Here is a 72,089-nt window from a genome sequence, read left to right on the forward strand (position 1 = left end):
CAACAAGCTGGAGGGTCAAAAGAGGTTAAACAGCCTGATGCATTACAATTGTTCTGATATGACTTGCTGTTTGACTCAGCTTTTAATTGAAGTGGGGGCCTGGCTCAGTTCTTACAAAAGAAAAAAGGCATATTTAATTCTCAGAGCTTTGAGAGAGCTAGGCTTCCACTGCACAGCCAAACAGTGAGGGAGGAAGAGGAGGAGGGGTGAAGAAGACTACCAAAAGGTTAAGATGAAGATTTTTTTTAAAATGGGAATGGAGTGATATTTGCAGCGTACGAAAGTCTTGTTGATTCACCTACCCCGCCAACGTCCTAACACAGGGTTTTTCATTCCATTTATACGACACCACAGTGCTGTTCTTGACACGGCCACTAGAGGTCACTTAATTTTAAAACGTCACTACAGCTCGTAATAACCTGCCGCACAAACAAAATAATGGGCTGTTTTTCACTGCAGTCTCAGACAGAGTCCCCAGGAAAACTAGTCCCCACAGATAGTGGAAACAATGGTACAGAGATGTGACTCTGAATGGGCAATTTATTGAATACTTGTCAAAAAAGGCAACTTATTCTTTAAAGCCTAATAGACAATCCTTCAAAAGGGGTCAAAATGTTAATGCCAACTTGCCATGGACACCAGAGGGAAAGAAAAAAGAAAAAACACTAAGTCATAAAACACATCAAAATCCATTTGAGCCAGACATTTAGAGGGTTACCCTGGACACTGACACACACACACACACACACACACACACACACGTTTCCATCAATCAATCAGCACCAAGTAAACCCCAAGCGCCACCTGGGAGTTTTTCGGGGCCGCTCAGAGTCCCTACCCCGAGGCAGGGCCTTTTTTTAGCCCCTGTAAAAGTTCAGGAACTCTCTCCTTCGGGGTGGTTCCTGTGGTGGAGACACGCAACAACGGCCCCGGCCCCGTAAAACTACCCTGAAGTTCCTGCGGTGGAAACGGGCCTAATCAGATTTTCACCCTAAAATTAATGATTTTTGCAAAGGGGACTTCCCTTTTGTCCCCATACAGTCCCACATGTCTGCTTAGGTTACTTTGTGGTACCTTACATTGACTTTTATTCATTTCCTGGAGACCTACCTTAACCCCAACCATAACGACCACATTCGTAACCCTAACCTTAACCGCTGACTCCAAAGAGCAGCGTTTTCCAAATGGGGACACGGCTTTTGTCCCCAATTACGGGGTCTTAAGTCTGGACTGTGTCCCTGAGAGTAGTCAAAAACAAAACACACACACACACCTTGCACACAGAGCAAGCAATAAAAAAACAAAATGCAAAAACACAAGCAAACCCTACTGTAGCAGTCGGCACCAGCATTTCCATGGCCCATCTATGAAACTATTTTCCAAATTCAAGGACCAGACAGCATTACAACAGCATGCAGGCGAAATGGGCAGTATCTGGCAGAGGACAGCACAGCAGTGATAGCCTCCAGGTGTGTGTCTGCAGGTGAGAGGCAGAGGGCGGGGCTTCTGTGGAGAGGCAAAACTAGCCTCACACTTTCTTTTCAAATATGCAAGTTTTTTTTTTCTCTTTCATAATTTATTTAAATCATTTTATTCCTGGAAATGGTGGAAAAAAACTAATTTGATGTCAGAGTTTATGATTTTACATGTTAAGCTGCCAGAGGATTGAGTAGTCGTTGAATTACTTTTATCAATCTTGAGCCAAAATAGTTGAGGATACATCATAGCCTGCTTTATCATTTTTACTATTTCTATTTTTTTCTATGATTATATTTTTTCTTATACAGTTTTTTCGTAATTCATGCCACTAAAAATCATCTAACAGGCCTTGTAAGACCATGTAAGTGTTAAAATCCATTAGGAGGCTTGTACTTACAATTAGCCTCATGAGGTACAGCCTCTCTCATAGCTCCACCTCAGATCTGAGAATTTTTGTTTGTTTGTTTGTTTGTTTGTTTTTGTTGGCCTCCTTAGCCCCTTAAGGTGCTGGATGAGTGGAATTTTCCACAACACATAAAGTGCATGCATCAGCGTTGCACTGTATTACATTATCTGTCCTGTATGCTGTATTTTATCACATCATCCCACTGCATCGCATTACGTCATCTTTTTATACAATTTCAGCATCACAACAACTATACATCATTTTCCATCACATCACATTATCACTATTATAATAACTCAAAAAAAAATCATACGTCACATACATATATGAAAGTATATAATATAATCATTTGACCTCATCTGACAAAACACACGTCACACTGCATCAGTACACACAGTATAAAAAGTATCACACAGACAAAGGCAGAAGTCAAGGGAGATAGGGAGGTATGCATGCATGTGTGTGTGTGTGTGTGTGTGTTGCTTGTTTGTCAGCTCTCATGAGATTTTAATCCATTGATCTAGTAAATCAAAGGATTGTTCTAAGGCGATTCAGCTGTTGATTCTCTCTCTCCCTCCCTCTCTCTCTCTCTCTCTCTCTCTAAATGTGACCACAGGTGGCAAATTAAACGTCTCTGAATGAGTTTTCTGGCCCCTGTGAGGTCGAAAACCTGACAAGCCTCTATGAAGTGAGGTGGAAATAAAAAATGGGAAACTTGTTTCATTTAAGAAACGAAATAACATCCGCTGTTTTTAAAAGTGACTTGTCAAAATTACCAGAGAAGGAAACTAAAAGTCAACACGGAATACCTTTAACAGCTTGAAGTATCCTCAGACAAGACACTCTGTGACACCTTAAAGAGGCAGTTTTCAGTATATTTGTGTATTTGTGCCATGATCAGATTCATATAAGACACACACGATATACACTTCTTTACAATGAACGCCCTTCCGTTTATCCAAGGGGGCGGGTCCTGATTTCTCTCTCTCTTTTTTTTTTAAGACAGGTTGTGGACAGACAGTCACCAGAACCAATTGGCTGAGATTAACATGGGGAGATATTACACAGACAAAGGTTGCCATGGAAACCGCCCAGCACCACACCACACGTCATGTGACTCGCTTGGTGGATGCTCTCAAGGATTTTTTTCCTGCGTTTCAGTTGTGCATGTGTGTATGTGTATGTGTATGTGTGTGTGTGTGTGTGTAATATGCACTCATGCATGCATATACAGTATTATCCATCATGCCTGTACCTCATGAATTATCCATGTTTGTTTTTAAGGGAAAATACCAATGCCAAAATTGACATTTAGGCTGTTGAGGACAAGCTGTTTCTCCTCTGTCATTCCATTACGTTTAAGCGTGTCATCTCTGATAATCGGACACCCTCGGGTCCTGTGCGGTAAAGATTATGAATCATTCGTCACCGTGAAGTATGGAGCGTCAATGGAGGCTGAGGCCTGGGGCGACCATATGGCTCTGTAGCCAATCACAGCTGGTCATCGGCCCGTCTGGCAGACAGCGGCCACTGTGACGAATATGAGAGAGAGGGGCTGAAGCGGGGGAAAAGACTGCGTTTCACGTCTTAGTTCCACATGGGAGCCACAAATTCAGATGCAGGGAATAGTAACGAAAGCGAAGGGGGTGGGATTAATGTCTTCACTGGGTGGGCACATCCCATCATATTCTTTGCAGGAAATCACTCTGACATGCTATGGCAACAGCAGTAGGCCATAAGTAGATCCCTAAATTATACAAGTGTCAGTGAGCGAGGCAACAGAATGAGGATCATTTGTGACTTTTATGAACTGAAATCTTTTATCTGAGGGGGACACATGAATCACAGCAGGAAGCATGGCAGTCTAAAGTCCAGGACGCACCAAGAAAACCTCTAAGAACTGGTGCTGAGCGATGACAGGATTTCAGTACAGGACCCACATGAAGGGAAAAGGCGAGCGGCAGATGAACAGTGTTAACAAAATTTATTATACACATTAAGCAAACTTAAACAGGTGAGAGCAAAACTCCATCTAAAGTTACCTATCACTAAGATGAGATAACATAAAATTTTATTGATCTCTAAAAGGGTAAATTCAATTTGATGCAGCGGCAGAAGGGAATGCCCAGTTCCATAAATACCTGTACATCAAAAAAGTAAGTAAAAATAAAACACAATAAAATAGGAATAACAGATACAATAAAAATAGATCTGTCTATATGTGCATGTGCAATTTCTGTGTGTATATACTGTATGTGTAAGCCCAACACGTTCTGGTTATGTTAACAAGTTTGTGAGTCCCGGTTCTGCAGAACAGCACGCGAGTTAATGTGAGTCCATGTGGCGATCCCTGATGCCCGGTTCTGGGTGTTTGGGACGTTCATGAGGGGTTTCCATGAGATCCGGTGTCATGGAAACAACCCCTCACCTTGGTCCTTTATGTGATGCAGCAGTGCTGTTTCTAAAATATACATCCAGTACCTACTCATATGCAGTATTTGTTTGTATACGTGCAGTGTCTGTGGCGGTGACAGCTTAACTGGGAGTGGCGTATGATTGTGATTGTCAGTCAGTGGAGGGGGGGAGGAACTGGCTGTGGTGGTGTCTGAGGGATGACGGCACAAAAGAGCCCCCAGGCGCTTTGAGCCTTCATGGAGAGAGGATGAAAGGGGTTGTCCATGGTAACCCTCTCATCCTCCTCTCTGTCCCTGCCTCCACACGGAGCTGGCGAAAATATAAAGCAAAATATCACCAAAATAGGGAACTGTAGCCTACGAATTTGGCCTAGAAAAACTCAGATGTGAAAAGGTGAACTGAGTAGATTGTCTATGTAACCAAGGCAGGTGGGACTGAAGCGACAGAAAGGAGAACAGTGGAACAGGTGTCCAGCAACAACACAGTGTCCTTCACATGTGCAATGGGCTCGATAAGAATAAAGTCTCAGCTTGCCTTGTCTACCAGAGATAGCCGCTGTGGGACCACGGATGGTGGCAGATGTAACAGCGAGGCCAACACTCATGTCACCTGCTGAAACTACAGCTGACAGTCGACGTGCAGCGCGTCCTGCACCTGCTGGGAGGAATAACTCTCCATGCCAGGAAGACACAGCGGTCTTAAAAAAGTGAGCCAAAACCCCTAGAATCACATATTAAACGAGACTAACTCATGTTAGCCCTTCATTTTCATGACACTCATGTTCCTACGGTTACACGGAGTCTGCTGAGAGGTTGGCGTTGTCAATCCGAAGGTCTTTTGCTTGTGAAAGGTTCGGTTACCTTAGCCAGCTTGGAAGCTATTCTCACATCACATCTAATTTTCCATTTCTCTCCTTGTGCCCTGATTTGCTCAGGCCGAGCAGCCAATTAGAAATCTCTCCCGCCAACATCAGAGGATTCAGGGGCAGGGAAGAGGTGAGCACGGGATGACAGCCCGAGTTAAACACGCTGTAACATCGCTGAGATCAGACAGATTTCAAATGAGTTGCTCAAACAAATAAGCCTCAAGTACTTTTATTGGTGGACGAAAAAAAATACCTCTAATATTTCAGCACTGGTCTGCTTATTACCTCTGCCAACACAGTGGAACAGGGGTTATGTTTTTGCCCCGATCCATTTGTCTTTTTGTCTGGACTCGTTAGCAGGATATCTCCAAAAGTTACGACCAGATTTGCATGAAACTTGGTGAAAAAGGAGGTTGGTCATGGGGCAAAGTAGAAGTAATTAACTTAACTTGCCAAAGTTGGTCATAGCTGTGGGCATGGCTTCACATAAAAATGCATCTAACGTCTGAACAGATCCACGCAACACCGTAACATTTTGTAGAGAGGTTGAAGAAGGAAAGAACTGATCGATTTTTCAAAGGGGAGGCCAAAGGGGAGTGAGACAGTGGATGCGATTAGTTTTGATGAATATCCAACATGTGGAATTGGTATATCTTGACAATTGCATGTTGTTGGTGGACGTATCCACCATGCAGTTCTGAGTGTTTTCTGTTTTGTTTTTTGTTTTTCCAGAAATGACAATGAAACCAGTGACTGCACCAACATGGTCTCTGCTGTCAGCCTCCATCACCAGTTTTCTGGATTAAATTAGCCCATCGATTGCTAACCAACAAGTGTCACTGGTGCAGGACGCAGCATGCAAACCACAGCTGGTCATGAGTCAGACGCTAAAATCGGTCCAACAAGGGCCGTCTGTTGACTTGCGGCTTGATTTGTGTTTTTAAAAAGCAGGCATTTAAAGGCATTTAACGGGGAAAAGGTGTTTATGCTCGCCACCTAAAAAACAGCCATAAAAGACTCTGGTAAAACTCAACTGTGCTTCTAAAAATACAAGTAAAATCACATGTCTGTGCATTTAAGACATAATTTCAGAGGCACAACTCAGTTCTTGTCATGGTTCTGTGTCCGTAGACTTGTGTTTTTGGACTTAATGTTTAGATGGTTTATTTTCTGTTTCTTCCTGTGCAGTTCCTTGTGTTTTGGTGTGTTTCCTTGTGCCCTCTGTGTGTCAGGCTTGTTTGCCCTGCCCAGCTTTCCACATCTGTCCTGAGTTTGTCTAATTAGCCCTGATCGCCCTGATAGTCTTGTGTTCCAGCCTCTTCCCCTGGTGTTTCTCCTTTCCTTGTTAGTTCTTTGTGTATTTAAGTCCCGTTCAGTTCAGTTCTTTATCAATTTATTGTGTGGTCTTGTCTTGTGTTATTAAATAGTTGTATTTCCCCATGCAACCTGCCTCAGCTCCTGCATTAGAGTCCACTTACCCGCCTACACATGGCATCTCTCTTCTAATATTAAAGAGGACATTTCCACCTGCCACTCCACAAAACTTGAGAATAATAGGCCATAAACGTCAAATTGATGCTGCGATAACATCTCCTTCATGCATAGTCAATATTGGCTTCACTACATTTCGTCATGTAGTTTTGGACTTCCTTTGGCATCCTTTTGGCAGTGCCTCTTCTCATAGGTGGGAGGTTCACAGGGAAATCCTCACTGAACAGTAACACCAGCTGACCCGTCAGGAAGGTGAAACATGTCTTGAAGGGAATGACTGAGATTTATTATCACAGCTGAACTATTTTCTTTTTTTATTTTAAAGCTGAACTCATGCAGCAAAACTGAGAAATACACCAGTCCTGACAGCCTGAAAAACAAAGTGGTGTTACAGCAGAGCACAGAGCGCCATGTTATGTAAAATGTTGCTATTTTAGGTTTCAGCACACTAACAAATATGTTGAAATGTCAGCGTTTCTGAAGCAAAAATATGTTGCATTTCAACATTTAAATGTATTGTTAATGTGGTGCAGCGTCGACGTCACGGGACTGTTAACGTTCAGGCAAGCACTAGCTAACATTAGTTCGTTAGCTCCTTTAGCCACCTTGGTTTGCGTTGTTAGCTTCGTCAGCCACCAAAAGGTTAGGGGAGACTGGGGTAAGATGAGCCATTTTTCATATTTAGGATCACTACATGAAGGCGATCATAGTTTTGTTGCTAACTAATATATCTGCATATATTTCAGGATGTTGTGCATCTCTTCAAACAAACAGAATTAGTGTAAACATAACGGTTTCCATAATATAGCATGTCCAAAAAAAGTGGTCTCGTGGCACAACTTACCCCGTGTATGGGGTAAGTTGAGCATAGGAGCGGGGTAAGTTGAGCCGTATCCCTACTCACCCCCTACCTTCCTCCCCACCTCCATCCCACCCCTCCCTCACCTTCTCCCTCCCTAAATAACAGTCACTTCTTCACATTCATGTGTATTTTTATTTATTAAACACAATCCAACAGGTACAATAAACAGCTGTTTTAACATGCCTTAAAGTGCGCTTGGGAAGAGAACATTAACAGCTGTGTTTTTGGAAAGAAAACACTAGAACACTAGCTTCTTGGTGTCCTTGCTGACAGTAAGGTCAGTTATGAACATATGAACGTAACACATTTGGTGGCCGTGGCCACCATTGGCCACCACATAGCTCCGCCCCTGGCTTTCACTCAATATTGCACCTGTCGAGGTTGCAGGGGAACACAAATTGCTCAGACCTCCTTGCTGTACCACCAACTCTGTGAGGTTTGGGGAGTTTTAGAGATTTAATATTTAACCCTCGTAAAGGCTTAAGTGGTCAAAACGGGCTGAGCGTCCGCGAGTCTTTTTTCCGGGGTCCTGTGGTGCGCCCATGCCTCGCCCTCGGCTCCGCGGCAGCAGTTGTGGCCTCCAGCACTCCCCCATGCCCCTGGACCCCCTGGCCTCGGCCCCAAACGCACTGCAGGACGCAGGAGCCAGTTGTTCAACTTACCCCTACTGGCTCAACTTACCCCTGGCCAAATGGCTCAACTTACCCCAGAGCTACCATTTTGACTTTTTTAGTCCCCACAGCTAAAATGGTGCACCTTTATGCTAGGTTTTTGACCTCATGTTGTAGCTCATAGATACCACAACTGATGTATAAAACAAATTTAAAATGATCTGTTTTGGTCTTAACACAATTCTCATGAAACTTATGATAGACTAAATTCACTTTCAAGAGTAAAAAATGTTTTTTCGGAAATAAATGTCTAACCACTTTACCCATGTGGTTCTTACCTTCACAGACTCCATGAAATGACGCCTTCCTCCTAAATATTTGGTCACATGATCAATATTTTTTATCGTTTCCTAGCAACAGGGGGTGGCTCAACTTACCCTTTGGCTCAACTTACCCCAGTCTCCCCTATGGTTAATGTTACAAAATGTTAGCTAATGTTTGCTAATAATAACTAGCTAATGCTAGCTAAAAACAAACCCCAGTCTGCAGAAGCAATGCAGTGTTTATTTGCTTGCTTATGTCACAAAACTTGAAAAAAAAAATCAAATTGATCCTTGGTTAGTAGAAGTGTAAAATGCATTATTAAACATTATTTCCTGCAGACTGGGCTGGAATAACTAAGTGTGTAAATAACGATAAAGAAAAATGATCAAAAAGGCCCTGGCCGGTGGTTCTATGAGTTGATTTTTGTGTTGTATTGTCATGAATTAAAACGAATGCCCACCTGGATGGAAACACATTCAGACATCTAAAATAAAAAAAGGTCATGGTACAGTAACATATAGTAGATATGAATTGTGCTAAACTCTAAAGTGCAGTCGTGAAGTGTCCTTCAAGCCCCGAACGTGAAATGAATTCTGAACTCAGAATACATTTGCACCCTGAGATTAATGTGATGCATGCCCAGGAAAACACTCCTCTGTTTTTTTTTTTTCTTTTTTTCTTTTTTTTTTTTTTTTCCACACCTCTCAGGCTGTTAATTATGAGGCACACTAGATAACTTTGCAGGCATGTGTCAAGCTGTCAGCTGAGATCGCAATTTGCCAACTTCGCCGCCCCGGTGTGTCCCCAAAAGTTTCAACCTGTGAAACTCCAGTCAGACTGAAAAACAAACACTTTTCCTCAGCATCACCCGCTGTGCTCCACTATTTAATCTCAAATGAAGCGCCTGTTATGCAGATTTTGATGTTTTGATTTCATTAATTTCATGAGTTACAATTATAATTCACATTTGGCAGACGCTTTTGTCCAAAATGACCTAGATGTGAGGGTTTTATACCCCAACAAGCAAAGATCAATTCAGGAGAATACAGTGAGACTGGAGTGATTTATTTGTTCTGTTTTTCATCATTGATTCTTTTTTTTTTTCTTTTAAAAGCACTTTAAAACATTCTGACCTAGCAAGAACAAATGTACCTTAATTCTATTCATTCAATTTTAATGACGGCAGCGGACGCCCGTGTCCTGGCAGGCTGCAGCGTCTGGGAGCTTCTGGAGGCTCAGTAACAACAAAAGCCACTGCCAAAACAGATACTGGAGCCGTGTTTGTTTTTGCACAGCCGTGTGTTGACTGCACTGTTAACGCCCAGAAAACACGGCTCCCGGCCTCTGCAGTTAACTTGTGGATCGGCATCCATAGGCGTCCACATTGGAGTTCATAACTAAGACCGAATGTGTTTTCCATCTTTGCTCTTATTAAGTGATTTTTGAAGCAAGTGAGCATCTTCGTGCCCCACATCACACTCCATGTGATCCGCTGAATACGTTTTCCTTGACAAAAAAAGTTTCACAAACTAAATTTCGTGGTAATTTAAATAATCTTAAATCTTAAAAATACGGGAAACATAATGTAAATAAAAGGGTATCCCGTCAACAAAATTACAATAGAGCTTTGACAATTTAATGCCCAAAATCAAAAGCCACATATTCAGTTTTGGGCATGAATTTAAGTGTTGGTCTTTTATTGTATGAGACAGCAACAGAAATAGCACAGTCACCTTGAATTACATGATGCCAGATTTATCGAGTAGGCCTATATAAAGTTGGAAAAGTCCAACAACGACGTTATCAAGCTGATGAAAGTCTAGTTGGTAATCTATTCCTGTAAAAAAAACAGGGAACTGAATGCAAAAGTGCTACAGTTATGCAGGAATATCCCTGTGTTTTTAAATTTGTGCTTGTTTGTGGTTCACTATGGGCTTTATTCTGTATGAAATTGAAATCTCTGTGCTCTCCTGGGCCGTGTTGGAAAGAAGGATGAACTCACACGTCAAGCGCTTTGTGCTGCAACTCCAATCCTCATTTCTCCAACTCACACAGCTGCAGGATTATTCTAGCTTTGCATTAGTCATTAATTTGCATTTTTGTTTCGTTTTGACTTTTTCCCTCACAATTTCCGTTTAGTTTTAATTAGTTTTTTGGGCTCTCTAGTTTTAGTTTTTATTTTGTGAAAGTGCTTAGTTTTTATTAGTTTCATGTTTTTGTAATATGGGATATTTATCAGGGTAAGATTCAAAAAGGTCATAAAGAACATTGTGTAATTAAAAACCCAGCAAAACATCATGGCATTTTAAAAAGAAAGCATGCATTTAGCGCCAATGAACAACCAAACAAATTAACTAGATGAAAATTAAAGATATTTTTTTCTATAATTTTAGCTTATTTTTCTATCATTTTTGTTTATTTTTTTTATTTTTTGCAAACACATTACTATTTCAGTTATCTTTTTTTTTTTTTTTTTTTTTTGTAAAGGCTTGTTTTTATTATTTCAGTTTGCAAAGTAAAAGTGGAAGCCATGCCCCTTACTCAATTGCTGAAATAAAGTGTCATGGAAAGTTTTGGCCTTGGTGGATAAATTAGTATTTCTGCCTCTTATTTTTTTTCTATATTTTCACCTGTGTGACTTGAATTTTGGTGCAAACTGGTGAGTCTCTTGCTCTTTGATGCTGCAGGGCTGACACCCAAACTTTCACTGTTTTTCTCTTTTTTTTAAGAGATTTTTTCAAAGTTTATAATGAGTTCTGATGCAACACTGCCTCATTTCAGCTCATTACAGGAACAATTACACCGCGGCCGTGTGAGCGGAGGTGTTGAGCCGTTTGAACCGGGGAGCTTTCTTGGATATCAAGTCAGGAAGAGCGTCTGAAGGTGATACTGCTCTGTCAAAGTTCTCCCAGGAGTTTTCAGAGGCAGACACAGGAAGGCGAGGCCAGAAACGAGCGGATTATTTCAGCGTGAGAGAGGTCACAGGCAAAGACACTGAAAGTGATACGTCCTCTCTCCGTCTTGATGAAAGCCTCTGATAAATTCGTCGCTGGGAGGGATATGGGGACACAGAATCACCCGAGGAAATCAACATGCACCGCCACACAACTGACGAGCGACTCACAAAGTGCACTTCATTCAGTGATGTTTATTTCCAAAAGGCAATCACTACATTTAATGTAATGGTTGCACAATACTGAGAACAACGTCCAAATACTGAGCACGTGCTGCCTATGTCACCTCAACACAGGCAGGTAAGAAAACAAAATGCCATGGAAAGCATCGCCCTCTGAAGCATGTGGTGGTATACAATCAATACCATATACATCATAATATATTTTTGCAATATAGCATGCTTTTTTTGTTCCATGTCTTAATTTTTCTTATTTTTTCTTTTTTTAAGCGTAGACTTTTTCTAACTCTTTGAAGCATTTTTCAAAACACACATTGATAGTCTTTTTTTTGCTGCATTCACACTAGGCTAACGCTGCACCCATAGTAATGTGGACGAGTAGGATCGGACGGACAGGGTGTGCATACATGAGGTTGCAGTGTGACTACGTCTACATGAGGTCGGGGAGTCTATATGTGGAAAAGAGAAAGCTATTTATGTGGTGTTACTGTAGTACAATCGGTGACAAAGCTCACATATTTTATGCAATTTTTTTTTTTTTTTAGTGTCATTCCTTTTTAAGGGTACAAGACAAGTGTGAAAAAGTGTTGTACTCGGTGGGCATAAAATGGTACACTCAAGTCAAGTATCGCAAAAAAATGCCAGCGCGACACACTGCATTCGAGCTCACCTCTCTACTGAAGAGCCATCGTTTCCCCCACGGTGCGGAAAAAGTCCCTTTTTATAATACCGGAAATGTCCATACCTTCACATGAGATGGTGCCTCCCTCTTGCATTATGGCTTATCTTCCCTTCTATTTTCATACAAGGTCATTTTCAAAGAGCACAAGTGCAGCCAAAGTCCCTCGTCTTTCTGAAAGTGTGAATGCAGCACTCCTCAGACATACATGTCAGTGACAAACATTAGGACAACAAGCCCTGAGATAGTGTTAGAAGAGGTCATGATCTAGGTAGCGTATTGGTACATCATACTCAGACAACAGCTTAGCTCTGGGACCATGCACAGACAACATGTGGCATGTTTGTTTTTTTTTTTTTTTCTCAATCATTTCCGTTCATTTTTCAAATGCGTTTTTTTTTTTTTCATCAGAATTTAGTCTCGAGTCAAAATGAGGAAAAACGTGAGAACAAACACATGATGGTAGTGTTACATTTAACAAGAACTTCTCTGTTTCGACATACTGCTCTTCTGCAGTGTCTTTTTTTCATTTTTTGTTTTTTTTTTTTATTATCTCGTCTGACTTCAATCGTACTCATATTGAAGCACAGCACCAAGTTGGAGGTCCACGTGCAAAAAGTCAGACCCATTTTTAAAACACTTCCATTAGCCTGCCACTGCCTGGTATTTGCCTCATCTCCCTGGCAGCCGTTTATCCTTACACTTCTTACAGGGAGCAGAAGTAAACGTCAAATCCAGTTGAGTTATCATTGACTCTCATTCTAATTTATGCTGCTAGCGCCTCTCCGGAAATTTCCGGAGCGACCTGCATGACATGAATTTCGAAGATCATTTATTGCATTGTCCACTTTCATCAACCCCTGCGTCTTACATCAGTGGTAATCACCAGCATGACTCACAGCTAATACAGATCTTACTAACAAACTAGATTTCCACATAAACTTTCAATTCAAACAATACGACCGTCATTTTGGTATTGCAGAAATGCACACAACCTTACCAAGTCTTACCATAATATAGCGTATATGGATGAGGCCAACACAATGTCCTTCCATCAGATCAAAAGGGCACAGTGAATACTTGAACATTACAGTATATAGCACAAAGGGACAGGTGTTGTCCCTGCTTAAGCACACACAGGAATAAGAGAGACGTAAGGCACTTAACGGTGGTTTTTAAAATCTCCTTTTTTTTTCTCTGGGAGTAAGAGATGGTCTATGGGCCCATCTGAATGTGTAGCTCTTTTTCTTCAAGTGTTGTTTCGCTCTCATTCTCTTTGGTTTGCGCCGGTATAAAGCCGTTCTGGGGCTTGCACACTTCCACAAACAGCGGGAAATCAGACAGGCTGGTGTTGCACTCCTTCTCTTCGTTGTCGTCCTCCCCTTCATCCTTCCTTTTGCCTTCTTCCATGGTGGGAGTGCCGCAGCCAAAAGTGGGCGTGCTGCAGCCGTACGCCTCGCTGTGAGGCCGCCGGTTCTCATCGGGGATGTTCTTCTTCAGGTCTCGGTTCCTGTTGCGCTTGGTGAGCTTGGTGACGGAGCCCAGGCGGTTGAAAATGTTGTCCTCGGACGTGGTCTCGTGGTTTGAGCGCCGGTCGCACTGCTCGGCCCCGCGCAGGCGCAGGTTGTTCAGCTTGGTGTCGATGCTCTCCTGGGAGGGGGTCTTGTAGCGGTTGGTGTCCAGGGTGTTGAAGACGGCGCGGCGCTCGGGAGAAAGCATGTCCAGGGACACGGCGCGCTGGTCCAGACCCAGCTGGCGCCGCTCCATGCTGCGGATGGTGGCGGCTCGCTGCAGCTTATCGTGGACCTCGACGCTCATGCGGCGGCGCGTCTCCCGGAACTCGGCTCGCACGTTAGCTTTCCATTCTGCTGCATGAGCCTTGATTTCTCCAACCTGGGACACAGAATAATTACTTTAGGATAAGATGCACCTTATCGCACAGGTAATAATTACTTTAGTGATAACAGAACAGCTGTGTTTAAATTGCATGTCAGTTCAACTCTGAAAATTGAATAGATCTGATTTCACAGTAAAAATCTGTAACTTTGAAGCTTGCTTATATTTAATTACCTCAAAGTATATGCATATGGGTATGGTATTCAGTGGTTATCTCATCACATCTTCATCTCAAACTTTTTCAAAATGCATTTTCTTGTAGGCTTTCGATCTCATTTCTGTATTGAAATACATGGAAGATCTCAGACTATGACATAGAGCTTCATGGGAATGGAGGCAGTAGTAATACCGCAAATTACAGCAGCTGTGGTAATGGAGATACATTAAAAAATATATATATTACCATGGCTACAACAGGGATTGTGGCTGGTTCTGTTGCGTACTAGTGGGGATAGTTTGTGGATTAACACGTGGGTTAGTTATTACATAGATTTTGAGCCCAGTGATTACAGAAGCAAGTTTGGAAACAATACATACTGATAAAATGATGTGATGATGATAATGGTGATCACATAGGTGAGAGTTGGGTAGGAGGTGTCATTAGAAAAAGTCGGGGATGGGGACAGATTTTTGTCTGTGCACTCAAAGGTAGGGCTTATGCACGTGTTCAGTGTTTGTTCTTTCATTATCTCTGCCAGACTGCAGCCTGGGGGAGATCGTGCATTTAGTCTGGTGTGTCTGTCTGTCTGTCTGTCTGCAGCTGATCTCGCACTGCTGGGTTTTTTGTGCACAGTTATGACTGTGTGATGAGGAACCTGAGGAGCCTGCGTGGCTGCGGTGATTCAAAACCTTTGAAAAACATTTGTTCTTGTTACTGCCACTCTCTCTCTTCATTCACCGTCTAGCTCGGTTGACCACCGCCGCTCTCTCCCTCTCTCTTTGCACCGCCTACATGCTGCTATGCCACTTGTTCACTGAGTGGCTTGTTGGTTTTTTATCCCACTGTGACCTTGTTCGCTCCAATTGCAGGTGAAAAAATCCAGGATGTGGGTTTTGGGGTTTTTTTTTAGACAAATTTATAAAACACACTGCTGACGAAGAAACTCAACAGACACACAGGAGAAAATCACTGAAAAATGTCAGAGGATGATGTAATCAGTCAACAAGTGGGTGGGGTGGGGGTGGGTGGTAAAGTAGGTTAAATAGCCTGATGCTGCACAACTGTAAAAACATGACTTTTAAAACAGCCGCCCCTCTTTCATACGTCAGCGGACAAATTTGCCTAATTTTCGCAGGTCTTTAGTGTATGTGTGTGTGTTTGTGTGTGTGTGTGTGTGTGTGTTTGTGAGAGAGAGAGAGAGAGAGAGAGAGAGTAGTAGTAATTTTGAATTTTGCTATTTTAATTTGTGCTCTTTTTGAAACTGGCAGAAATGGCTCTCAAGCCACAGCTTCCTGTCATACGTTTAGTAAAGTGAAACAGGCTTTGGGAGTTTTACAGTATCTTTTCTAAACTGTACTGCATTATATTTGACTCATACAGTCATTTAATTTGTAGTTTGAAAAGCATTTGGCAAGACATTTGGCTGTCGAGTCTCTCCTGAGTGTTGCTCAGCACATAGGGTAGCCTGTAATCCGGAGAAGGCGGGATTATACCTGGCTGAGATCTGCACTCTACTGTGTGCACCCCTCTAGCTGTTTTTGCAAGGTGTGTATCTTAAGCGGCAAGGACGGGTCACCTGGCAGGTATTTTAGCCCTTGGCAGGATACAGGATGGGGAGGCAGACCTTGTACACTACTCACAAAAAGTTAGGGATATTTGGCTTTTGGGTGAAATTTATGGAAAATATAAAAAGTTCACGCTACAGTGATATTATATCATGAAAGTAGGGCATTTAAGTAGAAGCATACACTGGTGATTTCCTCATCTCAAACAATTTCTTGAAACAAAAGCCAACAACAGTGGTGGATATACCACAACAAAAAATGTCAGTGTCAATAACTTGTCATGTGCCCTTGAGCATCAATTACAGCTTGACAGCGACGTCTCATGCTGTTCACAAGTCGACTTATTGTCTGCTGAGGCATGGCATCCCACTCTTCTTGAAGGGCGGCCCTCAGGACATTGAGGTTCTGGGGTACAGAGCTCCGAGCCTCTACACGGCGACTCAGCTGATCCCATAGGTTTTCTATGGGATTCAGGTCTGGAGAAAGTGCAGGCCACTCCATCTGAGGTACCCCAGTCTCCAGCAGCCGTTCCCTAATGATACGACCTCGATGAGCTGGAGCATCAAACACCTGATGTGAATTTTGCCGTTAAACTCCTTGTTAGAGAACAGCAACTTGTGCAAAAAGTACTGAAACATTGAACAGTTGGACATGTGCATTCAAAAGTTTACAGAAGGTCACATTAAGTTCACCTGGAAAGGTTATAATGCATTTTAGGTTCATCCTGAAATTTCACCCGAAAGCCGAATATCCCTAACTTTTTGTGAGTAGTGTATTTCCACAGCCCTTTAGATCAGCCTCTATAAAAGCCTGATTATGACTGGTACTATATTGCAGGCTGAGTTTCCACTGACTGAACAACAGCTTGGCATGCCCCACAAACACGACTGACTTGCACTCAAAGTGCTTCTCACTGAAAGTGCTTTTCTCAGCTGCATTGCTGTGTAATGGTGGCGACTGCTGGCATTTAGCGGGGCAGCGGCAGACGAAATTGGAATACATAGCTCTAAAGCGGCAGAGGTCTCGCTCGTATTGCTATGCGAGCTTCTTGGACAGCTGAGCACGCCTGGTCTTGAATATTTCATGATTATCTTCTCGATGTGAGGCGGGCTGCTTTGTCATGACATCTGCCCTTGGAAAAGCCACTGCCGTCCCTCTGCGTGCATGCATGGTGAGGTCTGTCAGTCTCCAGGCTTACTGAGGCTTGTTTTGACGCTGCATGAACCTCGTGCCGCTCCTCCTGACTTCCTGACACAGAGGCTAAAGTTGAACTCTGTATTGAAGATGTAGTGATAATATGACACTTCAGTCTAGTGTCTCCGTTCTCCTCGCCTTTTTACCTCACACAGGTCAAACATCTCAGCCTCTTTAACGCGTGGGCTCCAGGTAGGCTATTTCTTTTTATGTGGTGGCTCAATAGTGATGTGAGTCAGCTGCTGGAAATGAGTGCATATGAGCACGACTTTCATTGTGCCTTTTTTTAATATGCCTCCCTCACACATCCTTTGTTGGTATACCAGGAGTGCGTACATTATTCACTGGTTGTGAACTAGTTCCAAGTGCACCTAAATAAAACGACTTTCAACCTTTTTACCCCTCACTTTTGGTTAGCTTTGTGTATTTGGAATGAATGTGAACACTGTAAGGCAGTGGCTGTGCCTCTTTGAATAATACTCAGTGGCCATCACAATATCAATATTTGTATTTACTGTTCAAGTGTGGGCAGTGGCACTCCATAAAGCATTTCACTGTTTCTGCATATTTTTTTTTTCTTATTGTTGTGCTCAACTAAATTTTTAAGACAGAAAGCAGCTCTTAATATTTTAAATACATCTGAGTTTTAACTGAACTTTGTACTCCTTCCCCTTCTCATATAGCTTTTTGTGCAATTTTGTGCCAAAGGATGTGACATTTCGATTGTTGTGTGTTTGTTGTTTGCTTCATGTGTGAAGGGCAGTGCCCTGTGTGGCTTTGGCATCTCGTAGGATCATGCCTGATCTTTTTGGGCAGATGGTGTTTTTTTTTGTTTTTTGTTTTTTGTTTTATTTAAGCGAGACAGACTTTGAAGCGTTAGGAGACATGACAGGGTTGACATGGACAAACATTGTGGATGCAGACAACAGGACAAGTAAAATATTTCAAGTATTTGGAAAGGGGCGGGTCAGTCTGTTATGGAATATGTGTGTGTGTGTGTGTGTGTGTGTGTGTGTGAGGGAGCAGGTGCAGTAAAATAAAGAAATAACCTTAGGATAAAGCGGATAGGGAGAAGAGGAAGCAAGGAGGAAAACGAGGCAAAGGAGGAGGTTGAGGGGTGTGCCACTGTTTTTTTCTTTCCTCTTTTCCTTTCTTTTTCCCCTTTTATCCACTTTTTTCTTCTTTTCTCTTCCTCTCCTCTTTGCTTCCTCCCTCCCTTTTCCCCCCAGACCTTGCCTGTCTTTTGCTCATACGTCTGGCGGGGTATACTCGATGGGGGTTGTGCTTCCTCAGCCACCCTCAGCTGGTGGTTGGTGTTTGTCTTGTTCAGCACCAGGTGCCTCCTCTCCCTCGACTGTCTCTGCTTCACCTCTAAATGTCTCAGCCTCTTCCCTGCTTGTCCATCCTTCACTCAGAGATAAGAAGACATACCTCTTCTTTTGTCTTCTTGGACAGGACCCTCAGCCAGTCGCCGATCATGCTCAGCACTGCAGCAAAGTAGGCCAGACCAACCAGGATCCAGAACCATACTAATGGTCTGTACCACTTACGGTACTCGATTCTCCGGTCTCCTCCTGTTTGGAAAAACAAAAAATTATAAAATATTTATCATTTTGCAGCAGCCAGCATACATTGCCTTTTCGTCTACCTTCTGCCTCAACAGTTCAAGGAATGAAGCCCAGACACAGAAACGGAGATATATATTTCTCTGACAGTCGATTTAATTTGGTTGTGCAGTCAAAGTCAGGTCAGAAATCATCTTTAAAGGTGTAGACGCTGTCAGCAAGCGCAGGATGTGTAAGTCTATTAATGGATTCCGGTTCAATAAGGCAATAAACAACAACCGCTTTTCACATTTAGTGAACATCACACGACCACAGAGGGGCTCTTTCATCCATCACACATAAAACCTCCATGTGTGGAAATCTCATCTCACGAGATTGAAAAAGAGCCCCGACTGGTCCTGAGCCCAGTTATGGTATGCAGTAAAAGCACTCCCACGTGAACATTATGAGCTGAAATAAATAATGAAAGGTTCAAGGTTTTTCTTTGATTCTTGCAGAGCCGGTGCTTCAAACAGGCCTGTGGCAGTGGAGCTCCCTCCGTCAACACTCCCCCCATTATCTAACATTGATTCCAGATCTTTAAATATGTATACGTTTCTATAGTAAAACATAAACGTGATCTGAAATGGAACATTAATGCAGGAGATATTTTAGTCCAATGGCGATATTTAACTGTCTATGAAATAAGACGCTAAAATGTTTAGAGACCATAAAGTGTTCAAATTGTGTGAAAAAGAGTCAGCAGTCTTCAGTGTTTGAGCTAGGGTTAAAGGACAATTTCAGTGCTTTTCAGCTTTAATTTTCCACCTTTTGGAGTCCTGATAGGGACACATTTTTGAGCTTGGTCCAGTATTGAGCGAGAACACTGCCGCTGTGAAACAGGCTGCAAAATAATCGAATCTGGCATTTGCGCACGTCAAAGTACATCCACTAAAAGTGCCTGTTTTTACCACTGACAGGCTCCAATTTTTATTGTAAGTCCCTACAGAGCTAGACACTTTTCTTCACCTCTAATGGCATTGCCTCCAGTGACATTTTCCTTTAGGTAAAAGTGCTTTGGTGTAGGATTTCTTCACCTCACACAAGATTTCAAAATGAGACTTCTCTTTGAGCTAGACTTCTTCTGTTAAGGTGGCAGACAAACATCTGTCTCTGCATGGATCCTTTCCATCATGATGTCAGTCTCTCATGATAACAACCTGAACCTGTCAGTGTCAAGAACAAGCACTTTTAATGGATGTGATTTGACAGGTGAACTTGCCCTGTGTGAGCACATTGCAGCCCTTTTTCGCTCAATACTGAACCAGGTTTAAAATTATTTTTTCCTATCAGTCACTCAGACCCCAAAACATGGACAAATAGAACCCTGATTGGAAAAAAAAACTGGAATTATCCTTTAATCTTAGAATTTGGGTTAATGTTAGACTCAGGGTCAGGTCTGCAACCCTAATCCCAAATCAGGATTAGGGTTGCAGTTGGGTTTTGGCTGACATCAGGGTTTTTTTTGGTTTTTTTTAAATAAGCATGATGCTCATTTTAATATTATCTGCAATATAGAAGCATAATTAGTTGGTGTTTTTCTGTAAAACATGGAATCATTGCTTATAAATAATAAACCAAGCGAAAGCAAATTAATAACCATTTTCACCTTAGCTGCACTTTTCACACCGTGTTGTAGAAAATGGCACTACATAACATTTTCAGCAGGTTTTCATAATTAATAAGGTCTTGACTCAGCCCAGCAGTGGCCACGTGGCAGCAGACGTCACAGTTCTTGTCCCTCAAATGGCCACCTAATGATTTTTCACCTGTATTGAAAACTCAGTGCTGCATGAATCACCAGCAAACACAGTCATTTGGTGGAGTGTGGAGCTCTTATATCATTACTGCTGTTCACCAGTTTGAGGGCGGAGGACAGTCTGTCGGCATATGCGGTGTGGACAAGAGGGCGAGCGCGACCGCTGAGGGATATATGGCACACTGCAAGCAAATCCAAAGTTAACATGCTGTAATTTCAGTGTGAGGGCAGGAGTCGCTTTAATGTACTGATTATGAAATATAATACAATTTTTCTCTCAGCGTCACGTCTGGGCTCTTGACCCTCTCTGTGTGGGCGTCCCACTCCAACAACAAATCTGATTCAGCCTTGCCCGCAGAATACCTTGGCAGTGGTCCACCTCTCCTTTAATTAGCATCAGCCTCCAAGAATGAGTCTTGGGGGGGGGGTTACCAGAAATTCCCCGGTGTTTTCCTTTCGTATCATCAGTTCTGCGGCATGTATGGTCAGATATTTTTACATTTCAATCAGGTGCTTTCAGCTATCCAAGCTAACTGGAAACGGAAACTGAAGAAGAGCAGCTACCGACAGCAATTCTGCACCCTTGTCGCAAGGTGTCAGAAATAGCTATCCAAAACAAAGATAAATAAAAAATAAAATAAATTGTAACTATTATAGGGGAGAGTGGGGCAATTTGTGCCAAGGGTCAAGTAGTGCCACCCCTGTTATCTATAAAACCATAGAAGAAGTTGGTCATGTGACCACATATTTTTGAAGAGGCATCCATTTCACTCATCCTGCAAAGAAGGGAGACACATGGCTTGAGAGGTAAGCACATTTAAGTTAAAAAAAAACCCTCCAAAGTAAAATTTCTATGATCAAGGTTTTTTGATTGCTGTGTTTGAACAATTATAGAAAACTTTGAAAACAGTTCACACAGGTTTCAGTACTTTAGTAAGCTACACCATGAGTCTATACAGTTAGCATGATGTTAGCTCAAAACAGCTGGGGGATGCATTTTTTTCAAAATGGTGGGCTTGGGGTAATTTGCGCCAAAGGGCCTTGGGGTAATTTGTGCCAGTGGCACAACTTGTGTTTATATACTATATATTACTTTATTGTATTTTGTTGTTATTGTACATTGTCTTCTTACCTTTGATCACTAAAACTATTCAGATTCAGATGAAGATGATTTGCAGGTGCTCATTTTGGAATTTTTATTTTGTTCTGGGTATGTGTTCATGTGGCGCTCGGCCTTGTTATAGAAAAGTGGCCTGTGATCTTGTTAAAATAATAAATAAATGTTAAATAAATAATTTTGTATTGAATTTGTTTTGCTTTTATATAGCATTATCATTTGTGAGATTAAAATGATCTGTTTTACTTCAGTTATCAATGGCACAATTTACCCCAGTGTATTCTCTCTAATGGCACAATTTACCCCAGTGTATTCTCTCTAATGGCACAATTTACCCCGCACCGGGGGCAAGTTGTGCCACAAAACCACTTTTTTTTTTCGAAAGCTATATTTCTCAAATAGTTTATATAAGATCCAAAGTGATTGTTCCCAGGGATGCACAACATCCTAAACTATATGTGCATATTTTAGTTGGAGGCATTACTGTAATCCCCTCGCTTTAAAGGCACTTTAAGTAAAAATTGGCACTACTTACCCCACTCTCCCCTACATAACATGGCTTCAACCAAATCAAATTTTGACTTACCTTATATATGTCGGGTTACATTTGTGCTAATCACTAGCCAGCATTTTTGACTTGCAGCAAATCAGAGCTGAAAGGAGAAAACGTTTCCTCTGGCTTGCTGCAAACAGTTACAGCGCCCTCTACTGGTTGTAACCCCATTTGACAAAAACTCGTATTTGTCTGCATGCAGCGGACATCATATCAGAGTAATATTTTTTTGTGCACAGTTATGATTGTATAATCAAGGACCTCTTGTGGCTGTGATGATTCAAAATCTTTGAAAAACCTGTTTTATGCCACAATTGAGTGCTGAGAACTCCTCACTCCTCTTAACCTGCTGGTAGAGGACGCAAGTGATCAACAACTGCAACTTCAGTTTGAAATCTTGTTTGTTAGTAAGGCCTACCAATCATATCTTTTTACCTGAGATTCAAAAGTTGATGTATGGTATATTTGTTGGCATTTTTTTTTTTTGCCATTTTCCCTTTGAAATTGACATTTTACATCGCTGGTCTCTTGGAGTTGTTCCTGTCCAGATTTGCACACCACAGAGTAAGTCAGCTGTGGTTTGTAATTCACTCAGACAAACATTACTGCAGTGTGGTCAACCTTCAGTAATGTCAGCCAGCTGCTGAAATGCCCTTGTTGGTTAACTTATCACTTATGGTGGCGATGCACCAAGCGACTTTTTGACCAACAGCTCCTGCTCAGAACCCACACGCATGTAATTTAATGCCTCGTGCTTGATTAATTATGTGGTTGTTCCATATTTTTACCAGTGCCAGCCTGAACGGTCCAAACTTTAATCATCCCTTGGCAGTTTTGATATCCGTGGCTGTCTTTTTTTTTTTTTTTTTTTTTCCTCATCAGCTGCCAGAAAATCTGATCAGCAGCTGCTAGAAAATTCTGTATGCAGGAAAAACCCTGCTGTGTGCCGAAGCTGTTATCCACGGTATTACTAACAAGGAAAAAGAGAGAGAATGATGCTATAGGGGAACACATATATAGAGCATCAATCGATAATTCTTGATTTCCCTGCATAACACTTAGAAATGTCATTACTGTATTACTATTTATTTATGCATTCCTCTGTCCATGCAGGTCGTCTTCATCTTCTTCCATATGTGTTTTTATATCTATTGGTTATTGTCTCAGTTCACTTCTGCCTCTCGTTTATTTTTTTCATATTAATTTTTCCTTTTATTGGTGTGTGTACACATATGCTTCGTAGTGAGGTTATCATTTGGTCAGTAAAACAAGAGGCTTAAATCTCCTTGTTATTCTTATATTGTTTGTGACTTTTATAATCCGTGTATTTGCTGCTGAGTCACAATAAGCCTCTTATCATTAATTAAAAACATAAGCTCTCACCTGCCACGTAGTCGCCTATTCCAACAGTAGTCAGGGTGATGACGACAAAGTAGATGGCCTCCAGCCCCGTCCAGCCCTCGATGTGTTTGAAAATCACGGCCGGGATGGTGACGAAGAGGATGCAGCCGGCCAGGATGAAGAGGAGGGTGGAGGCCACGCGGATTTTCGTCTGACTGATCTGGTTGTGTTTGCGCTGTGAGCACAAGTGACACACACACACAAACACACACACACAAACACACACAGCGTGAGCCATGGAACCTATAATACCAATGTTCAGCGGGGTGCTAATTGTGTTTTCTCTCCTCGGTGGCGACCTCACCGGGTTTGAGAGAAGACTTTTACAACTCCGATAAGGTGGAATTATTAATCCATCAGCATGACTACAAATTTGGGTTTCAGGAGTGAGCTGAAGCTGAACTAGAAATTCATCAGGTCACGTCAGCTGCCTACATTTGTGTTCCCGTTTGTCTTGATAGGGCATAAACCAAGGCATATTGAAAGAAATCACACCTACATTTATTCGCTGTGGTCTGAAAAATGTATTTTAGCGTATTTGTGTGTTTGGTTGGTTCAGATTCACCGTGTGCGCTTACATAAACCAGCACTTGAACTCAAAAGTAGGTTATTCATATTGAAGAGTATTGAGAGTTTTAGTATCCTTCAGCCTTGCAAAGGAAAAAAAAAGACACTGGAGCCAACAAAGAAAACTCTTGTTTTCAGCGGCTGCAGCCAAAACAGAGGTGTTAAGAGTCTCCCACTTTCAGCTCATGACTCTTCAGTTTTGCAGCGGCTCTATAGTTTATCCTACTTTTTTATTACGCATTGAGAGCAAATTATGAGGATGATCATCTCCACATTTTGGAAACATCTCCTCTCAATATGCCGTTAATGCGCCGAACAGCCGTTCAGCCGTCCTCCTTGTGTCGCTCCTTCTGCGACTGTGGGGAAAACAGGCGTCGCTGCGCTGCCAGGAGGACGGTGACTGTGCGTTTCATGTGATGTGTGGCTCACAGAGGTAGACGATGCTGCTGAATCACTGCTGTGGCTCCAGACGACTTTACCAGCAATGGACTGCATCTGTGTTGAGCTTTTCTAGTCACTACCAGCCACTCTGAGGGCTTCATGTTGTGTTCGGACGACGGGCGACAAAGCAACAGGCATCTATTCTTTTTCAGCGGCGGCATCATGAAGCTGCAAATCAAAGTTTAGCTGCCCCAATGACACAGTGAAGCATCAACCATTCACACTGATCCTTGCCGTGAACTGGTTTCCTTCTATTTAAGTCTACTCTCTTCATTAAAAATAATAAAAATAAGAAACGCGTCTTGGCAGAAGGTGGTATCAGTTGCAGATGCACCAGCCAGTGGCTAGCTGTGGTAATGTTATTTAGTTTACTGAGGCTATGCTAAAGATACTTTTAAATTCATGGTTCAAAACAAGCCCATGATGACATTCACCACATTAGTCACTGACTTTTCCCACACAGTTGGAGCGTATTTATACCTCACATTCTCCAGTTCACACAGACGTTTGTACACTGAGCTGCCAACCTGCTTGTCGGGAGCGGTTAGGAGTTTAACGTCTTGCTCAAAGACACTTCACCGTGCCACCCGGAGGTGCCGGGGATTGAACCGATGACGAGACGACTGCTTTACCCCCTGAGCCACACAGTCTCATTGAAAAATAATCTCAGTGACGTGCAAAATACCCACACATTACACAGGAGCTAAGCTGCGTGTGAATGCTCCACTATTTTTTCAGATGTCTTTGTCTCTTCACACACATTTCTTGTAACAGACACACATTTCTGCGTTGTGGTTTGAAGCTTCTAGGCGTCCTGTGATAATGCCTCAAATCAAACAAGCAGAGTTGACATCCTGCTTTGGCTGACGGGTTCTCTGCATATGCATGCCGCTGCAAGAAGGCATTACAAGGAGTCACGAGCCAGAGAGGCTGGGAACCACTGCAGTGCCTCTCTCATGTTCACTCTCACTCACTCACACACACACACACACACACACACACACACACTGTATTTCTAATGCACAGGTACACAGTTGATTAAGTAACACAATAAACAGTGATGATCATGAGGAAAAGAGCAGGAGCTATACTTTCAGGTTGCACTAAAGCACCTTCATATGAAATTAAGCAGCACAAAATTTAAAAAAAATAGTCACAAAATCTTACTTTTGAGCACTGTGCACAACAAACCGCATGCCAATTAAATAAAATAAAACACAAACCTATTCTGTGGATGACTTTAACCCTTTGACAATAATCTGTATATGTGATTTTTGGATGTGTTTGTGCCAGTATGTGTATGTGCTGTATGCATATGTACGTAGGCAAATGTGTGTGTCTGTATTGGACGTGGATTAATTTTCGTACACAATTTCTCAAAAATGAACATACGAGTTCAGATTCAGTGTACTGAATTTAAAACTGGGACGGATGATTCACTCTCACTTAAATCTGGCTCCTGTTTTGGACGAACGAGAACGCGTCTGTGTGTCTGCAGTGAGGCAGTGTGTGGGAGCGAGGCCACACACACACACACACGCACACACACACACGCACAGGCTGAGAGAGGCACTGTTGCTAACACTACTACTAGCACAGAGGAGGAGGGAATAAACAGAGCTAGAGAACCCCCCCACACCCAACCCTGCTTCCCTAAAGGCAGTGGCATGGCAGGATTTTAGTTTCCCTTTTAAATTTTTGATGAAAATAATTGTGCCTGTGCCACACACTTGTTCCTCACCCTGCGACACAGCATGGCAGCATGTACACGGAGACACCATGGAGGATTAATCTTTGTTTTAAAAAGAAACTAGTCAAGCCATGTGTCCAGCTATGCAGATAAAAAGAGGAAAGTGTTTATACAGTACATGCTATTTGCACTTAAATTGTAATTTTTAACAACTGATCCTTACACCTCAGTGACCACAGTACATTTAACACTTTTATGACCTTAAAGACACCCAGAAAGTCTTAATTTTGTATATTTACAAGGCTACAATATTGCTTGTGTATGTAACTTTGTCGAATGAGCATAATATAGTTAAACATTGGAGCTCAAACAGCTTCCCCACCCCTCCAGCCTGAGATTCGGAGCCTCATCTGAGTCTCTCCCACCCACGAGCGCGCTTGTGCGTGCGGCTCTGATGCCAATGCAACAGGGGGAACCAGGAATCTGCAAGCTTGCTCTGTTCCCTGCCCGTCTGCAGCTACGATACGCTGAGTTTGTCTGTGGAGGGGAGGCGAGCGTGCACAGCAACAGAGCGTGGTGTGTGTGTGCGCGCGACGGGATTGGTACTGGGGTAGTGACGCCTCCTGATTCGTTGTGTCATATTAATAAATGTGATTACAGCCCAGCGAGCAGCCTGGAAGACTTTTATTTTGCCCGATCCTCACTAAGAGGGACGGCATAGGACCTGGTGTGTCACTCACTGTCTTATTTTTGTTAGAAATAAGATAAAAAACAAATAAATATTCCAAGGGTGCACAGGGTCCAGCAAGCACAGTTAGTTTAAGATAAGAGATAAGATAAGATATTCCTTTATTAGTCCCACAGTGGGGAAGCATAATTTACATTATAAACAGTATAAACAGTAAAAAACAATATTAACACTTCTTTGGCTCCTACTCTCTCTGTAGGATATGATACGTCAAAATTGTAAGGAAACAGTTGCCGACACAAGCTTTAATATGCAGATCTCACTGCAGCAACTTAAACCTGAAGCTCCACCCACTTCATTTGACTGACAGCCTACTTACTGTAAGTTACAGGCTGCCTGCTTGAAAATCATGCAGTGAGTGATTTGTTTAAAACTCCGCAGTCCATCTTCAGTGTACCCAAGGATTACTTGAACCAACACGAGCTCAGGCTTATCTCACCTTTGAGTAAAGAGTGCAGCCCCAGCACAGACAGGCTGAGATGAGATGTGGTGGAATTTCCTCCCTGCTGCTTCTCACTGTGTCTGTTCGGTGTTTCATGTACATTTCATGCCTTGTGTCAGCACTTTTCTCAGACCTTTCTGACATTTCAGAGCCTTTCGGTTAGCTCCTAAAGACGTGCAAGAAAAGTCACCATATTTCTCAGTAGTGTGAGCTGATGGTGAAGGTGGCGTGCACGTCACAGTCGGCTGCATAAGCCTGTAGTGGCTGCACAAGTCCATTCCAGGAGACTCTGCAGTGTATTTAACACGCTGTTCCACGTTTTATATCTACTCTGCAGTCTCTTGATGGGCTGACCAGGTGGTTTCTGGATGTCCTCAAACTGGGAGTAAGTGAGAATCAAATGCCTTAAAGTGGCTGAAAATCCTGTCTCCCTGCAGCCATTCAGATAGTGTGCTGGGGGAGGACGCCTTCATCCTTCATCCTTCATCCTTCATCCGTCAACCTTGTCTTATTCTAATCATTATCCAGTTTATCATGCAGTTTCACATGAACTGTCTCTCTCAAGATGCTCCAGCCTTGGAACATATCACCGAATGCGGCAGCCAAACCCGTGAGTTATTACCCAGCGTGTTGTCGGGCTCAAGGAGACGGAGGCAAACTCCAAATGTCATCTGTAAAACCGATAGCTTTAACTTTGGTTTTTACTGGGCTGTCACTGGGAGTGTACACTGTTTAGTGTAACTCGGGGTACCTCTGTGAAATATGAGCCACTGGAAGCGGGCCAAACGTTATTTAGGTCTCTTGCAATCTACACATAGTACTTGGAACATGAATTAAGTAAATTAGTACTTAGCATAAATTAACCCACATATGTACAGTCAGTAATTTATGCTGTCCTCATCTTTCCTCCTACACTCTCTACTAAATGTGCTGAAACTTTCAGCAGCATGGTCACTGTTTTTTTTTTTTTTTTTTTTTTTGTGTGTGTTATTATTCCATCTGTCTTTCTTTTCCCTGCTGAATCACATCACATTTTATCCAACATCCTAATTTCCTAAGGATAAATAAAAATGTTATCTTATTAAGATAAATTGAACATGCAACAGCTCAGATAAGTGCAATTGCAGTTTGTTGTAATATTTCAGTGGGTGGACGACACTCTCAATGGACTCTTTAAAATTATGATGCACGCTGAGGAAGGCTATTTCATCAAAGGACTGATGCTAATAAAAAAAATATAATTTTTAAGATCCCTTTTAGAGTGCTGTCCTCCCCTTGGATCTTATTAAAGCACCAATATACATACTCAAGGTAACTGTAATGTCGCCAAAAAAGTGATACACTGTTATTGTCGTGGACATTCATGACTCACCCTGAACATCTTCTCCACCTTGGCGATGCTTTTAACAAATATGGTCCCCAGCTGGTCGCCAACGCCTGCGAGGAGGAATCCAAAAAGCGGGATGCCAAATATTGCATACAGAATGCAGAAGATCTTCCCTCCCTCAGTGCTCGGGGCGATGTTCCCATAGCCTAGAGGGCAGATAAAAAAATAAATAAATAAATAAAAAATAGGGAGAGAGAGAGAGTGAGAGTTTATACAGGGGTTTAACACCATGGTTACTAGATCAGGGCATCTTCCATCGTCTGATATGTGGAGCAGATTAAACAACGAAGCAGCTGGCAGATTCAAAGTGTTACATCTACAAGGCAGAGCTGCTTATTAGGTAGAAATGAGTTGAATGAGTTGAAGTAAATCTCAATCAACTGTACTGATATGAACAAAGAATATGCCTCTATATAGTTTGTAATCCATAATGTCTTCAGGCTTGGGCAATAATGAGAGTATTGAATATCAGCAATGAGTATATGTTGTGATTAAAGACAATATTCAGCGCTCACTGCCTCGCTGCTACAATTATGTATTGTCACAGTGGGCTAATGTTGCATTGAAACAACATCAATGCTAACGAAAAAAGATGAGCTTTGAATTCACATCCAATAAAAACCCAGCAAGTTACAAAAAAACAAAAAAACATGAATTTCAGTGGTGAAATAATTTTTTATCTCATCTATGCGCCGATTTTACTTTTGACTGAACTCTCTGATGCTCATAACCAGTGAGAGTTTAGGCAGGATTTACCTTTCATTCACACCAAATTCAAACTACAATTCAAAACAGAACAGAAGGTACCCGTGACCTCGTCTTCTTGGTCGCATTGGCCTTCGTGCTTCTTTTCTCCAAATGAGAAGCAAAAGCCAGAGTCTTCTTTTGATCCAACGTTAGCTGCACGATGAGGCGCCGCAACAATGCCACCATAAAAAAGGGCTAATCCCAATCCGAGTAACCTTTCAGTCTCACTTCTTCCAAATACAGTAAAAGTCGTGCCTGAGCGTGTGAGCAAATACAGCATCACCGTGCCGATTTAACTCCACATTGTCAAACGATAAATCAACACCATCAACATTTAAGTAGCTCTTAAAAGGTGTTTTTGACCTGGGGCAATTTAAAGACTATCTGATCGCAAATTAGAAATCTATCAAGGAAGTTATACAAAATCCATTAAACTGAATTGTATATTCCCAATAGATGAAATGCTGTATTTGCTAATGATCGATGTGAAGTTTTTATGTATAGGGCTCGCATAAGTACAATAAACATACTTAAATAGAGCAGACAGCATGCAGCACATTCACTGGATGTATTCTGTACACATAGGCCTACAGGTTGTGAACATGTTACCGTACCTATAGTTGTGATGACAGTTCCAGCGAAGAAGAAGGCACTGCCCAGATCCCAGTGGCTGGAGTTGTATGAAGTATCGCCGATGGGATTCACCCCAGCATTCACAGCATCCACAGAGTGCTGAGAACAGACACACACACAGAGGGGTGCATGATAAACCTTTGGTCTCCCTGCATTGTTGTTGGCTTTAATGATGATCCTGCTTAATGCAAGGACAGCACTTTGATCGATTAGATTGACCCAGGGTGCAAATTACAGTCGGTCTGGGGTAGTTAAACACATCTGATTCCCACTGAAAAAAAAGCAAAAATTGGCCTCTAAAACTGGACACAGATAGCACTTGTTTTCATTAATTAGAGAAATACCTTCATATTCGAAAATAGCTTCATATTTTATTCTCCTCCATCACCAACACTTTCAAAATGCCATTTTTCTAAACTGAATTCTTGCTGCTGCTCTTTAGAGCCTCCTGAGCAGCTGCATATTAGACTGCATGGGTGCCTACAGTGGCTCTGCACAGGCTGTGGAGCTGCTGATTGCAGAAAGTAGGCTAAAGATGTCCAAGAGGAAAATGTAGTGGACTTGACAAAAAATTTTGAGAAATGAGCAGTACATTCTGAAATGAACTAATGATGTCAGTGAATGCTGCACAGCTGAAATTGCCTATTTTGCTGTATCTGTTGTTTAAGCATCTGCGTGCTAATTCATCAATTATAAGGCTTCATTTAGTTGAACTGAGGTTGTGGGCTGGAATTTTTGAGCGTTTGAGACGATTTCTTTTGGAAAAATGAGTGACGACTCAGACTGAATTTCACACTGCGACTGGATTGAATCACCAGCCCTCCACTCTTTACACGCTCTACTGGTTCCATGAGAATTCAATGCAAGTGGCAAAGCATTAACATTTCAGCTAAGCAATGCATTAATACTGCTTGTGGTATCATCCTTTTTCTGTTTGCAGCTGCTGTTGCTGATAATGTTGCTGTTGTGGTGCTGCTCTGTTGTGTAAGCATACCTGAGATGACACACACACAATTCTTAGACACTGCATCGTCTTGTAACATAATTACATCCAATAATGAAGTGCTTTTATAATTATGTGTTTATAATTAGCATAATATAAACACTCCGTGCCTCGGCGCCACCCTGCAAGGTGTACAACAACACTTCTTAGGGGGCATGACAGGAAGATTCTTCAAACTTTTTCAGTCCATTGCATTTTGTGATCCAGCTATGCAACACTGTCACCGCAGTCGCTGCCTCTGCACAGTGAATCAGCTCGACAGAGTTACTGGGAGGGCACGGAGATCAGGCAGCGCCAGGCGAAGCCGATGTCCAGAGCAGCCGTCACACTCAGTGCCAGTCTGCCCTGCAAGTGGCCGCCATGGCAGATGGAGTCTCAGTGTACCGAGCCACTCTCGGGGTGTGAGGGATAGGTGTGTGGTCGGGTGAAGGGCAAAGTAACAAGGACACAACTGGTGTGTTTCATCCAGAGGCAGAGAAACACTTCTGATATAAAAGTTTTCCAACAACTTGCAGGTTCATCACAGACTCAAAGCTGCATTATGCGACTTTTTTACATTGAAAGAATCAACCCTGGGTATACATCTGTACATTGCCCATTGGTTTAACATGGCTCCTCAGCATTGCCATGGTGATTTAATAATTTGTTGTGAGTAAGTGTTGTATGGCAACTTGTTAGGCATTGATGATGAAATGCCAATACAACCTAATGATTTGCCACAATTCTTTTATTTTTGTAATGTACTGCGCTGGCCACAGGGGGCAGTCCTCACTCTACACCACAAAACAGCAGAACTACAGTTTAATGAGTTTTAGGGAAAACAAAGTCCTTTGGATTTTTAAAAAGATGCAAGTGGTCAAAACATTACATGGTCATGACATTTTGTTGTTATTCTTTTTTGGTGATTATGCTGTATAAGTAGTATTATGATATTCAACAGGTGTCTGTCCCCAGCCAAGGCATTTTCATTTTAAGTTTACCAAAGTGTCTCTGCTATCATTGGGAAAATTTGCCAGGATTTTGATGCATGAAAGAGGCGTTGATGACAAACCTAGCAGAAAGTAAAGAGCAACAAAAGAACAGCAGTGCTAACCATATGATAGTGAGCACCCTTTCAAAAACACAGTGCATATCAGCATTGCTTTTTTCTTCCAGCACCTGTGAAGGCTTGATTCCCTCGGCCTCAGACTAGATAAATCATCAAGATGAGTGACAACTGTTGAAGCAGGAACTTGGAAGAGAGAAGGGCCGGATTAACAACACACTTCACTGCCTCGAGGCCAAAAGTTGCATAATGTCGCATTAATCATTATGAGCAAACCTGACAAAGCAGTGATGCAAAGTGTGTCATTGGCACAAATGTCTATGAAAAGTTAATAGGACAAATAATTGAAACAGAAACAAGTCAATTAGTGTTTCAGCATAAAATCTGCAGTTTGATGAGACAGGTGTTGTGTACATTGTGCCTGCATTAGAGCTGCAGCCGTGCACAGGACCTTCAAAATATCTTATTCATGCCGTCTTAATCATCAGAAATATGTATGACATGAAAACCTGCACCAAAATACCCTCCTTTCTCCTGTTTTGCTTCATATGTGAATCAGAACAGCTCCGAGGTTTATTTGGAATTGCATAACCTACAATCCTGACTAAGACCTTTGATATAATACACTCTGCAGCCTTTTCCCTGTGGTATTTCCCCTCTCGTCTTCCTCTGTTTTGTTAAAGCAGATGACTAGTGAGCTATACATGGTTGGCTGATGTGGTGACACAGCAGAGCAGGGGCAGAATAAGATGGTAATAAAAAGAAGATTTTCAGAATTTTCAGAAGAAACCCAATTAACGCCCATTCGTGCCATTTAAGTTATATGCCTGATGTCCACATCATATTTTCCATGTACAATTAACATCTTCCTGAACATACAGTAGACATTTAAATGGTCTAATAAATTATGGATTATGTTTGATATGTGACTCAGCCCCTTAGAATGCATTTCAATCATGTCACCACGAGTTCATGTCACCATTTTTATTTTTATTTTTTTAAACCACGATGTCAATTCAGATCAATCAGTTTTCTATGAGTACCTGCTACATCTGGTTCTCTCTATGTCTGTTGAAGTTTGTCAGTTTAGCAATTTATCAAGATCAGGAGACAGCATCGGGGATATGATATATCTTTGATTCAGATGCAGCCATAACATATTGGCACAATAAAATTGATCATGTGAGATGATAGGCACTGAAAGGAGCTGAAAGTCAAAGTGAGGTGAGTCACTGCAGGAGAGTGTAAAGCCCACACGCGCTTGGAGCTCCGCTGATTCATTTTTTTTCTTGATAAGGTTTTGACTCAGTCACATTCGTTTACAATGCTCCCACCTAATTTGCCCTCCAAGCCGCTGGTTTCAAGTCCTCTGCCATGGAAGAATGTGTCAATCCCAAAATCATTCAAATGAAGAAAAATACTCAACATTGCTTGTACCACTCCAAAAGGTTCATTTACAAGAGTGCAAAATTTCACCAATTTTCAATCAGATTAAGAAATGAAGGTAGTGATTTATTAATAGTGAGCACCAAGTTTAAAAACAGAGGATGGCGATGTTCAGCTTCAATGGTTATATGGTCACATTATTCAGCATGCATGGATTACAAGCAGATAGTTTTGTTCAACAAGATGATTGCACTGAAATACTGCTAGTTTTCCCATTACGTCTGCTGCGATGTGGGCCCAGCATGGTCTCCATTCAATACAGATGAATCCAAAATCAATGATAGTTTTGATTATGCATGCTTTGCTGACCACAAATGAACTTTCAGAAAAACTGGGCATAAGCGTTACTTTGCTTTCCTGTTCACTTATTTCACTCTCCATCCAACTTGAACACTTGCAAGTCCTACTGATGGGAATTTTCCGACCTCTGCCTCCCTTTCCATATGAGGTGTATGCAGCGTAATAAAATCCCATCATATAGCTTTTGGTTTGAATGAAAGCCTCCACACTGGTTTAAGGGCAGTATAACTTCCATCACTTTACAGACCCAAATAATTTACACAGATATTAAACTCACTGGAATAGGATGTATCTATATGGAGTTACTTTTTGCCAGTACCATTTGAGCATTATAAATTCAGAGAGAGATTTGTGTGCAATATTATTGCCTTAGCACATAGCACATTATATAGTGGAGGGAGCTCAATAGCCACTCTCTGCCCCCATTTAGATCAAAGGGAAGCTGGCTCTGCAAATATCGCCAGAGGAGGTTGTCACTGCCTCCCCCCTGGAACAGACAGAGAGGGCTGGAGTGATATTCATCTCTCTCCAGATACTTGACTATGGCGCTGGATTGCCTGTCCTATGGCTTCCACCTCTGGGCTGTGATGGCAGAGCAGCTGGCACTTATCCCAGCTATGTTTATCAGCTGCCCTTTCTCTATGCCACCATGAAACTACCTTTCATGTTTGATCTGTGCAGGGAGTCGACAGTTGTCAGGGGAAAAGACCAGCGAGGGTTCCTGAATGCACAGGGCACCGCAACTAGGGCTTGACCTATTGGGATTTTGAAGGTTGATATCAATATTTTTGTCCTAAAGCTGCTGATAGGTGATATTTTGCAGCAGTGTTCAATATTTTTAGACTTTTGTTTATTCAGTGTCAAAAAATTACAAATCTCCAGTGTTTCTTGACATATTCGTCTCAGTAGAGTGAAACAGCTTCTGAAACAACATTTAGACCATCATGGGACATTGAAGTTCATGTAAACCAACATTAATGATGTTTTTATAGGCATGCAGCTCTTTAATGGCCCACCACACACATTCAGTAGCAGGGCAATGCTGGTATACCTTGTTACCTTCACATAATTAATTTATAAAAATAAAGTAATTAACTAAATGAATAAAAGGAGCAAAGAAAATTACATTGCAGGTTTGCACATTGCAGGTTTTGCAGTGTTTTCATGCAGCTGTGGTCAGGGAGGAACCACCATTATGTTAGTGGTAAACCACTAGTGAATCACTTGTATCCAATATTTAATAACAAGCCAATATTAACTCAAAATGGTGGCCCCATGACATATTAATCTGGACCAAACAAACACTACACTACTCTCAGAGAAAAATCCCCTGTTTCTGTTTGTTTTAATTGGTTCTCTTTGTTTTAGTTTTAATCTACAGCAGTGGTTCGACATTTTTCACAGCAGCCATTTTGACATGAAATAGCAGGGTAAATAAAGGTGTTACTGATGACATTTATTAAGGTTGTGTTCCGGCTAAGTCTACCAGAGCCTTTCAAGTGAGTCAGCATGCACAACACCAGGGACCTGGCTCTGTTAGACCAAAGTGGAACAGAAACTTAATTAATGGCATTAGTAACACCTGTGTTTACCCTGCTGAATCATGTCAAAATAACTGCTGTGGGAAAAGGTCACAGACTAATTTACACCTGGGATGCCATGTGAAAGCAATTATAGGTCAGATGTAGAAAGTAACTAACTTCCTTCACTTGAGTATATTCAGTCAAAACTTTACTTTAGTAAAGTTTTGGAGTATTGGCACCCTACTTGAGTACTTACATTTAGTGAGAGGAAAATCTTGTACTTTTTACTGCACTACATTTATCTGATGGCTCTAGTTACTGTAGTTATTTGCAGAATAAGCCTATACATGCAAAAGATAAAACACAGTTCATTGGTTGGGTTGAAACTAGTCAATACCATATGACACAGGCACTGCAAATTAAAATGTACATCTTATAGGATAATCCATCAATAATTTAACATCATTTCTTAAAATGACTACTTTTCATATATAAGAAGGCATTTTTCTACATTTTACATTTTGACATGTTGATACTTTTGTTTAAGTAGAATTGTAATGCAGGGCTTTTACTTACACTAAAGTATTTTTCCATGTCAATGCTACTTTTTCCTGGTAGAGGATTTGAGAACTTTTCCCACCACTGGTTAGGACAGAAAACACTTTGGAACGAGTGGACCTGGACTGAAAACCGTTGGTCTAGAGCATTCTGCTGAGACTGTGCTCCTCTCCTGCAAAGCTTCCTCTGACACCTTTGTCAGCCACCAGATGCTACATGACATCCTTGCTGACATACAGATCTAAAGACCTGCTTTCTAATGTTTTGCCCAGTTCACACTGGATCACACTGTCAGCTCAGTCAGGACAACTCATGGATCGACAATGTATTTATTAACTGATGAGTCACAGCAATGCGTTTGACCTCGGTGCACTACATTTGCTTTTATGTAAGCTGCTGCACACACATTCGATTTTATAAATTACTGCTGCACAAACATAGATTTCACAGGGGTATAAATAACCCACTATAAAGAACATAAAGAACAGAAAACAGATCTAGGTAGGCAGAGGTGGGAAGGAGGTGGGTTAAAACAATAAGAGGAACAGCACAGAAAACCAGTAGTGGGGATGGCTAGAGGCAACCTGTCAAGGTAAAATCCTTGAATTTAGGCAGTGAGGTGATGATTGGTTAATTCTGAAAAGGTTTGCCTATAAAAAGACCTTTCAGCTTCGAGTGCCTGAGGACTTCCCTGGCTGAACGTGCTTTTCTCATATCACAGAGGGGAACTCTGCCTTTTACTGAGCACCCTCTACGTTGGAGTCCCTCAGGGCTCAGTGCTGGGACCCCCTGCTCTTTTCTTTCCTCACGAGATTGCTTCACCCTGTCACCACATCTAACACCTTCTAACCAATGTTATGACAGTGACACTCAACATCACTTTTCATTTCCATCCTCTAAATTTGGGCTCAGGTGTGTTGGTAGCCTCACTGACATGCCTAGCTGGATGCCTGCCCACCATGTCAAACTCACTTTTGACATCATCATGCTGTTTTTTGTTTTGTTTTGTTTTATTTTGTTTTTTAAACCAGAAAATCCTGCCCCGAACAAGACCTTTCTGTCACAAGTGAAAAAATTGTGCTGGCTGCTGCCCAGCCTGTCAAGACTGATAGCGCACTTTGAGACAACTGACTGTCATGCTAGGCCTACATTGCAACCGCAACCCTATCCTGCAAGTTTGCACCAGGCAGCATCCATCATCTCCCATCTGGATGACTGCAGCTCCCTCCTAGCCAGTCTCCCGAGACACGCCTTCCAGCCGCTACAGCTCACCCAGAACTCTACAGCCCACCTTGTCATCAGCCTTTCCAATTTCTCCTATATCACTCCACCTCCTACACTCCCTCCACTGGCTGCCCATGGTTGCGCATATCAAATACAGACTCCTGGTGCTGGCATACAAGGCTGCAAACAGATCTACACCCACACATCTCCAGGTTGTGGTCTGCCCCTCAACATCAGCCAATGGTCTAGACTCTTCTCTGTCCTGGATTGACTTTCCCTTTCAATCAGAGCAAGAAAGCCGCTCCCTGTCTCCTATCTTAAGCTGAAATCTCAGAAACCTCTCCACTGAAGGATATCTCTGTCTGCTCACTCACTCCAAAAGTTCTTATCCAGTTTCTTTCCCTAGCATTTGGTTTTCAAATGACTGTCCTTTGTTCCCAGGAATATTTAAATGCACTGACGTCTTCACCCTTGTGCACCTGGTGTTTTTTAACAATATTCTTGTATTCATTGCAGGTGGGTCTAAATCAGAGAATTCATTCAATACCTAAAATGTAAATGGAAACATGACAATAAAATAAGCAATGTCCTAATTTAAACTCAAATTTACTGTGAATGCTAAATGATAACTAGTCTGAATGCATGTGATAGTTCCCATCAATGCTAAATATAAACCCTTAGAAAGGGTGGTGTATGGAAATGCCATACACAGTGGGTTATCTTTATGATCCTTCATTCCTTATAGAATAATTTTGCACCGACTTTGACTCCTATGTTAGATTTTGGAATTTGAGATACAGGATTAGGGCTGAGGACACATAAATGTGCTTCCATGCCTATCAATATTATAATAACAATCATTATCAGTATTTAGGCATCAGCATGTTTGAAAAGCTTGAGGACATTGTGTTCTTACAACTTGTTATGTTTATGCTTTCGAGAATTTGTATTGAGGACATAATTTGTAAACGCCTCCATTTGAACACCAGATGTCATTAAGAGATAAAGGTACATGAAATGCATATCTTTTTTTTTTTTTTTTTTTTTTTGGCAAGATTTGCAACTCCTTCACCAATCATGGAAACTGCTGACGCTGATTACTTCCCCCCGGGCAAATACACACAATGAAGGCAAACAGGGCAAATACACACACAATAAAAACCCTGACGGAGGAAACAGAGTGAGATGGGAACAAGCAAGCAAGGCAGGTGAGTCACTGCACAGCCGCGCTCTGCACCCCGAAAATACATGACTCCTAGGCTTTTGGAAAAATAATAAATAGCAGAATCCCAATCGCAGGCTGCACACACACTCTACACTCACACACCACTATATTCTTATTGTAACATTTAACACATTTTCATCCAAAGCACCTTACAGTGCCTTGAGTGCATGTATTTTTAGCAGAGATGGCTCCACTTGGACACAGTCCCCTTTCTTTGGCTGAGTAAACGCCATGCTGTACACATTGGACCACAGGCTGTGAACACACATTGCATTCTGCAATGTCTGCATACTGCAACCTGCTTATTTTTTTTAATATACATTCCTACAACAAGGCATAAAATATAATGAGTCAGGACAAAGAGCTGTTCCATAAAAGATGGTAAACCTTTAAGTTACTTAACAAGAGTATTTATGCAAATACAGACTCATGTAAAGATGCAGCCTATATATTATGCAGGACTTGGAAGGACAGAACAGGCATGCCTCACTGAGTTAATAATCAGCTTGATCACCTCTGTACTCTCAAGGGAAACAGTATGATATCAGCCAACTGTAATCACAGCAGGGACCTGGAGAGTAGTCATCATCCCCCCTTGCCACGCCTCGCTATTAGCCCAAACCCTATCCCTGTTGCTGCTGCTTCTGTTGTTGCTGCTACCACTGCTGGACCAAACAATGAATAATTGATTCCCCAGCAGATGCTTTTAAGACCCGAAGACTTGATTTAACCATGTGCTAAAAGTGTGGGCAATTATCACTGCATATATCAGCTGGGCCACAGTAGTGTTAGCATGCCTAAGGAGCCATAGGAATGTGAAGGCGCTTTTGCTTGGATCTGTTGTTTAAATGATTTGACATGTAGGAATAACCACCCAAGGTCCCTGGGTTATGTGTAAAAAAAAAAAAAAAAAAACAACAACTGCTGAAGAATGGGCACTGTCAGCTAACAGGCATTTAAAAATGGTCAAACAGTTTGTTTATTTCCTGGCCCATAATGTGGGTCTGCCTCTTTGGTGGAAGCTAGGAGCCGTTCATTTTTACCTTGCTTCACTGCAAGAGGAGACACATCTGCTGTAGCAGCATCACTGGTCCCAGCGTGATCATGTGAAATCAATGAGCCTTAGCAACTGCATTCCCATTTTCCCTCTCTGCAGGCTGAAGCGCTCATGTTATTCCATGTTCTGGGTTTTCCAGAAAGGGCATTGATTTGACACTCAATAGCCTTCTGGTGTAGCCCACTCTTGTTTTACCCTAAACAAGATTAATGATCATTTAAGTGTTTGCTTTTAGAGCAAAGGCAAGCAATTATAGCACTCACTTCCAATTGTGGCATGCATAAGATGAGTATGTTATTAAGAGAGTCTGTTTACTATTCAAGTCTGGGTTCCTGTGTTTGTGTTGCATAGTGTTGGATGTGTTAAGCAGCGTCTGTGAGGCTGTGGCACAGATCCGTAGCACTGATCCATAGCAGCTTTCTCAGCTCAGCTGCAGCTGTACTCTGCATTATACCGTCCATTATCATACAGGGTTTCACTGCCATGAGGTCAATAACTGTCCGGTCCAAACAATTGGGTGTTACTACACTGCTTTACGAGTGGTGTGAGCATTTGGCCATGAAAACCCCTGGTGCTTGCAGAAGGGAGAGTGCTGCAACACAACTCAAATTAAGATCTATTTATCAGACTTGGCTTTTCACGCCAGCCCCAGATTCATGTTCTTCGGCTTTAATCTCAGGGGTCTGCCTTGTGGTGTTTCGTAGAACTGTTGTCGAAAAGATTTTCTCAAACGGAGCCTGAGGGGCTTGCCTCAAAACAGCCGGGAGATGAAAAGAAGGATTGAAAGGTTTGGCAAGGCTACATATAGAACTCCACTCAGTCTAGGAATAAATCACGAGCTTTCTAGGAGTAGTTAATGTAAAAGGAAACAGGGCAGTGGTTCAGGCATTCTTTGACAGGTACAAAGGAGAGGGAGGAAGATCAGTGGAGGAGATGCACAACATTGCTCTTATTTAAATGCAACACGGCTTATAACTAAAGCATGACTCACAGAAGACATGCTGAAAAGCTCCTCTTTGAATGACATCCTTTATTTTTCAGAGTAAGAATAAGCACTCCTACATGATTCATAGAAATAGCGTTGTTTTGTATCTGTGTACATAGTCTTTCTGTCAGCTCAACTCTTTTTTTTCTTGACTTTGTTTTAATTCAACGCACGTTTCCACTGACACGCAAGTAATAATGAGTGTCATTAAGCAACACCGTGGGAAGCGTCTGGTGGCAACAGCCAGGACCTGAAGGATATCACACCCTGGCATGTGCTGGCAGTTACACTGGAGGACAAAGCGGGCATAACTAGCATGCACCCACTTCATTATCAATCACAAAACACCACCACCCACAGGGCAACTGAGTTTGACAGTCAAGCAGAATCACAGTTCCCACACTTCCCGAGACATCAAATTCAAAGTCTTGTCTCATCAGATCTATGGATTGAAATGTAGCATGTCTCAGGTTTGCAGGTATCACACAGCACATACTTTCTCAGTCAGGGTTTTGCTGAGTTACAGATTTTTCTACAAGTCACCCATTGTACACTACTGCTTCAATGCATAATGCAGTAAGACAAAACCACAGAATTTCTGAACAGTGAGTCCAGCATGTGGCTTGAAACTACATGGCAATTAATGAGTACTATAAATCTTTTTAAATAAATTTTAGGTCTTCCATTTCCAAAAAACATGTAAAATCATGTGTTTTCTTCCTTTTTTTTTCAATCTCACACAACTTCAAGGACAATTACTAAGTATGGAAGCCCTTCAGATAAATTTACACTTTTTATATAGTGGCCGATTTAGTGTGGTTTGTATCCAATTCCAGGGTGTTTGGCAGGGTTTTGACTATGTATGGGGCTTGAGTGGCATCAGATCAATATGATGCTCTGGTTTCAGTAGACCTGAGTCGCCACTAGGGACCGCATCCAGGGCTGAGGAGAGGCTGGGGTATCGACCAGCGGATGGCGAGACGGAGCGTGTCTTACCTTGATGATGGCCTCCAGCTCGTCCGGTGAGACGCAGGGATGCTTCTGCAAGAACGCCGCTTTCTCTGCAGTGATGGTGATCTTCTGGTTGCTCTCGAAGGGCTGCTCCAGCGCCCTGAACACCAGGCCTCCCGCCACCAGGTAGGCCACCACCACCACGAACACCGCCAGCACCGTCTTCCACTTCATCACCGTGAAGGGGGCCGAACCGTCGGCCACCCCCTCCATGCTTGCCACCATGCTGGCGGGGCGGCTGGAGACTGAGAGCCGTGGTACGCTGCAGCCCATGGGGTTCTGCATGGTGGCCACGCTGGCATGCACCAGGCTGGACTGAAGCATGCCTGGCTGCATCTTTTTTGGGGGGAGAAGGTTGGTCTGGACTGCAACTGCAACAAAGCAAATAGGAAGAATTGTTAATGTATGCTGCAATTACTGCTGATAAGTGCTCTGGAATGCAACAGGTAAATCACATACACAGCCAAGAGAGGATTTTCTTTTCTTTTTCTTTTTCTTTTTTTTTTTTTTTTTTGGAGCACTGGCAAGGACTATTCACTTCATTTCAGGATTTTTGCTAATACCTTAAGGCAAAAAGAAGCATAGAGAGAGTGAGAGAAAGAGAGAGAGAGAGAGAGAGAGAGAGAGAGTGAGCAAGAGAATAAGTCCACAGGGCACATTCATTCAAAGAGACCATTAAGAGACCACAGTCCATATGGTGACCATAAACAGTCATCACATGCAGGCTAAATTATTTCTAAGTGTCTCATGATCCCCGGGATTAAAGCACAGACAGAGAAAGAAGACAAAGTGTCCACAGGGCATGTACATTTTAAGAGACTGCAGTCCATATGGTGACTATCACAGCCTTTCAAATGTATGCCTAAAACCAGGTTGTTTTTCTGAGTCATATTTGCCTTTTTGATAGAAAGGGAAAGTGGCTGGGTGTTCCAGCGAGGGCACTGATGGGTCTGCAGGCTGTGCAGCATAGAGGCGGCAGAGAAAACACGGAGCCTCTAATGTCTTTGTGCCTTTTACAAAAAGCTATTAAGCCCGGCGATGTAAGAGCAATGATGTGCAGCACCTGGCTGCTCCATCAGCCACTCTAACCCCTGGACAGCCTCCACCGCTGCTCAGAGACAATGTCTTTTCACAGCAGAATGTGTAAAATTAATAGAAAGGACATCTACCTGAAACCTAGCTCAGCCCCTTCCGCAGAATCCACATCTCAGTTGCATCAAAGCCTAAAAACCTTGCTCTAACTCATCTGCTCGTCTTTATCTCCCTCTCATGCTCTGTGATTGGTAGAGATTTTCTAAAGGAAATCAATAAGGGACAATAGCTTTTCCCTGGTTTCACCTCATCAGTGATGATCCTTAAAAGAACACCTTGTGTAGAATTTATATTGGCTGGTGTTTCTTTGGTCCTTGCTGCAAGTTATCTATGAGAACAAAAAACTGGGTGTTGACTGTTGATTAGCCTACAGTGAACACTTGGCTGATTAGCTCCCAGTGTGAAAGACACCACCAGCAAAACAGATGGGTGTACTGTTTATTCAGCAGCACTAATCTTCTGTATAAAATTCTAACATTCAGTAAATAATATTATGTAACAGTGTTAAAGGGAATCGTGACCACTTTGCCACATCTCACTCACAAAACCCCCAGACTTGAAGAAACCAATAGGAATATCCCCCCTTTGATTTATGTAACCAATCAGCCGCAATGTGCAGAAAATGACATGCCTTGCACTGGTCTGGCAGGTGCGGTGCATTTTGATGAGCGGCACCGCATGCTTTAGACATTAGGATGTGGGACCAACACTTTACTGGAAGTAAAGAGCAAGGTGTCCATTTCTCCTTAGAAGGTCAAACGCTCAAAGCAGACGGCCACAGAAATCACCTGCATTGGCTGAAGCGGCCGGTATAAACATGTGACGATGGCGTGAGGGGGGACGTGACACACATGCGGGATTGGGGGGAATCTACCCGGCGGTGGATGAGGTAATGTTTCACCCAGAGTCATGCATCAGTCCACTGCATCAGACTGAAGCGGATCTTCTGTTATTGCATTGGCTGATTGAGCGCCCATTGGGGTTTTTGCGCAAAATCATGAATTAGGACACTTAGGAATCTTTTTTTTTCTTCCTTCTCTGAATAAGTTCTATGACTGTAACACGTTCACCTCGTGTCATGAGCAGCAGGATGCCAAAGTGAGGCGGCTGCAGCAAAAGGTCCTTCCCGGGCTACCAAGCAATGGATGCAATGGATGGGTGCTCTCCCATAGTAAACTTCAGCGGGCTAATAAGGATGCTCTGCATGTAGGAAGTCAGATTCTGCTCGGCATAAATCTTTCATTAGCAACTACCCTGATGGGGCTGCGCTTGGAGAAACAATCACAGTATTTACAGTTTATTGCCTAGAGACCAAGTAAAGGCTATTGCATAAGACAGTGTCTCAAAGAGAATCGTAGTTTCTATATAAGCAGAGCAAGTTGGGCCACATTAATGACAACTTAACATGAACGTTCACATATGAATGGGAAATCAGGGCTAAAACAATTAGGGAAATTAAGTTTGTTAGGGAACTCGTCTCTAATCAGCTCTTAATTAGACCTGCTGCACCAAGAATCATAAGGCGACTCTATTAACGACAATACAAAGAGGCTTAATTACAACCTGGTGTAGGGTTCGTGTTCCCTGGTTTTCTTGGATTCTCCGTTGGAAATTTCATCTTGAATCTTCTGGTTGTTGCTGCTGAATTTTCAAAAAAATGTCTTTATGGGGAATCTCTCGGCGCCTGTCCGGTCGAATCCACTGACTTTAACCGAGAGAGGATGTAGAACGGCAGGGAATAAAAACACATAATCTGCGCCTTGTTGTGCTGTAGTCGCTGAGAACCTGAATGCGTAATTCCCAGCTCCTCTTCACCCACGGCGGTCTTCAGGAGCGCACACCCACTGCTCGCTGCACCACTGTCTGCTGGGCTCTTATCGTAAACACCGTGAACGCAGGAGGCAGGAGGCAACGCTCCATTAAGGAACTTCACCCTTACATCGTGATGGATTTTCTGGCGCCTAGCCTATACGGTAGAATAGGGTAGGATGCAGCAGCCGCGGCGGGGCTCTGCTGGGAGCTCACAGGATCTGCCCGTCCTGCTCCACGGCGGTGAAGCCACCTGCTCCAACGACGCAGACGACGCGTTTGGTGCGTTTTGGTCGTCTCTCCACGCCGCGGCGCACCGGTGTGCCAGGCGGTGGCGTATACTGCAAGACAACACTTCAACTACTGAAAGCGAGCCGTTTGCCACCTAGAGGAGAGGAGAAGAGAATAGAGCAGAGAAGACAAGAGAGTAGGAAAGGAAAGGAAAGGAAAGGAAAGGAAAGGAAAGGAAAGGGAAGGAAAGCACTCCTCATTATGTCACGTCTCCTTTGGGCTTGTAGATGGATATGAGGGGCGGGGTGCAGGAGGGTGTCATGACAAGTGGATTTTGCTGCGACAAGCATTGATCATAACCAGTGAACCCAGACACGCCATTAACCCAGGTGACATCAGCTGAACAGGCACTAAAGACATTACGGATTGCTTATGCCACTTACAATAAATCATTCCAAAGATGTAGCTTCGCATGTATTTCTTTTACAAAATGTAGTTTTACAGCTCTCTGCAGTGCGCAATCTCACTGAGTGGTTTTCACTTATCTCAGCTGACTGCTCTGTAATTGGTAACTGGGTCCAAACCCTTTGATGATGGGGATAGGGGATGTTTGAAATATTTATAACTGATTTTATATCAGTAATAGAATCTCTTAAATCTGTAAAGAAGAAAAGTATTGTATACCCAGTATTAAAGCCTAAGTTATTTTTCTCTGGTTTTTTTTTTTTTGTTTTTTTTGTTTTGTTTTTTGGCATGAATGCTGTCACTTATGCACTTTAAACCATTTCCTGTTGTCGTGGATCATTATATTGAACTTGCTGAAGTCTTGGATAGTTCAACCAAAAAGGACCTAAAGCCTATCTCATGTCCTTCTTGCTGTAGTTTAACCCATAAGTATTAGAGGTGAAATTCAAAATTCGTATGCATTATAGCATCAGATGAGCTGAACTCAAGTCTCTGGACATGGTATAGCTTTTATTTACACCAGGAGGATTTCTGTATCCTCTTTGCTTTCAGAATTGTGGCTTTCTTATATTATTTCATTTCCTTCCATGCACATCAGAAGTCTGCCCCGTGCAACAGGTTCCACTTCTTCTTTTTCCAGCCCTTTATTCTGAAAAGATCAACTTTGATCTCCGGGCAGTGACACACTGAGCACACTGGGAGCAACTCTGATGGCTAACGTTGCTAGAAGTTGCCTCAGAATCGTTGCAGTGATTACAAAGGAGTGTGCTGATTAGAAATGTCTCTTGTAATCACTTTCGTTTGAGACTGTTGCCCACGAAGTTGCATGTCTGCCCACACAGAAACAGACACACACTCACGAAACCCAGCGAAGCCTGTGTATTGCCTTTTGCTCAGTTTGTGTATTTGTGTGTTTTGCTTAAATTTGTGTGTCATTTGTGTGCAGATTCAGCATCAAAATCCGAATCAGAAATACTTTATTGATCCCCGAGGGGAAACTGGGTCAGTTGCAGTTGCTCAATTCTCAAGAGAAGAATTAAATTACAAGAAAAACAAAATAAATAAGAAATATAAAAACATGTGCCTTATAAATAGTGTACAATACGCATCATTATGGAGTTATAACTAAGCAGTGTACAATATTCAAGAGGTGCAGTATTTTGAGAAAGCAAGACACTGAAATCTTAGAAATATCTGCAGAGGGTCGAGATAAAATCGATTTTTTTCCCCCTGCGGCTCATTGAGCAAGGTATTGGTGATTTCAGCACCATGGACAGCTTCACGGTTTTTGAGCTTAGAAAATGTTCTGTCGCCCACTGCCGGTGGAGTCAGGAACACAATGCACAAGACTGATTTCCTCCCAGGACATCAATTAATGCCAATTACGCTGATTATCGAGGTGATGCTTGTGTAGATGTTGTGTATATCTTTGTTTTCTGTGAGCATCAGCTCATTTTGTTTGATTGCCAACAAATCAAGCAGCAATCATAATAAACACTTGTCACAGTTTAAAAAAAATACCACTGTGTACACATGTATGTATATATATTTAATATGCACAACATAGTTTATCTAGTTATCCATATTCAAGTAGACAAATGAGATTGTAAATCCATATATGTAAGTAATCCTGACTTATTCCCTTAGTTCCCACTTTTACTGTAAACCTAATGTGCTGAAATTGCTTTTGTTGTTTTATTACTGTTATTTCTACAAAAATTTATTGCTTACTTTTTATAGTGCAGCTACGCCGCAAAGGAGATCAATAAAGTTTGTATTCTCTCATCATTCAGTCATTCTGAATAGTAAATAAGCCCAAACTGGTGATCAGTGTTTATGGTCACGGAACAGAATGTTCCCTGAAGTGTGATTTTGTGTGTGTGTGTGTGTGTGTGTGTGTGTGTGTGTGTGTGCACTACAACAAACACTGAGGTAAGAGCAGCCCGGTGCACATGCTGTTTAAGTGCAACAGATTTTCAGTGGCAAAGTAACAGCATTTGTGTAGGTGAGCATGAACTTTTCTTCAAACGTGGCAAAAGCTGTGAAACTATACGAGATGGAAAGATGGAAAAGGTGTGAGGAGAAGCAAGAAAGGCAAACAAACAAACAAACAAACAAACAAACTGGAACTGTATATAATGTCACTTTAAGTTATTATTTGCTGAAAACATCTGCAATCTTCTTTTAGTTATGAAGCAGCGCCCTCCTGTGGACTCTCTGAGCCATGAGGAGACGTTCCCTGCAGACGCCCCCTTCAGGACATCCAGAGAACAGCAGGTGGGAAGTGAGAGCCTCTTATCTGCCTGTAGTCCATCAGACAATACAGCAGGATTTCACTTTTCATTGGAAACTGAAAACTTGTGACTTATAAACAGATAAAGAATGATTTTGTTGTTTTTCATTCTTTCCTACCTAATCTAGTCATTTCACATTTAGAGAAGGGGTGTGTGTGTGTGTGTGTGTGTGTGTGATGATGATGATGATGATGATGATGAAGATGATGATGATGATGATGATGTATGGGAGCTGAAGGGGGAGAGTGTGAGAGTTTAATGGTGGGAATATTCATATGAGCCATTATGTAACATTGCATTTGGGGGAAAAAAAATGGGATTTTTTTTTTTTTTTTTTTTTAATTTATTTCTGGAGCCCTGACCTCTGAAAATAATCCCATTTACAGCACCCCAGCTCATAGATATTCTTGTTAAGAATAAATTCCCATAACACAAGGTCAAATATAATGTACAGATTACTGAGTCTTTTAAATTTCTAATTGTGTGTTGCACCTTGTAACCATGGCAGCATCAGTTTCCTGTGCAGCCACTTTGTGCTACAGCAGGTTGTTGTGACTCTCTCTCTCTCTCTCTCTCTCTCTCTCTCTCTCTCTCTCTCTCTTTCTTACCAGCATCTGGGCTGTCCTATGATCAAATCCAGCATTTTTTCAATCAGCCAGTCATCATTAATCATGGTTAGTCATTTCAAAATCAGTGACTTATCAATCAAATCCAACCATCACCAGAACTGTGCATATATGCAGTATACACTTTAAACTACACACTCTAAGTGAAACCTTGAAATGTATTAAGATTAAACTTGATAGCAGTTTTTAAAACAGGTTATTTAAGTTCATTGGAAGAATAGCAATAATCTTTAGTTTCCTGGCTACAAATAGTTGGTTACTGCAAACATGAGACCTAGAATGAAAACAGAATTAAGCGCTGATAAATGTGATTTTATAATTAATTAACACAATCACAGAGGAGAGAAAAATTAATGTGTGCCAAGGAAAAATGTCTCGGGAAAATCACAGGCATTTTAGCCATGTTGACGTGTCTCAGTCGCTGTCAAGACACACACACACACACACACACACACACACACACGTGCACATGCATTCACACATTAGCACAGTAAAACCCATAGCTCAGGGCAGGTCTCCTGACCCCAGCTCTGTATGTTAACATGTAGATCATTCACGCTTGTTCAGACAGTTAAACATGGCAGGACAGTGACACTGTGCTTCCCATTTACCTAATTAGGGCATCTGCCACTACCATGGCCAGTCAAGCAGCAGCCTCGCCCTCTGGGCCCGCTGGGGAGACTGGCACGGCTAGTAGACGTTTATATCGGCCCCACTGGTATCACCGGGGCCGCTCCGTCACCGACTGAACAACAATTTTAAAACAAAGACATGCCAATAAACCTGCAGACAGCCACTGGAACAATGAGTCAGTTGAGTTTAAAGCTGCACTGACTGAGATCACAGCTGACAAAAAGTGTGGAATGAGCTCAAAATTTATTATCAGTGAGGAGGCCCAATGATTCATACCATGTAGACTCAACCATCAAATTATGTTCTTATTCCATGCTTTTGGTCAGGTGAGTTTAAATGGTCCTTAAATTTTGATTAATGCAGCTTGAAAGTGGCAATCCATTTAACCTAAGCGTGCAGTGCTGCAGTGCACCTCCCACAGATCACCTGTCAGTCAAACCTGTGTAAAACTGTGACGTTTTCTCCTTGGATTTTCTGTTGTTTGTGTTTCTGTAAGTGTCGCGCTTTTCAGTCCTTCTGCCATTTATTCCAAACAAGCTGCTGTTACTGCTGCCAGAAATATAAAACATATTTTGATAAAAATACAACAAGGTATGATAGTGTATGATACAATATGATATGCTATGATAAGATACAATATGATATGAAACGGTATGAAAAGGTATAATACAATATGATACAATATGATACGATGAGGTATGATACGTTATGATACAGTACGATATAATACAATATGATATGATACAATATGATAAGGTATGATACATTATGATGCAATACAATACAATACAATACAATATGTTGCAATACAATAAGGTATGACACAGTACGATACAATACAACACATACGATACAATAAGCTTTGATACGATGAAGTATGATAAGGTATGATATTATAAGGTATGATACGATTTAATACAGCATGATACAATACTATACGATACAATATGATACAATGCTATATATTATGATACAATATGATATGATACAATGTGATAAGTTATGATACATTATGATACGACACAATATGATACAACACATATGATATATGTATAACGATACAATACGATATGATACATTACAATACCATGATACGATATACGATATGATATTATATGATATGATTTGATACGATATGATAAGGTATGCTATGATATGAACCAATTATATTTTATTGTCTGAGTTTCTCAGAAATGTAGGCATATCATCAGAGTGCCACAGAATCACATCAGCACAAAACACAAAAATGTTGCCAATCACACATTTCACATCTATAGAATACATGGTGCATATAAATACATAACAGTGATACAGTACACTGTATTTATAAATGTAAAGTCACTGTCATATCAATTATTGTCATAGAGTCACAAAATGGACTTTTATCAATATGAAAAGGTCACTGATTGCTGTAAAATCTTTAAATCAGTGCTTTTTCCTGTTCATATATGATTTACTCCAATGTGTTTTGGGTTTGAACCGGTGACATAGACAACCTCAGATGTGAACGCCAGTGATTTGCTCCCTAACTGACTGTACATTTCTCAAACATTTGAGTTGTGTCAGGCTACTGGCAACATTTACCCACTCCATCAAGGATTTTTTTTCCCCTTTAACTCGGCTTCAAAGACACACAGCCGTCCTGACACCTTAATTCAGCATCATGGAGAGGATTCCACGCAGGAGGTCAGATCCTAATCGTCTGGCTGACACCAAAGTCTTCATGACAACTGGCACATCAGAGCCGCTTCAACTGCAAAGAAGAAGAAAAAATGAGCAGGAATCTGTCCGGGTGGCATCAGCGCACAGCAGAACAGACAGATGTGTAGCAACAACAACATGGAGCAGAGACAACACTTCTGTGCAAAATGAAACCAAACTATGACAGAGGACATGGGACAGCAGACGATACTGTACATGCAGCATCTTTAGAAAATAACCCACCCTCTCTTGGCTTCTTTGTGGTGGTACAGCCTGAATTCAAATTCAAATTCATTTTTTTTTCATTACTTACCTTTTATGCCTTTAAAAAAAATAATAAAATGAAACGGTGGAGTGCTGTGAGTGTGTAACATCTGACCTATGACGCATCAAGTTTTACTTCATCGTATTGAAGAAATGTTTCATTTTGTTATCCGTCAAACTCTCAACAAATCTATGCAGCCACAAAGATGCTAGAAAACCCCCAAACTCACTTGATTTGACTCAGTGGCTGCATTGGTTTTTGAATATAGTGTAAATGTCAGTAGTTAAAATGCATGACAGTGACAGAAACATCCAAAACCGGGTCTTAACAGCAGCAGGGATCAGAAACTTACCATAGAGTGACAGTATAATTCATAAACATTCACATATTTTTTTTCTTTACATTATTTTAATCTTACTTCCTTGATGATCAGGGGTGGGAGTCAGGAGTAATTGGTGGTGTCTTAAAAAAATCAATAATTTAAAAAAAAATGACAAAAGACATGTCTCTTCAACTTGTTTTCAGTTGGATTCATTAGATTCATCGGATTATTCAGTGTAAGACACACACCTACATAAGATCACACAGATATCATTGTGTCAGAAAAACTCTGGCGTGATCTGAAATCCTCCTCAGTTAACGTATAAAAAGCGTTAGATTTGATAATATCCTGGTAGTGCAGAGTACAGCGGCAACAGAAAGCAACAGAAAGCTTTTGTATGCAAGTTGTGTAAAAGTCAGTTATTAGGTTTTACACCTGGTTGTTCTACATTACAAACATAATTCAATGTAATTCATCATCACAGTAAAAAAAAAAAAAAGTTCAATAACTGTTGGGAAGAAATGATCACATCCAAACAAAGAAGAATCTCAGAATCTCTTTTTTGTTTGTTTGTTTGTTTGTTAGTTTCAGGATAAATTTATTCCACCACCACTGATTTTTTTTTTTTTTTAAGGGGATTGATTGCAGAGTTTTACTTTAATGTTATTTTACCATGAAAGTGCTGTAACTGTGCTATAACAACATCACTGCAGCAGCTGTAGACCTCAGGGCAGTGAAGACTCGGTGCATTGGCCTCTGGTGAAGGAGTAGTACAGCGTTACGTCCACTAGATGTCGCTGTCTAGCCATAAAGCCAGTGGAGCTGTTGGTTATCACCTCATCCAGCGAGGGGCGTCTCCCCCTCTGCACTGCAGCTGCTCTGCCTCTCCTCCCATCAGGATGCACGGCGGAGGTCAGGCTGTGATGGCACTAAATTTATGCCCAGCTCCGTGCCAGAGGCTGCGAACGATTATGAGCTTTTAAGTATGTTTCTTTGAGCCAATGACATTTACTGCTCTCGTCTCTTACATTATGATTGACCAGTCCAAAATCAATTATTTTTCCAAGGACTTATCTATGTATAGCATGTATACGCTGCGCTGTCATCCTGAGTCGTCAATCTGTTTAATGTGAGGCGCTGGGTCGGTAAAAGAACAATTTTACAACATGATGTAACCGCGTCCAATAAAGTTATATGGACCAGCCCGGCTTCGTTGTTTCAAAATGAGTTACCTCTTTAGAATAATCATTTATCTGAGCTGATAATCGCAGGTGTAAACACAGATCCTGTAACAACACTTAAACCCATTTTTTTTCTCTTATATATAAAAAAAAAAAAAAAAAAAAACAGCCTTGCTCTTTCTTGTGGTTTCATATTCAACAAAAAACATATGCACACATTTTTCTCCAGAGGGTTAAACTAATGTAAGGTTATTTTTTCAGGTCTCCTAAAAATCCCAGGCTGCTACTGCTCATTCAGTTTAAGCAAAGACTAAAAAATGATCACGTGATATCAGGATTTTTCAAAACTTTTTCCATCTTGTGGAGTTTTGATTTTTGTTGATGTGTTAGTTTGGATTCCTCGTCATATGATGGTAGTTGCTCGGGGGCGTTTGGCATTTCCCTGTCCCGTAGGTTGAGTATGGGACCGTAGCACTACCACTGTGTCACAGTTAACAGAAAATAGTTCCAGCATTTTGGAAACCTGCTGGCTGAAAAGTGAAACCAAAACAAACACGTGCTGCTGTGCGTCCTTGTAAATCTATTTTCAGCTTTGTGTCGAGGCTCAAAATCACGGTGTTTTCCGGTCTGTATCTATATACTCATTTTGGAGCAGGAAACTCCCTGTAAAGCTCTCAGGGATGGATTTGATGGGCCAAACTTGGTGGATGTGTTACACTCACACACACCAGCAAATACCACAACATGGGTAAGACTCTTTAAGCTGCAGAGCTCCACTGGAAATGATTTCGCCCTCGAGACCCTGATATTTAAAGATGCTTCCATTTCGGTGTAATTAAGACACAATGTTAAATAAGCCCTTTTTTTTGTATCATAGCAATTTATACTGGACATAATTACAGTGAAGTGAAACTCTTTATTCATTGAACAAGCCAATGAATAAAGAGTTGACCTTTCTCTTCTTTTTTCTTTCGCCTTTTCTTTCCTAAACTTGCAGAGGATCCGATGATCTGTGACTAGTTTTAGAGGCTAAATACCTTTACACTCTCCACAATTTTATACTATCTGTTCCTTTAACTTTTTGTATTTGGAGTATTCTCGGCTTTTTATCTCTTATCAAATGTCTGTTGTGCCTTTTGTAAAGATCTGCGTTTCCTTTTGAGTGTGATAACTGCTGTACAAATACGCTTGCCTTTCCTTTCCGAGGCAGTCCCGTGTAGTTTAAGGGTTGCAGCAAGGCGCTAACAGCCAGCAGAGATGAAGACTCGGTTCCCATGGGTGCAAACTTCATGCCTGCTGAAAATATGTGCACGTGTGGCACTATCAAACGCCGCGTCACATGTTCGGCAGAGCTAATTGAACTCTTGAGAGCCTCCGATTCTCCGTTATAAAGCAAGCCACAGTGGGAATAATGCTATCAGCTCCTCCACACCCTGAGCAGCTCCTTATTGTTGCAGGGTGAAGTGCACAGCAGCACATGGACAAACATACACACACACACACACACACACACACACACACGCAGTGAGATGGGGCGCAGAAGTGGCCACTGAGCCTATAGTCTTTGTTCGGATTTAACAATTAAAATTCTCCAAAGGAGACATAATGAGCTGGCTGGCTTCTGTCCACAATGCCCAAGGGAATGAAAACACACACATACACACACACACTCACACTCACACACACTCATACACACACTCCAGTGCTTTGAATGGTTAATGACCAACCAGATCCTTCCTGACAGTACAGAGCAGGCCCAAAAGTAATGAAAGATGTGGTCTTAGTATTTTTATGTTTTTTTATGTTTGTATTTTATATTACGAGATCAACACTGGAGGCACAACATGAGTAATATGGAGGAAACATATAAAGACACACAGATGATGAATCATTCGCTATATGTGGAGTTCTGGGCATACAGCAATAAAGTCTGGGCATTTTTCTTCACTGTGTAACTTTCATACCTCAGACACAAAAACAAACAAAAAAAAAAACATACAGCACACAAATTATTTTAAATTATACATAAAACCTTCACATTATGAATTTTCAGGGCTAAAAAAAAAAAAAAAAGAAGTGGAATAAACACACTATCGAAATCTCTCTTATCCGCTGGCCCATTTCTAAATCTGTTTCTGGAGGACAATAACTCAGACGGAGCCTCTGGCATCTTTCAAATAAACTTGGTGACAAATCAAATTATTTGTCTTGCTGGTTTACATCGCCCATTGATCATCCACTGATATAAAACAAAAATGATTCGAGCGACATCCAGGTATGAAGGCTGTTCAATTTGCCGTTCTAAACACTTGAAGTCAAGCGAGTCTCTCCTTTTAGAAATATACTATATACCTGATGGTATAATGTTCAGCAGACACACTTTGTGTTTGTTTTGGTAATAAACAGAAGAGAAGAGGAACTGGCTACTGGCATGAACAGCGATCGCCAACATGGCTGAACAAAAAAAAATGAACCTTCATAGACAGAAGATCCAGGGGGAAAAAATGTCACAGCATCTTTACATGCAAACACACACATCATGTCATTACTGCCTATACTCCGACCAACACAATTGTTCAATTAAGCATTTGACATCATCTGAATTAATAAACTGACACCAACTTCTGAATGTACATGAGTTGAAAATGGGAGAAGAAGTAACGTCCTTTATGAAAATGTCTCTTGTTTTAGTTTTCTGCCCACTTATGTACGTCAGAATGATTTATCTAATATAGCATGTAAGTATTTATCACTTATCTTGTTGTTCAGGTGTGTGTTTGTCCTTTTTTAAAGTGCATTTTATAGTCAAATGCAACACAGCAGCCAAGTCGACAGGAAAAAATGTTAATATTTACCTTTTTACAAACCCAGGATATGTTGAAATGTCACGTTTGTAAAGTTTTGTGATGTTATATAAAGCAAGAATAAAACAATGTACTGTATTAGGGGGTAGACAGGATGATGGATTGGACAATTAATGGAACTTTGACCCATTTTATGCAATAGTTGTGTTTGTTTTTAGCTAACATTTGCTTTCGAATATTAGCAAACATCAGCATTTTGTAACCTAAACCATGACCTTTTCCCAACCTAAACCATGACGATGAACCTTTTTCTAACGTTAACCATGACGATAAACCATTTTCTAATATTAACCAAGTAGTTTTGGTGGCGAATGAAGCTAACAAAGCAAGCTAAAGTAGCTAACGTGTTTGCACATGCGTGAACGTGAACAGTCACATGACGTTTACGCATGCAACAGTCTAAATGTTGATATGAAACATATTTTTGGTTTAGAAACGTTGCCATTTGAACATATTTGTTGGTTTGCAGAAACGTCAAATGGCAACGATTTATTTCGGCAGCTGGGTTGTACACACATTTCCCCCCGATGATTAACCAACGCAAGTTCTCGCATTTTCACACTGACATGATGCCAAGTTAAAATTCCTGGGTAAGTATGTGACACCCATGCAGAGGCTTTTACAACCCATAAAACACATCAGATGGTGTATTTTCCCTGAAATACAGAAACTTTTTTTTTTTTACTTTAAGCGCAAAATGAAATCTAGTGGTGTTAATGAGACTGCGCTTACACTGCATTTTACATATTTTGATCTAAGATGTGCACATGAGACTGCACACTTTCTCTTTCAGGTCACTGTAGTGATTATTTGAGTGAAGGGTCATCTGAGAAATGACTTGCAAAAACAACAAATTAACACAACGATTTCGCCAAAAATCAAATAAACAACAAGGCATCCAGTCATTATGCTCGTTGCATTATTCCACGGTATAATGTAATCTCTTTGGCTGGGAGGTCAGTATTATTCCTCCTCTATGTGTGTGTTCCTGCTGCTCCTGATAGGCCACAGCAGTGAAAAGGCCACACTCCCTGTGATCTTTTGTTTGACGGCCCCAGAGCTCTCAGACCTCCGGCCCAGCGTGAGGTGTGGCCAGCAATAGGTAGCCCGGTGACTCATGGGACTCTCTTGTCAGCGGGCCCGCACCGCAGCCCCTGCACCGCCCTGGGTAAACCCTGTGGGTTTGTTGTGGTTACCGTGTTTATCCCTCGCTGGCTGATAAACCGAGCGGGCGAAGGAGGCCGGAGTTTGGGCTCGCTTTGATCACAGCGGGGCAACACGGGGATCGGATGGGGCTCGCATGTGTGCCTTTGAGTGTGTGTGTGTGTGTGTGTGTGTGTGGTTGTGGTTGTGTGTGTGGCTCTCTGTTCAATTTTTAGGATGTTAAATCATATTCAATTAGACAGGTAATTTTTCCTAGCACGATGTACTAGATAAGGGTTTTGAATGAATATGAGGTGATATTCTCTCTCTCTCTCTCTCTCTCTCTCTCTCTCTCTCCCTCTCTCTCTCCCTCTCCCTCTCTCTCTCCTAGTGTTGCAGATTGGATCCCGTGCTCGGCTTTCTGTGGCTGACTGCTACAGGGTGATTAATGTGTTCATTTCCCATTATTAAAGACTAGACCAGCGCTGCAGGCTACAGATATAGGGCCTCGTCATAAATCTTAGCCAAATGAACAGTCAAATAATCGCTCATCGGAAATGAAATCTGGGCTCATTAATACTGACACCCAGACTGGGGGAAGCGTACACACACACACACACATACACACACACACACACACACATACATTCACACATACACAAGCACGCGCACAATTCTGGGGCGTCTCATTCTCATGAATACACATCCACACACCCGCATGAGCACACAGGCGCAAACACACATACAGATGCACACACACACACTCCAACACACACACACACACACACACACACACACATTTAGGACTTAAGGGGGCTCTGGTCTGCCACCTTGGCGCACCCCTCCAAACAATGACAGGCTAATCATTAGAGGGGAACACAGAGGATCTCATTGTGCGTCTTCTCTCATGTAGAGCTGAATGCGGCCTCCACGCAGCGATGGCTGACCCACGGGCACGAGACAAAGCCATCACGGCGTCCGAGTGAAGCCGTAAATAACCCCCGCGCATCTTTGACTTCTCACCTTCTGCACTTCTCCTCTGTTTTCTTATAGATTTTTCAAAGTTTTTTTTTTTTTTTTTTTTTTACTGCAGCTACACTGACATGTTGCTTTCTGGGTGAACAGGAATTTATTTCTTCTTTCTCCCACGCTTGCCATAAGATCAGAGCCACACTCTCACACACAGAAACATGCATGTGTGCTTTTAGACAGCAGGTTTTTGAAGTGGTGATATAGATCATATTATTTTTTTTTTTTTTTTAGGTGATGACAGACAAAATCTCAAAATTTGACCAATTTTATGCCCCCATATATTGCAGGACTTTGGTATTTCCCATGGGATTTTGTTCTTCTCAAGGTGGATGTTCTTCCAAAACAGCATGTAGATGATCATAGGACAATGAAATGTACCGCTGAAGCCTGGACCAGGGAAATTCTTAGAGGTTTAGCAGTTCTTTAAGATTAATATGCTGCACCTACACCTATGTAAAATATCTGAGAACCCTTTAAACTCAAGGGCGAAAAAATGTGGAAGAAATATGAAATTTCAGGGTTTGAGTGTACACTGTTCTCATCATCGGACTGACAATGAGCACCGTTTAGACTCAACTAACCAAAAAAAAAAAAAAAAGAAATGTTTAATAAGCAAGAGGTGTAATAGTTGACTCTCCATGGTTCTTACTCAGTGCTTTTTCCTTTTTTTTTTTTTTTTTTTTTGGTCAGTTGAGTCTGAATGATCTTCACTTCAATCAGCCCTGAACTTTGCGTAGGGCACCTTGAGCTCAACGATTCATTTGCAAAAAAAAAGTGATGTTGAGTAATTAAATAAATTAATACAAAATGCAAAGAAATCTAATTTGCATTGACGGTTTTTACAGGCTGTGACGAGAGAGGAGCCTCCATCAATTTATTAGATTTAATAAAAGCCCAACATCAGCCTGATTCATCAGCAAACATCTATGTTGGTCTGGACCCAACACATGCACACACACACACACACACACACACACACACACTTATAATGTGCGACTCAGGGTTTTGACTAATCCACCACTGTAGAGTGGGGGGTGTAGCCACAGTATGTAGCTGTAGCTTAATGACTAATAGCACTAATAGCATGCATAGGATTGATTATGAGAATGATTAATGGCATGTATAGCTTGCATTAGCTCTGCGATTTATAATAGGTGAGCTCTGATTTATGGTTTATGGAAATGATGAAGGCTACCTTTCCACAAAGCTCAACAATTACTGCCTTAAACTCAGTGAGAGGCATGCACATCAGGTCATGGCAGACTGATGATCGGAGGGCTTTGTCAGGACCAGGGTGCCACTGGTGGGAGGGGACGGGGGGGAGGGATGAGCTGGAGGGGCGCCCGACAGGAAAATCAGGTGAAGTTTGATGAATCAATGTGGGAGGTCCACTGCCACATCTCGTCAGAATATTCAGATTTTCTAGCCGTAACCATGTTCAGGAGGGTTCATGCTGTGTTGTGTTTTTCTATTTTATTTCTCTAAAGGCAGAAATAAGCTCACTGGTTGAGTTAAACCTCAGTGAGCAGAGTCAAAGAACCCGTTTTTTTGACTAGATAATGTTCAACCCAAGACTGTGAGAACTACAGTGGGTAGCTATGCCAATGTTTGCTTGTTTCTGTGGAGTTTCAGTGTCAGATAGCAGAATTTCATGACTGTTAAAGACTCCCAAGACCAAAAGATTCACTTTTTTTTTTTACCCTATTACCCTAACCTTAACCCATAATATATAACTGCTCAGCTAACAGCTACACGTGGTAAATACTTGCTGAAAGCTGCATGGGAAACCTCTAGACCCTCCTGGTCGCAGCACTTGAAGTTTCCCTCAAGGAGACAATGTTTGGGATTCTGCTCGACTATGCCATATTCAGTAGGGTTGAATGAACTAATTCCTGTTGTGGATGTGACGTCACATTGTGGATTCACCCCTAATATGCCAAGATGTCCATGTCAGTGAAAACAAACAAATTAAAATTACATTCAGATCTTGATGGGAAACTAAAATTCTCCATTAAATCCAAGACTGGTAAAAATTCTTGTAGAGGTGTTTGCAGCTGAGTCTGAGGTTTAGTTGCAGCTTTGACATGCTGCCAAGCTTGGTTGACATTGTTGAGTAAAAAAAACATAAAATCAAACTCTAGTATACCAGTTGAGTGAAAATTATGTTCCCTGAGTATGAAAGGGTATGTAAGGTTAAATGACACCAACACAAACTGGGCACAACATTTTCACATGTTCAGAATGTAAAAAGATTGCCTCATGGTTAAGTTCGATCAAGTAAAATCACTTTGCCAAAAATTAGGGTTAGGTTAAGGTTAATTATGCGAAAACAAGTTTCTCAGTTTATTCTTTTCCTAAAGCTGGCCCCAAATTGATGCACTTGTTGGAAATGGTGGTTGTAAAGAGAAAAGGTGTTGTTTTGTGCAGAAAATCAGAAAAAGAGGAGGCATCAAACTTGGTTCAACCAGCAGAACAATTTGGTCAAAGTTAGGATTTGGCTTTAGTTAGTTAAATAAGAAAGGATTAAGGTCAGGGTTTAAAACTTCACATGCTACAGACAAACTTCTTGGCATGAGTTGGAAACTTTGCGCGGGTCATCGGAGTTGAAGGTAAATGTATCCTGCTCCGTTCTCGGTTTCAAAAGTCGAGCTATCTCAGTGTCAAAGCGCTGCCCGCCTCTATTCGTGTCTCCTCCACATCGTTCAAGGTGGGGAAATATTTCTCCCTGTATTTTCAGACATGGTGCTCATTTCACCAAATTACATGAAACTGAGGCTGATCCTCACTTCTGTCACACTAACAGCATTTTTACTGAAAGAGCAATATCGGCTTGATATATCAGTCACTCTAACCCTAATTCCAACCTGCACCGGTAGCAGTAAAAGTGGTTCAGTAGTTGGAGGTCTTAACCAATACACCATCTCTGCACATTTCATCAGCACATCTCATCACACACAGCAGCTCTGCTCAGGTGAACGCCGAGACCTGCCACATGCATACTGTTTATCATTCATCACCCGGCCTCACCATCCTTTCTTTTCTCTGAATACATCACCGGCTTGCTGCTATTCCTCTCTGTCAAACACACACACACACACACACACAAACACTCACACTCTCGCACGCAAGCATCCAAACACACATCTATGCAAATTAGGAATGGCACACTCGCTCTCTCTCTCTCTCTCTCTTTGCACGCACGCGCAAAAAGCAAGCATGCAAATACACATTTATGCGCGTTTGCATGCTGCTGCACTCTCTCCTTCTGTCTCGCATACACACACACATACACACACACACACACACACACTCCCACCCACCTCCTCCTCCTCCTCCACACACACACACACCACCCAGGTCTCTGCTGGCCTCCTTTCCCAGCCAGTCCTGACAACGCTAATGATTCTCACTGGGGCACAGGATGACGGGTGACAGAGCCAGCCAGACCAGGGCTGGCTGAGGATGGAGGAACGAGGCGGGGGAGTGTGTGTGTGCGTGTGTGTGTGTGTGTGTGTGTGTGTGTGTTGGGGTGGAGGGGAGGTAGATGGCGAATTGGAGGGTGAGGGGGTTGGATGAGGGGGGAGGGAGGCAGGAGGGGTTACCGGGTAGGAGAGGAGGTCAAGGATGGTGGTGCACAGGCCCGCTCTCTGGTGATGCGTTGGAGGATGCTCCGTTCCCGGCTAGATGGTAATTTATTACATTTAAGACAGGCCTGACACCCTGAATCAGCCTCCATTCAGATCATTGGCTGGCTGAGGTGGTGGGAGGGTGGGATGGGTGGAGTGGAGGGTGGGAGGTGGGGGTGGAGGGGGGGGCAAGGAGGGTGCAGGGTGGGTAAACACAAAGGAGGAGAAGCAGGCAGCGGAGGAGAGTCCGCGGAAATAATATGCGATGGGAGAAATTTAGCCTGGGGCATGGTGCATGTTTTGCCTGTTTCCGTACAGTTAGTATATTTATAATTCAAATATATGCCTTTAATAATTCACAAGCGGGGCATATCAAAGGAAAGTGTGTATGATTTTTTTTTTTTTTTTAATATGAAAAATAATGACGTACTATTTTTTTCTTCCTCAAGCAAATGTTCCACTTTTTTTTTTTTTTTTTTTTTTTTTAAATAAATGCTTTAGCGGTGTGAATAAGAAAGTCGAGAAAAGAAAAAGTTGTCGAATACAAAACATCAGACACAAGCCTGACGAGATTGCTATTGAAAATGAAAAGGAGAAATATATTTGAACTGTTGAACTGTTGTTATTAGATATATTTTTCTCCTTGGTCATGAGTTCCAACAGCTGTGGGAGGAACTTTTATCAGAGAAACAAGCTCAAGTCCAAAAAGATGACAATAACTTGGCAACACTCAGCCTGAACTGATGGAGCCACTAGATGGCAATGGAATGCAGCTGCTATAATATCCCTATAATATCCTTATAATATCCCTGTAATATTTCCTTTTAGACCCACTAGCGTGTGTTTGTGCAGAACTCAGTGTTGGGTAATAGTGTCTTTATCGCACTTAAAGATGTATAACCTAATAACAAGAACTTTTGTTATTTATTTGTTTGTTTTTCTTTCTTTTTCCCGATATATTTTGTGTTTTAAATCTCTGGCAATTGATTTCTGGTAAAGATTCCAAGGAAGGTACAGCTGCACTTCTCGAAAAATCAAGTTCAGAGTTTGTTAAACGTCCATATATTATCAATTAATGATTTATACACCTATTTGAATGGTGGTAATAGTATGCAATAAGCTGAATATGCCACTATCTCATGCCATGCTGTTGTGCATGAACATGCCATGAATGTGATGATGCTTTCAGGTTGTTGTTTTTTATGATATTATATATGATATATTATATATAGGCTATATGATATGCTATTATATTTTAAAATATAAGAAAAGTTAAATTCTGGGTGTATGTCTGTGTCATGTCATGAGTCTGGGTTTTTAGTCATTATCACAAAATGCAGAAATGTCGATTTACAGGCTAAATCCCGAGACCTGCGTGGCTGCAGAGAGGAAAGCCCATTTCGGAAGTTTGATTTTCTGCTCACTTGAACTGTCTGAAAGTGTTAGGCTACTCTCACCGAGACTCGGACTTGGAGAGTAAAGTGACTCTAGTTCATTTACTCTAACAAACAGGATTCAGCGGATCGAATCAAAGACAATAAAAGGAAAGAATTAGTCTTGTCTTGCAGCTTAAAACTGATCCACGCACAAATATGTAAGATTTTAACTTGAGTGTGATTTAAAACCCAGTGTTATCCTACATGCGCCACACTCTGACCAAGAATGAACTTTATTTTGCAAAAAGTCCCGTCCCAGATTGATGGGAATACTTTGCTCCACTTGATGATAGAGTCCAAGCACTTTGAGAAACTAGTCCAAACTAGTCTGGACATTGAAAAATAAAATTAACTGTAACAGGGTGATTCAACGAAAACGTGCGCTGAGCTTGATCAGTCTGCGTCAGGCTCTCGCTTCATTAATACAAACAAATTATCAACGACTGGACGATTAAGTGGTAAAACAGGACGAACTGCTCTGATATCAGTCTTACTGACGGAATTAAAATGATCTCCGGCTGAAGTTTAAAACGAAATGGCACTGCTCCTTGCATCCATCCTCACTTTTAACGCACACTGGCCCGAGATCACCCCTCCTCTTACTTAAAAAAATGAAATAAATGAGTTGATTTTTTATTATCATTATTACAATTATTACAAGATTGCAGTTGTATCAAAATGTTGTATTCCAGAAAAGGCGTTGAAGCCCTGTGTATGGATGGAGAGACGGATTCAGCTCAAACCCACTTACTGAAGTGCCGTTGAGCAAGACATTGAATCCCTCCCAGCTGCAGGGCTGCTGCTCTGTAGATGAACCTGACCTCTGATCCCTCTGTGATGGAGGACAGAGGAAAGGGAATTTTCCTAAGGGTATAAAAACAATATAATTATTATAATGACTATTATTATCTTTATAATTATTGTTATTGTCATTAATATTATTATGGTGGCGTGCACTGGCTAATTCGGGAGATAATTTGAGAGATAGCTCAGGTGGATGTAGGCCTATTTATTATTTCCATATTTTCTGACAGTTCCTCTGCGTCACCTTCTGCCTCATCCAATACAAACGGTGCTGAGCGCCGGTGGCACGTCACAGGCTCCGGTCCCCTCTGTTCAGCCGGATGGTAACGAGATCAGAGATGCGTCAAGCGCAGAAAGAGACAGACAAGTTCAGAGCGGAAATAGGACGAGTCTTATTCCAAAATAAAAGCAAGCATCGAAATGTGCCGCTTGCATCCAGGTTTCCGTTCTTTGTCATCTGGGGACAGGTGAGCCACAGGTACATGGTTTTTAATGTGCTTTATCAAGACATAATATCTACAAAATGTCTGCTATGGGACTATATTTCATGTTTGTGCAAGCAGTCGCATTTTTGAACTCTATTATTTTCCTATCTTTTATCAAGCCATTGGTTTCCATTCATTCCACTATGATATGAAAATTAACTCTCAGAGACTTTAAACTTTAGTCTTCCACATTAGTTTTCCTAAAAGCACCAGCACTGTTGTGTTTTTATCACTTGGAATTGGGCAGAGTGAAACACTCCCTCCGCCAGGTAAAGTAGTCCCCAATAGGAAATGTTTGCTGTACTCAGCCAGTTATCAGTTCTGTGGTTTATGAATAATGATAACTTAGCAGCAGAAGCTGAATATTATAAGAATATTATTAGAATATGGGGTGCTACTCACTTCTGGGAAATAAAAATAGGTTTTGCCACAATATACAAAAGTGTTGGTGTAGGTGCTGGACTTCAAAAACTCATGAAATACCAGTGAACATTCCTCCAAGTTGTCTGGTGTATGTTTTGTAATTGACTCTTAGTGTAGTTACGGGCATCTTGCACATAAGCCAATATTACAGTGACTAGATATGAGTATTTTAAAACAAAAAACAACATTTTCCCATTTTCTACATATCAAAGTGGCCTAGCTACTTAGTAGGTCCCATGTTTGATTTCTGCTGTGTTGTGTCCATCAGCTGTCGAGTTATGACTGAGAAACCCTCTACATTCACTACAAGTCACTCTGGAGAAGAGAGCCAAATGTCTAAATCATAACATATTTCTTTGGTTTCAGACTGGATCTTAAAAAGAAAGAAAGAAAGAAAGAAAGAAAGAAAGAAAGAAGAGTTGCATCATATCATTTGTGTTACTTTATTAATTTCTTAATCCTTGTCAAATCAGTATATCTGTTAATTCATATTAAATTGAGCGATTGACACTTAGCAATATCTCTTAATTGTTAAATCCACACAAACTGTCTGCACACCCTCCAGTCTGCTTTCTGATGAAATTATGGAAAGGATATGGTTTTATATTCTATTTTATTCCTTTTTTAGTTTTATTTTTGGGGTGGTTATTATTCTTTATAGGTTTGAAATGAAATGGCGTATATTTGTAGGCTATCTTTTTTTATTTTTTAATCAGTAAATATTCAGCTCCCCTATCAGCTTACAGGGTTTCCTCTTAGCTTATTCCTCATATGGGGCTTTATTTTGAAGGTTAGGGCCGGAAGCCTTGTTTCATGTCCTGTGTGCCTTGACACCGAGCTGGGGCTGGTTACACCCACCCTTCTCCACGTTCCGTCATCATGTCCTGCAGATCACAGCCCGGTCCTATAAGCGCCTTCACAGCCAACCTGCGGACATTCACCGGGTCGGCGCGCAGGGACATGGACACCAGGACAGACTGAGAGCCGAGGAGCGACCACAGGAGCATCCGACTCACCGCAGTGCTGTGAAAAGGGAAAATTGATGCTTGGAGACCAACTAAAACCCCCGGAACTAATCTCACATACCTAGATCAGCTTGTTATCATTAACCGTCCCGCTGGCTGACCGCAGGAAACCCTACACTGGCCGGTGCGCGTGTTGGCACACTTGTAACTGAGGACCGATGCTGTTTCCTCGCTATTTTTGAACGACTTTCCACTGATTTCAGTCACTGTTGTTGAGAAAGTCTCGCTTGATGTCACTGAACAGCGGATTATAATTCCCGCTTGGATTTTTTAAAAAGTCATCAGCTGCACTGCTGGTCAACACCAAACTTCTCCTTGAGCGACTGGAAACTGCGCACGGGGATGGCGCAAAGGGTACGTCTGTCTTGTAATTTGACACAAAATTCGCTGTTTAATCTTTTGCTCAGGCTTTTTAGTCGCACATATTCACAATACAGACTAAAGTAATTAAGTGTAATTAAATAGTTTCCGCTGCTTGAGAATAAGGTGGCCTTCACGTAAAAGAGCGACAGTAAGAAATAGATTTGGGGATTTTTGTACACATATCACACATCCAGTGTCGTTTCTACAGCAATAAAAGAAACACACAATGTTTAATGTTAAACACACTGTTGAGTAGCACAGGCACGCCGTAAGTTATGATAATAATGATTTTTCCACAGGACTAAACCAGCATTTCAATATTTACTCCTGTCAGTGTGAAAGACAAAGTTTTTCCTCTCCATTTTAAGTGACACCACTCAATAACACCACAATGTTGCTTCAACTGTCCTCCCAGTATGATGAGCTGGCCCATTACGGAGGCGCGATGGATGGAGTGGGGGTCCCCACCTCCATGTACGGAGACCCACACGCCCCTCGGCCCCTGCCCCAGGTCCACCACCTGAACCACGGACCGCCACCGCATCCCACGCAGCACTACGGAGCCCACGCACCGCACAACATCATGCCCAGCAGCATGGGCAGCGCGGTCAACGACGCACTGAAGAGAGACAAAGACCAAATCTACGGGTGTGTAATAAAAAAAAAAATACACTAATAAACCAATAACAACAACAACAACAACAACAACAACAACAATAATAATAATAATAATAATGATAATAATAATGTCCTATATCAGAACAGTGAAAAGTGCTTACCAGTGAGTCGAAGTAGTACTTTTTCATATGCAGCAGATAGATTAAATTATCCATACATAGAATAAATATGCCTGGCACTTATTTATCACTCATCATCACTTGTTTTATTTTTTTTATTATTATTATTTTGTTAAACAGAATATCTTACATTTATTTGTATGCACCCTCTGATTTTCCAGATTTCCACATAAGAAAACAGTTTTTACTCTCCAAATAGGTGAAAATCATGTTGATGACCTGATACAGCTGCAGTTGTTTCCAGTGTTTTTTTTTTTTTTTTTTTTTTTTTTTTTTTTACGTCTTTCAGACCAAAAATATGCTTCCATATGAAGCAGAATGCTGGCAGAATCTCGAAAATGATCTGTGGCTCCAGTTTGTTTTGCACTGGAAAGAACGGAAACAATCTTACCGCATTGGCATTTTTGTTTTCTTGCATCAGGAAATGAAATAAAATAAAATAAAACTCGATAGGCTACTTTTTTCCAGCTGTAAAATCCACACAGCTTACAAAGCCACGTGTGTTTTTTTCCACGCAGCGGACTCGATTTTTAAATGTTATCTGATGCTTGCTTTCATGTAAGCAAACAGTTAATGTGCAGCCCTTAACAATGGCAATAATTACATAATAGCACACTCATCGCCTGTGTTGCAGCCACCCTTTATTCCCTCTGCTGGCTCTGGTGTTTGAGAAGTGTGAGCTGGCGACCTGCACGCCCAGAGAGCCCGGCGTGGCTGGAGGAGACGTCTGCTCCTCTGACTCCTTCAATGAAGACATAGCTGTGTTTGCAAAGCAGGTAGTGGTCCTTTTTGTTTTTTAGCAGAGGAATAATAGACGGAAAATGAAGAAGCATCTGATTTCACTTGCCACCAAAACACCTATACTAAGACACAATTTTGGGGAAATGACTGATGACTGTCAAAGATTATAATTTGATCAGTGTGATGAATTAGAGAATTAGATGTAGTGGCATGTGGGGTTTAGATATGACTTCTAAATAAATTTCTTCTCTGGCTAAAATTTGCTTTCCATGATAAGAATATATATTTTTAAAAGTACAGGATTAAATTTGGCCTCACCTTGCCTTATCCAGCTGACGCTCTTGACCTGCCTTTTCCTTCCAGATCCGTGCAGAGAAACCTTTATTTTCGTCAAATCCAGAGCTGGATAACTTGGTGAGCATTTCCCTCTCATCCCTCTCTTCTCCTCTGATTCTCACCTGCTTGACTTTCTGTGGTTTTTGCACGGTAATGCTCCCTGCAGCGGGACGGCCCAGACTCGCCCGGGGGCATCACTCTACCCTTAGGAACCGACTAATTATTAAAAAAAAAAAAAAAAAAAAAAAAAAGATAATGATTTGAATCGTGTTGGTAATTAGATAATACACCCAGGGCTCATTATTCATCTGCCCTGAGCGTCTCTTAAATTTACTCTACACGCGCACGTCGTGTTGGTTTATACTGTTGCATTTGTGCATTTGACTTATAAATATTTGTGTATTTTTCAGATGATTCAAGCGATCCAAGTCCTTCGGTTTCATCTGTTGGAATTAGAGAAGGTAAAGTATGAACCATTTTGCCGACCTGTTATTCCAAACTGGGTTCGCCTATATGAAGCGCTTTGCTGATATGCAACACTATATATATTGTTTTTTTTTTTTGTTTGTTTGTTTGTTTTTTAATTTATGATTATTATTTTTGTTGCAGGTGCATGAGCTCTGCGACAACTTCTGCCACCGGTACATCAGCTGTCTGAAAGGCAAAATGCCCATCGACCTGGTTATAGACGAGCGGGACGGCTGCAAATCTGACTTCGACGACCTCTCAGGCTCCTCCACAAACCTCGCAGATCATGTGAGTGTCTCTCCTCCTGTTTTCCTTTGCGTCAGCATCTCCTTTGCATCATGGGCAGATTGCGCCAGTGTACTCTTTATTTCCAGAAATCCTGTCCTGTGGGTGGAATATAATAAACGTACTTTCTTTGACGGACCGATAGAAAAAAAATCAGATATTTTAAGCAGTGCTGTTGCCAGGTCCGTATTATTCCTAATATGAAAAGGTTGGCATGTAAGTCTGCGTGTTGCACAGCTGCAGGTGGGTGATGTGCATTTCTCGCTCCCAGCTTTTTCATGAATCATGTCAAAATATTTCCCATAAATGAATTGTCCAAATTATTTAGCCACAGAATTTAATCTGAGTAGGCTTATTTCTAACAACAACAAAAAAGCAAAGAAGCAGCGTCACAGCAGGAGCAGCGCTTGAAATAAATGCACAGAAGTTGATTAAGGTTATTTAGTTTGGTGAAAGCCCATTACTGATTTATGACGGTGTTAACACAGCCTAGGGCTAATTGTGTTTGCTGTTTGATGGCGCGCTGTCCTGCTGGGGGCGCTGTGCGGATCCTCAGAGGGAGGCTTTCATAAAGAATTAAAAGCTGCTTTATTGAGAATAATCACAAGATTGACAATTCAACTTTGTTTTATTAATTATACTTTGCCTGTAAATCAGATTTTTTAAAAAACAAAATATGCATGGCAAGAAATAATGGATGTGTCCGTTATTCTTTTGTTTCCTATCTGTGTTTTAAGACACAATAATAGACAATGATGATGATGATGATGGTGATGGTGATTATGATCTGTCAGAGTGCAAAGTGCAGCTGCCAGTGCTGTGTTTGGTGTTTGGCTTCCCCAGTCCTTCTCAGCCTGATGTTTTACTGGAGTGCTGAGCCAACAGGATTATTATTGTTGTTAAGGAGGGGGGTTTTGTCGGGCTGTTTCCCCCCTGCTGGGTCCTTTACAGAGGCTCTTCCTATTTTTGGCACCTGTACTCGTTTACAAAGAAGCAAATCCTGACAGTGAGGCAATTCAGAGTTAAAATCTTGCGGCAACACTGTCCACAACACAGATTTATTGACACTTCCCTTTGGTGAATTCATATGGAATGAATGGAGAAATACGTTTTGTTGGTTCCTTATAAAGCCTGCAATGAATTTTTATTGTCTTTGCATGTGCTATTCAACCTGTTTAAGTCTTCAGTCATGTTTTAAGTAGGAATAGTTTTCATTTAAATGTTCATTGCAATGTTTCCCAGGGTTTCCCTATCATTGAATAGGTGGATTGGTCAACCTCCTGCAATAGCTGCAAACCTGAAAAAACAATATTCACTAGTTTGCGTTTCAAAGGAAAGTTTTACCATCCCATTTGATCTAAATGTAGATTGAGAGGATTTTCAGCCAGCACAGAGTACAGCTCTGTGGTAGGCACTGTATTTTTGTAATAATTATGGTTGAAAGATTTGAACGATTTCAGTGCAAAATAGTGTTTATTGGCAGCTCCACTCCAACATTGGCGTTTGAAAAAACGCAGGCTGTTGGCCAAATCTGTGAATGTGCCGTCCCTGTTTTCTCGTGACTACGATTCTAGGCTTGCTTCATACCTCCTGCACTTCCGAGCGTCAAAACTCACTTTGCATGTGTGTGCTTGAGCCTTGTTCAATGCCCACCAGTTGATGTGACAGGACATTCTCCTGCTGCTTCTCCTGTAATGCCTTCCTCCTACAGCTGCTGCATAATGGATGTTGGCGCACTCCTCTGGGTACAAAGACGTGCACAGCTGTGCAACCTACATGAATGTTAACCACTAAGTGTACCAGCGCACCAGGACCTGTTTATTATTTGTGAGGGCTAAAAGCCGAGTGGCTGTGTCACTGCAACTTCGTCTGTGACACGGTCTCGCTTAGTTCAGCAAGGGTCCAACCGTTACGGGTTTTTATAGGCTGATTCTGATATTTGTTGTGGATTGAAGCTGCCGGTAATTGCGATTTCTCACCAAAGCAAATCACAAAAATGACATTTATTGAGAGTTTCCCTCATATTTTTACACTTATCAGGGTAGAAACACAATTGAAACCATATTTAGACCATCAGTGAATGCTACATCTCTTCACTGAAACCCATCATCAGGTCGTTTTTATGTTGGTTGGCAGGTTGAGGCAGGCTCCATTACAGCTTTTACAGACTGACACCCCTGGAAACGGCTCAAAAAATCATATCATCACTCCAGTGACATCTAATTTTTTTTACTGAAAGGATAATACCAATATGATGTATCAGCTAATCATCACCAGAATCAAATTCTGGTGGGAGGAGTGACTTGGACATTAAACTTTTCACAGTCTCGTCTAACTTCAGGAAGTGTTATGTTGTGGCTCAGTGGTAGCGGTTTGGTCCTGTATCTGAAAAGTTACAGGTTTGATCCTTGGAAAGCCAATATGTCAAGGATCCTTAAGCAACACTGATCTGATCCTAGATTTTAAGTTGCATGTGGACAAAATCCTTAGGCTGAATGTCTTCGGTGTAAATGTCAAGCCAGAGTGCAGGTGAGAGAGGTGTTTTCCCTCATAACACGGGGATTTTTCTGTTATATGGTAACTGTGACTCAAAAGTCTTGAAAGTATTGAGTCCGCAATGTCATTTAGCTGAGAAGTTATGAGGGAGAAGCAAGGGCCAGATTGATCTGATTATTCTGATCATTCAGGCTTGTCGTCTTAAGAAAAATGAAAACAGTGTGGGCATAAAATTTAATCTTAGCATCAACTAAATGCCCACAATGCAAACATCCTCATTAGGTGTTTTATTTTTCCAGATTTTTTTGCATTCCTGTATGAATTTCACGTCTTAAGACACACGCCAGTCCGAGCCCTACAGTGCAATCCATTCTGGTTAATTGGATTTTAACAGATGGGGTGTTAGGAAATAAGACCTTCATTAGCTTGATAAACGTGGAAACACATGGCACCTCGTTGAATAGCTGGGTATACAGAGAAGTTGTAATTACTGTGTGCCTGGATAAAAAAGAGGGACCGTCGTTGAGAGGCCTCATTCACACTGCGCCATTGTTCCTGTGCTTATTCTTGTCATTTGCTGAGCTCTTCATCTGATCACCATCCGGCAAACAGCTGACGCAAAGAGGTTGAAGAGGGAAATCTGCTGTTTGGCCTGGGCTTATGGCAGTCTGAGTGCCTCGGCCAACCGGCCCAATAAATAGAGCGTTTCTCCCCAAAACTGGTTCACAGAAAGAGCCGGGACACCGGAGGGTTCACATGCTGCTGGGTTTCTTATCTATTGCCTTACCTCTAGCCTTTAAATATACTCATTTAGTTAGATATTTTAAAGGTCATTCCAGAGGAAAATGGTAATATATATATATATTTTTTCTCTTTCTCAGTTGGCTATTCCTTTTTGCACATTTTCACTTTTGATGATTATATGCTAATCATACCACAGTGCTGCCTTTGTGGCTTTGTGGCCTTTAGGAAGCCGCATAATGGACCTCATACCGGATCTACTGGACCTTCCTCATGTATTTTTTTGTTGTTTTTCTCCTCTCTCTTCTTCTTCCATTTCCTTATCTCCTGTCTCCTGGTGTGTGGACCTCTCCCTGACCTTCCAGAACCCAGCGTCCTGGAGAGACATGGATGACGCCCACTCCACGCCATCAGTGGGCACCCCGGGACCGTCCAGCGGGGGACACGTCTCCCAGAGTGGAGACAACACCAGTGAACTCGGTAAGAGACCCCACAGCCCTCCTGCGTCCTCCTCCATATCAAAGGTTTGACTCGCCGGTGACCTTTCTCCAAGGCATGGGCCGTGCCTGCCTGGTGTTTTTTTTTTTTTTTTTTTTTTTGGAGGTGGGGTGGGCTCTTTCAAGAGAGTGCATGCACTGACCTCATCTAATCATTTTATCTTAATTGCATTGATAAAGAAGATAATCTAAGTTCAGTGAATGTAGTTCCTGCAGGCATTACCTCGTGTGGGGTCGCTGGGGAAAATCCATGTATCTGCAAAAAAAAAAAAGAGCCCTTGCATTTTGTTATTGTATCAACAGACTTGAAGCACTCAAGAATAATTAAACCCACTCATTAGACAGATCACAATGTAAACTTT

General features: G+C 41.7%; 2 protein-coding genes across 2 annotated transcripts in view; one reads left to right on the forward strand and one right to left on the reverse strand.

Annotated features, from left to right (window-relative positions):
- Window positions 1–11,869: 11,869 nt before the first annotated feature.
- On the reverse strand, window positions 11,870–44,256 carry kcnk10a (potassium channel, subfamily K, member 10a). The gene is made up of 7 exons (XM_030047132.1): window positions 44,202–44,256; window positions 41,532–41,917; window positions 30,151–30,268; window positions 28,775–28,935; window positions 23,497–23,689; window positions 18,512–18,654; window positions 11,870–14,158 (listed from the first exon to the last, which is right to left on the reverse strand). Exons 1-7 carry the CDS (start codon window positions 44,254–44,256, stop codon window positions 13,481–13,483), a joined length of 1,734 nt encoding a protein of 577 aa, XP_029902992.1. The 3' UTR covers window positions 11,870–13,480.
- A 20,677-nt stretch (window positions 44,257–64,933) lies between these two features.
- The window catches only part of meis2b (Meis homeobox 2b), a 23,605-nt gene continuing 16,449 nt past the window's right edge, over window positions 64,934–72,089 (forward strand). The window contains exons 1-7 of the mRNA XM_030047133.1: window positions 64,934–65,357; window positions 65,782–66,014; window positions 66,798–66,939; window positions 67,268–67,318; window positions 67,651–67,701; window positions 67,850–67,996; window positions 71,596–71,710. Of these exons, the coding sequence (XP_029902993.1) occupies window positions 65,346–65,357; window positions 65,782–66,014; window positions 66,798–66,939; window positions 67,268–67,318; window positions 67,651–67,701; window positions 67,850–67,996; window positions 71,596–71,710 (751 nt within the window). The 5' untranslated portion in view covers window positions 64,934–65,345. The remainder of the gene's footprint in view (window positions 65,358–65,781; window positions 66,015–66,797; window positions 66,940–67,267; window positions 67,319–67,650; window positions 67,702–67,849; window positions 67,997–71,595; window positions 71,711–72,089) is intronic.

The sequence above is a fragment of the Myripristis murdjan genome, chromosome 24 (genome assembly GCF_902150065.1).
Source record: "Myripristis murdjan chromosome 24, fMyrMur1.1, whole genome shotgun sequence".
Lineage (NCBI taxonomy): Eukaryota > Metazoa > Chordata > Actinopteri > Holocentriformes > Holocentridae > Myripristis > Myripristis murdjan.

Bases quoted from the DNA above. Each gene is read 5' to 3' on its own strand.
- kcnk10a (XM_030047132.1), bottom strand. From the start codon at position 44,256: ATGAAATTTCCAACGGAGAATCCAAGAAAACCAGGGAACACGAACCCT. The intron at 41,918-44,201 runs GTTGTAATTAAG...GCTTTGTTGCAG, and splicing joins GAACACGAACCCTACACCAG to TTGCAGTCCAGACCAACCTT. The intron at 28,936-30,150 runs GTACGGTAACAT...TCTGCCCTCTAG, and splicing joins AACTGTCATCACAACTATAG to GCTATGGGAACATCGCCCCG.